The sequence below is a fragment of the Gouania willdenowi genome, chromosome 21, assembly GCF_900634775.1.
Source record: "Gouania willdenowi chromosome 21, fGouWil2.1, whole genome shotgun sequence".
NCBI classification, from domain to species: domain Eukaryota; kingdom Metazoa; phylum Chordata; class Actinopteri; order Blenniiformes; family Gobiesocidae; genus Gouania; species Gouania willdenowi.
In genome coordinates this window covers 2434508-2506596 of record NC_041064.1, presented here as the reverse complement: position 1 = coordinate 2506596, position 72089 = coordinate 2434508, and the positions used below count along the sequence as shown (strand labels likewise).

The 72089-nt window shown below is 37.6% G+C and overlaps 1 protein-coding gene across 1 annotated transcript; it reads left to right on the top strand.

Moving 5' to 3' along the window:
* Nucleotides 1–46542: 46542 nt before the first annotated feature.
* On the top strand, nucleotides 46543–49571 carry LOC114455485 (uncharacterized). The gene has a single exon (XM_028436752.1). It carries the CDS (start codon nucleotides 46558–46560, stop codon nucleotides 49435–49437), a length of 2880 nt encoding a protein of 959 aa, XP_028292553.1. The 5' UTR covers nucleotides 46543–46557; the 3' UTR covers nucleotides 49438–49571.
* The last annotated feature ends 22518 nt before the right edge of the window (nucleotides 49572–72089 follow it).

Genomic DNA, 72089 nt, shown 5'->3' with positions numbered 1-72089 from the left:
AACCATTTCTACCACTTTTACACCTAATGTCACATATGTTGACCCATTATTATCACTTTTAACCTCTTTTCACCATATTTCATAATTATTTTTTTGCCAGTTGAACCACATTTGTTATTGTCATGTCCATTATTTGCAAGTTTAAACTAATTGTTCCAATAATTACACTTTTTCAGTCTGTTTTTATCCACTCTAATTTAAAACTTTCAACCAATTTCTGTGGTTTTTAAAATCTCATTTCACCTCCTTTTCCACCATTTTTGGTCACTTTTAACCCATGTTATTAGTGATTAAAACAAGAATTTCCATCTTTAAGATGACTATCATAATAATAAAAATTCCTGGATAACAGTGGATATTATTCAGATGATTAAATAAATGTGGTTATCACAGATTCATAGAACAATGGAGGAACTAGGAATAATTTTTTAACAATTTGAGCCATTTTTGCTCATTTTTTCTCTTTTTTCTTGCCATGTTTTTGCTCCTTTTAATGTATTTTTGCTACATTTCTGACACTTCTACATCACATTTTAATGTCTTTTCTACACATTTTTCCCACTTTCCAGACATGTTCAGCACTTATAAACCCTTTCCACCACTTTTACACCTAATGTCACATATGTTGACCCATTATTGTCACTTTTAACCTCTTTTCACCATATTTCATAATTATTTTTTTGCCAGTTGAACCACATTTGTTATTGTCATGTCCATTATTTGCAAGTTTAAACTAATTGTTCCAATAATTACACTTTGAACCATTTTTACCACTTTTTCAGTCTGTTTTTATCCACTCTAATTTAAAACTTTCAACCAATTTCTGTGGTTTTTAAAATCTCATTTCACCTCCTTTTCCACCATTTTTGGTCACTTTTAACCCATGTTATTAGTGATTAAAACAAGAATTTCCATCTTTAAGATGACTATCATAATAATAAAAATTCCTGGATAACAGTGGATATTATTCAGATGATTAAATAAATGTGGTTATCACAGATTCATAGAACAATGGAGGAACTAGGAATAATTTTTTAACAATTTGAGCCATTTTTGCTCATTTTTTCTCTTTTTTCTTGCCATGTTTTTGCTCCTTTTAATGTATTTTTGCTACATTTCTGACACTTCTACATCACATTTTAATGTCTTTTCTACACATTTTTCCCACTTTCCAGACATGTTCAGCACTTATAAACCCTTTCCACCACTTTTACACCTAATGTCACATATGTTGACCCATTATTGTCACTTTTAACCTCTTTTCACCATATTTCATAATTATTTTTTTGCCAGTTGAACCACATTTGTTATTGTCATGTCCATTATTTGCAAGTTTAAACTAATTGTTCCAATAATTACACTTTGAACCATTTTTACCACTTTTTCAGTCTGTTTTTATCCACTCTAATTTAAAACTTTCAACCAATTTCTGTGGTTTTTAAAATCTCATTTCACCTCCTTTTCCACCATTTTTGGTCACTTTTAACCCATGTTATTAGTGATTAAAACAAGAATTTCCATCTTTAAGATGACTATAATAATAATAAAAATTCCTGTATAACAGTGGATATTATTCAGATGATTAAATAAATGTGGTTATCACAGATTCATAGAACAATGGAGGAACTAGGAATAATTTTTTAACAATTTGAGCCATTTTTGCTCATTTTTTCTCTTTTTTCTTGCCATGTTTTTGCTCCTTTTAATGTATTTTTGCTACATTATTCCCATTTCTGACACTTCTACATCCAGACATGTTCAGCACTTATAAACCCTTTCCACCACTTTCCCACCTAATGTCACATATGTTGACCCTTTATTGTCACCTTTTGACCTCTTTTCACCATATTTCATGATTATTTTTCCATATTTAGCTACATTCATGATTTTTCATGCACATTATTTGCCAATTTAAAGAAATTGGTTTCGAATCGTTCCAATATTGACACTTTGAACCCTTTTTTGACACTTTTTCTGAGTTTTTGCCCTCTTTAATTAGTTTTTAAACCTAACTATGTGTCTGTGGTTCATGTATCCATAATGTCTGCTGTAGAAGAGTAAATAGTTTGACAAGAATTCACACCCTGAAAGACAAGTAATCAATAACTCTTTAACTGAACCAGGACTTTATCTATCTGTCTGTCTGTCTGTCTATCTAAATATATATATATATATATATATATATATATATATATATATATATATATATATATATATATATATATATATATATATATATATATATATATATGAAAGTGGCCTGAGTCGGATTTGGGAAAAATGATCAGATGTGCTGTTGAAACTGTCTTTAACAGATCATGTACAGGTCACATAAAGGCATCATATGCCTGCAGACAGTCTGAACGTTACCATAGAGATGAATAAAAAAAGTGTGTGTGCAGCCTTAAAACTAGCCTGAACTCTTCTGTTGTTCCATCAATCCTCCAAAACGTGTCTGATGTCTCCCCCTCCTCCCCCGGGGCTGCTGCTGGTAAATAAAGAAATCTTCGATTGCTCCAACACTCGCTGATGACTGATGGCTTCTTAAAATGAAGTTAAAAAAGCAGCTAGCGCTACTTCTGTGTGTGTGTGTTTCTATTTTTACAGATTTCTATTTACAGTGGTGTTGGTGACGGGTGAGGGGACTGGTGTCAACATCAGTTTCTGACAGAAGCAACTCCGCTGTCCGCACACATCTGTGTCTGTCAGGTATTGGAACAATCTGCTAATCTGGCCCCTTTAAGACACGAGTGCATTTGTTGGTGCAGTAATGACAGAACAGGCAGTATTCTAACAACTTTTATCACAGCACGAGCCACAATAATGTAAATGACCAATCAGAATATTAATACAGGAAAGAGTAAAGGGTTCATGTGTGTTTATGGAGCCATTATGTATATAATTTTTATTATTTTGTAGGGTTTTTTTATATTGTGTTATCTTGTGTGTCTTGAGTTATTTTATTTTTATTATTATTTTTTCTTAATTTGTATGTTGTTTTTTTTATATTTTGTGTTTTTGGAGTCATTTGTGTCCTTTTTTTTAGTTATTTAGTTTTTTTTTTTCTTTATTGCTTTAGTTTTTTTTTTTCTTATTTTGGATGTTTTCTTTTTTTTACTGTTGTTTAGCGTGTTGTGGTTGTCATTTTGTGGTTTTGCTTGTGCCTTTTTTGAGTTATTTTGGAAATTATTCTACTATTTCTATGTTTTATATGTGGTTTTGTGGTTTAGGAGTCATTTGTGTGTCTGTTTAGATATTTAGTTATTTTGTAAATTATTTTCCCGTATATATTTTTAGGTTTTTTTGTGTGTCTTTTTTTTTTTTTTTAGTTATTTTGCACATTTCTTTCCTATTTTGTATGTTTTCTTTTTGGTCATTTTGTGTTTTTGGAGTCGTTTGCGTATCTCTTTAGTTTCGTTATATAACCTGACTTCTATTTACAGTGGCGTTTGTGACGGACGAGGCGACTGGTGTCAACATCAGTTTCTGACAGAAGCACACGTCTGTGTCAGGTATTAGATCAAGCTGCTAATCTGGCCCCTTTAAGACACGAGAGTGCGTTTGTTGGTGCTGTAATGTCGTTATCTCGCTCGCTCTCCTTCTTCTAATCTGGAAACCTAACAGCTGCTCAAGTAAGAGCTTCTGACAAGGCTCGGGCACAATTGGATTTTCCTGCTCTCATTCTTTTTCTGATTTATAATCCCCTCCCTGGCCTCCACAGGCAAACTCGATTTCTGACCCTTTAGACAAACGGCTCAGATAAAGCAATTAGTTTGTGCTTGTGTGTGTGAGGCCTGAGCTCAGCTGACCTGACAGCTCGTTTCAGACACTAAAAATGTGGGCGACGACGCTAACTCCACTCAGACGACCTCGGTGTCACCTGTGGAAGGAGCTCAGGGGGAGAGAGGTGAGCCTGGCTGTAAAAGCATCCAGAGTCCAGACGACTTTAGTGAATTTGACAACTGCAATTCTTCCCTTTGACTCCTCCGAGCCTTTTCTCTCCACAACACCTCTAACAGCTTTTTATTTTATTTTATTTCCACTGCACTCTCAGCCTCACGGCTGATAATCCATCTATTTGTGGCGAGAAGCAGACTTTTATATAAGGGCAGCCTTTACAACGTCTTCTTTTTGTCAGACAGTGAGGAGCAATAACAAATACTCGTGCAATCATTCTGCCACAAAAAGTCAAAGAATTTCACCTTTGAACTGTTAGAAATTGCTTTTTTTATCTTCTTTTTTCCTTCACATGTCATCAATTCAGTTATCTACGTAGATCAGTGGTTCTCAACCTTTATCAGCCCCCAAAATAAAGGTTCCAGAGAGCAGGGACCCCCACTGTAGCTGAAGGTGGTTGAACACAGACATGAACATTGAAGAACAGTCATGTGGAGACAGGACCATCTATAAGGGGGAATAAAGGGGAGAGATTTTTGGGGTCCATCCATAAAGTCAGTAAAATGATGGTCCATTGTTCTATGAATCTGTGATAACCACATTTATTTATTCATCTGAATAATATCCACTGTTATCCAGGAACGTTTATTATTATTATTATAGTCATCTTAAAGATGGAAATCCTGTAAACTAAAAATAACATTTTTGAGTCATTTGTCTATTTTTGTTGTTCTTTTGTGGAAAAACTGTGTCAAAAATGGTGGAAAAAGTGGTGAAATGGGATTTTAAAAACCACAGAAATTGGTTAAATGCTTATTAATCAAACAAGTTAAATCTATTTCAGATAGAGCTCTACGCTCACTAAGCTATGCATAAATGCTTGAGTACATAAAAAATGAAAAGATAAAGCTTAGTGGAAGAAAGAAAGAGAAATATCACCACTGTACTCACACTGTAAACATGTAAAATACTCAAACTAGTGTTTTTAAAGTCATTTTGTGTATTTGTGTATTTGTTGTAATTTTGCACATTTTTTTGGGGTCATGTTATGTGTTTTGTAATTTTATGCATGTTTTTATTATTTTGTGTATTTTATTTTCATCTCTAGTGCTTTTGGAGTCACTTTTAATCTGTTTTGTTGGTCACTATGATGTTTTGGCTCTTTTATGCATTTTGTGAGTTATTCTTCTGTATTTCTTTTGTCATTTTGCATGTTTTTTGGGTTATTTTGTGCACTTTATTTTGTGTATACTTTCTTTTTATCTTTAATGCTTTTGGAGTAACTCTGGATATTTTGTGTGTGTGTGTGTGTGTGTGTTTGGTTATTGTGGAGTCAGTACGTGTGCTTCTGTCGTTATTTTAAAAATCTGATTAGAATTTGGAATTCCAGATTACCTTGGTCTGAAGAAATGTGGACTTGGCGGTTGGTTTTATCATGGTGATGTCATCATTTATGCGGATTAAGCGTTCGGCTACCGTAAATACCGATAACCAAAGGCAATCAGAGGTTTGCGTGGTAGTGTTCCAGTGATTGGTTCATGTGGGCGTGTTCTGTGGGCGTGGATAAAAAAGCGAGATAAAACAGATTCTAACAGTCAAATCACAGTTGGTCAGTTTGACACTAAACACAACATGATGCTTGAAACATTACTGAAAGATAATCATTAAGATAACTTCAACTTTAACTTTCTCTATCCTTCTTACTCTGGGAATTCTGACGTCCGAGGTCCGAGGTGGGCAACTACTATCACAGCAGGGCCACAAAACTGTGATTGTCTGATCGGAGGGCCACATTATCAACATTCATGTCAGCATTTAGAAAAACGACCAACATGAGCATTAACACGAGCTTGAAACACACATTTTGTTTTTAAATTCATTTAGTTGATTTTCATGTTTTTCAAGTCATGTGTTTTTGTTGTAAATTTTGTCTATTTTTCTGTCATTTTTGGGTAATTTTGTGCGTCTTTGAAGTCATTTTTGCATATGTTGTTGTTTTTGTTTTCATTTTGTATTTTATGAATAACTTTTTGTATTTTTTTGTGTTTTTGTTGTTACTTTTTGTACTTTTCCTGTGCATTCCACTGTTGTTTTCTGTGTTTCCAGAGTTTTGTGTGTTATGTTGTTCTTCATATAACTTTTAACTTGATGAATTACAATTTTGTTGTGCAGGGGCCGCACAAAATTAGACTGAGGGCCGCATGTGGCCCCCGGGCCGTTAGTTGCCTATGTCTGTCCTACGTTTTAAATCTGTGAAATGAAAGCAGTGAATCCAAACATTTGAACTTTGCATTAAAAATCTGCGTCCCCAGTTATAAAAGCATAGATAGATATAAATGTACATTATTTAAACCCTTAATTCATTCTTTGTGCTTCTGTATCATTTCAAAGTTACTATTCTGTTTTAAGGACATTTGTTTCTTACATTTTCTTTCAGCACTTGTGCAGTTTCAGCCGTTTCCCGTCTAGAGTTCCTCTGTAAAACTAGTTCACAGGAAATCTAAAGAGGTTCTTTTCACTTGGCAAGGCAACATTTAGCGTGCTCATATATCCAAGCAGTTAAAAATAACTTTTCCCTCAGCTCAAATGAATATTTAACATCAGCGTTGGTGTGGATAATACTAATACGCCCTTGTCATGAATAATACAAAGCGTTTCTCAGCAGAAATCCAAATGACACATATTGGCTCCGTGAGAATCACTTTTAAATTATAGCAAAGTCTGTTTCCAAAGCAATAGAATAATGAGTTACAAACTCAAGCTTTATTACTAAGGACAATAATGCACAGTGGTTCATGGATAATGCTAGTGCACATCATTTAGAACTTTCCTGACACATGCTAACGGCTATATTAGCTATGCTATCACTGAATATTCATGACTTTTAACTTCATCTACTGCTCGTTTACGGTTATTCTGGGTATTTCAATGTAGAATAGTCACTAATTAGTTATAATATACTGTATAATATACTATATATATATTTATATATTTCTGATGGTCAATGTTGTGTATTGTGTTTTGATCAGTTTTTGTGAAATTATCTGTGAATATTATTTTATTTAAAAACAACTAAAAAAACAAAACAAAAACAAACATCAAACAATGTAAACTGTCTTTTTTTTAACTACTTTATTGACATCTTTAAGATGACTATACTGTAATAATAGTAAACTTCCTGGATATCAGTGGAACAATGGAGGAACTAGGAATATTTGAATATTATTAATATAATTGATATTTGAATATTATTAATATAATTGAAAATATTAATATAATTTGAGCTCATTTTTGCTTGTTTTTTTTTTTTTACCTTTTTTTCTGCAACATCACCAAACTCATCATATTTTATTCTATTTTCATCACTTTTTCTTGCCATATTTTTGCTCCTTTTAATGCATTTTCCTACATTACTCCCATTTCTGACACTTCCACGTCACATTTCAATGCCTTTTCTGCTTTTCAGCACTTATAATTAATAACACTTAAAATAATGGGTCAACATACAGTATGTGACATTAGAAGGAAAAGTGGTGGAAATGGTTTACAAGTGCTGAAAAAGTGGAAGAAATGTGCAGAAAAGGCATTTTTGCACATTTCTTCCGCTTTTAAGACATTTTTAAAATTATATTTTAAACCTCTTTTCAACATATTTTATGCTTATTTTTTGATAGTTTAACCACATTCACCATTTTGTCATGCCCATTATTTGTCAGTTTAAACTAAATGATCCAATATTAACACTTTGAACCCTTTTTACCACTTTTTCTGTCCTTTTTTCCCACTCAAATTTGCAACTTTTTACCATTTTCTGTTTTTTTAAAAATCCCATTTCACCACCTTTTCCACCAAATTTGGTCACTTTTAATGCATTTTATTTCGGTTTTGCAAAACTAAGTTCCATTCACTAACAGCTAGTTATAGATACAGTAAAGTATACATTGTTTTATACGCACTAAACTGTTCTTCATATTTAACCATTGAGTAAAAAAGCATTTTATCAACAGGGATGCAGAATTTAGATACAGATGATTAAAATTACACTGTAAAATGACTTCTTTAAAACGTCACTGTTCATTATGAATAATATGTTTGTATAATCACTGATTTATGGCAGATTCAAACCTGCTGCGTTCAAAGGACGAGTGATCAAATCCATCACTTTTTTTTTTAAACATATTTCCCGTATCAGATCCAGATTGTTCCACTATAGTCTGGGTGATTGTGTAGAGATCAGAGATAAGGTCAAAATCATCAACTTTGGTCTAAATGCACCAGGAAATGCTTGATGGCACCAAGGTTACCATGACGACCAAATGATTTGCATAAGAAGGATGTAATTTACTGCCACTTCACAATCAAGGGTTGATTTTAGCACTAGTTTAGTTTGTTAAAAAAAAAAAAAAGTTTTCACATTGTTTTGAATTGTTGGGTTTTTTTGGGGATAAATCTCACAAATATAAAACCAAACCAGAAATGTGTGAGACTGGGTTCAATCAAGTAATAAAGAACTTTCTACAGACACATTTGTGGCATAAGATAATCACCCAAAACCCCAAAAACGTTCTGTTCATGGACGGAATAGTTTTGTTCTGAACTGCAATTATTGACTCTGTACACTTTAAATAAATAAAAACCAAACGATAATGTTTACATGGGATGAAATCTAATCTTTTTTTAGAAGGTATCCAATGAAAACTGATTTTCATACAAACCTTAATACCATCTCTTTTCAGATAAATAAACAGTAATTAAAGATAGATTCTTTTTTCAAATACGTACAGGATGGCAGTACATTAGAGACAGAGAGAGAGAGAAAAAATAGTAAATAGTAAAAGCATTAAAAAATATGGGGTTTTATAATGTTTATATTTAGTTAAAAATGATAGTCACGCTGAATATTACCAGCAACTCACAAAACGACAAAAACCACACACTTTAAGATAAAAATATACAGAACAATAAAAAGAACAAACAACAGAATACACACAATCATGCCAAAAACACACTAAATGAAAAAACACCAAAAACCCCAACCCTGCATCAACGGGTTAAAAAAACCATAAAGAACCATTAGAAGCAATGAGGAAAAGCTCGGAATAAACTGAAATACATGGAAGAGCTCAGAAATATAACGTGTTGATGGAGGAGGAGTTAGAGATGATAAAAAGATGAAAAGGAGCTGAAACAAGTTTATATAAACTACAGCTTGTGGAATGTCTCCGCGCCAAATAGCACGTACCGTGTTCCCATGAATTTAGTCAAATGACTCGGTTCCACCGAGTAAAAAAAGGTCTCAGAGAAGCTCTAGACATTCGCTCATAGAATATCCATGTCAAATTACAGCCTGATTTAATGAGCATTAACGGAGGAGTAGTCATTTGAAAAATGGGGCTCCAGTGCCAAATACAGAGTATTGGGGCCCATTTACAGTATATATTGGTATGTCTCAATGATTCGGTAGCACCAATTGTTGCAACATTTGATTCACAACTTGCCGAAAAAAGGCCCCTAATCAAATTGTGTGAGGCATAATCATAATCTACGTTGAATTACCTTTGAAACAATATATCACACGACTATGTTCCCATACATTTGGAAATTACCGGAAATGGGGGGCGCTGGCCCCCGGGCCCCATTTCAAAAAAAGGGCTCTGAGCGTCTCATCATATTCATTCATAGAGTATTCATACCAAACTGCATTCTGATCTAACGAGAACTAACGAAGGAGTAGTCATTTGAAGAATGTGGCCCCCTGGGGCCCCCTGGTGGTACGTATGGGGTAATGGGCCTCATTTATATATTGGTATGTGCCAATAATTTAGTACCACCAACAATCGGAATATTTGACACGCAAATATATGAGAAATCAACTTTTGTTTTTTTTCTTCTTTGGGGGCCCCTCCGGACCCCAAACCGTAAATCGGGCTGCGAGCATCGATGCGTACGCATCATAGATTATAGCTACCACATTTCAGCCCGATCTGCTCATGAGAACAGAGTAGTAGTGATTATAACTAGTGTACACAACAAAAAGAAAGTGAGGGCGTGTTGAGTCCAGTAGCCCCGCCCTAAAAAGCAACATGTCCATAAACATGTGAGGAGATCTCAACCGTAAACCATGAATACACAACAGTCAATGAGCAGAATCATGTATTTTTATCCTCCATCATTAGGGAGCTGCTGCAGTCAGCTCAGGATAGCCACTGTTTTCCTCCTGGTGTGAGTAGAAAAATAGTGGAGGCGAGCTTCTCCTCTCCGCTCTGACACAAATCGTTTTTCACCAGAGTGAGAAAAAAGAGAAAAATCAGAGTTGTGTAGCTGCGAGGCAGATTGAGTGAATCAGACGGAGCAGAGCAGGTAGACAGACGCTGTGAGGGTGAACAACAAAGAGAGAAAAATGGACACGCCCACGTCTACGGTCACATTAATGGTCTGAGGGCGGGTCTGAGGGCGGGTACGTTTGATCACAGCGGGGCCACAACAATGTGTGTGTTTGATCAGAGGGTCACATGATCAACATTAATGTCAGCATTTAGAATAACGAGTGATCTGAGCATTAATACAGGAAAGAACAAAGAGTTTTTATAGTAATTGTGTGATTTTCTCACACGTTTGTTGTTGTCTTACTCATTGTGAAGCATTTTGTGTATTTCTGTTGTCCTTCAGTGTATCTATATGTTTTTTAGAGTCATATTGTGTATATGTGCTGTCATTTTGAGTTATTTGGAGCAATTTTCTGTATATTTCTGTTGTCGTTTTCCTTGTTTGTTGAATCATTTTTCTGTAATTATGTTTATTTTTCTAAGTAATTTTGTGTTTTACTATTGTCGTTTTGTTAATTTTTGCAGTAGTTTGGTTCATTTTTTTTGGAGCATTTTCTGTTGTCTTTTACTGTATTTAATAATGTAATTCTTTGTGCTTTCTTTTATGTATTCTTGCTTTTGTTTTGTGTATTTTTCTGTCATTTTGTACATTTACTTTGGGGGCCGCATCCAAATAAATCGAGGGCCGAATGATGGCCCCCAGACCACCAGTTGCCTATGTCTGCACTAATGATACAAACCAGATATCTTAGATTAGAGATTCAATCAGGAGGATAACACCGATACATATTGCACACGTTGGTGTTCCTCCTTGTGTTAGCAACGAGTCTGTGTGTGTGTCAGCTCTTTCACAGTAAAAGTCACGTAGAGGAGGATGTGTCTGAGACAGAGGATTTTACAGTGAATAACCCCAAATATGTTACAAAAAAGAGATAAAAATAAGTAAATAAATATGTTTATGAGAGGAAAAGGGGCGGGGCGTCACCAACATCAATTAATGTGATTGAAAGATTTGGATGAAATAATTTTAAGATGAATGAATTCTAATTTGAAAGTCTGGCCTGATGGTGGCCAGGGTTTGGGTCACTTACAATTGTAATTGCATAATTGATAATTGTTTACAATTATGGTGAAATAATAATTGTAATTGTAATTTTAAGAATCTGTTGCTGTTATCATAATTAAATTGTAATTGAGTTCAGAGAATGTACTTTGTAATTGTAATTAACATGAAATTCTATCAAATCTGTCTATTATAAAAAATAATGTTTCACTTAAATTGCTGTTGCACCCGTTAGTTAAGGTAGCACCATTTAAAGGGTGAAAACAATTAAAAACACAATAAAATAAAATAAAAAACAATTTTAAAAAAATCATAAAGATATTGATTATGAAGCCTAACAAGGCAATCAATAGATAGGAAATAAATAAGACATTAGTTAGTTTTTAGTGTATTTTACAGCTGATTTAAGACCCGTTAGCATTAGAGATGCTAACAAAGAGCTAACACAAGAGGAAGGTTCACTTTTATTACATTATTTATTTCTAGCTCAGTAATTGTGATTAATTGTAATTGAACTTTAGTAATTGAGAACCTAATTGGAATTGACTTCCTGAGGATAAAAATATTTGTAATTCAATCGTAATTGGAAAAAATCCTGTAATCACAGTAATTGTAATTGAACATGGGTAATTGAAAACATAAATGTAATTGACAGGTCAAAGTTTGATTATAAATGGATTATTTTGTGCCCGACACAAAAACGTGATCAATAATTTCCTGAAAATCATTTTGTAGAGACAAATAATCAGATTGATCCTAATAGTAATATTTAGTTATAATAAGAGGGTTAAAGGTGTTTTGTTATAATGATAAAGTGTTGGAATAAACTTTGCTTTTTGCTGATGTAAACGTGAACACGATAGCATTTTCTTGGTATTTTGACAGAGCGCTACAGGCTAGCGTTAGCAACGTGTTTTTGATGCTTGGCCTTTGAACCCCTGGTGAGCGTAACCTGAGGAGATGTACAGCATGGAATAAAGACGGGGGTGAGAATGTGGGCGACAGCGTAAAAAACAACACTTCAGTAATTGGAGATGGAGAAGAAGAGTTGCTGGTCTTCAAGAGCAGACTTTAATCTTAAACTTTGCTTATTATCATAACTTCATCCAACTTTGAGCAGAAGGAGTTTATTTTTCACACTTTTATGTGTGAAGCTGTTTTTGGCTCAGCCATAAAAATCTACTGAAGAGATATAATAATTAGGTTTGGTTTTAAATGTAATATTTACAGAATGATGAATGAGGCATGTTTAATCATTAGTATTTTTAATTTTAAATGGATTAGTTGAAATAAAGACACTTTATGGACACATTTTAGGCCTAAAAGAACATGTTTGGGAACCAAAACAAGAGAATAAAAGTCATATTTTGCTTTTCTGCTTCCATTTTTGCTTTTTTTTTTTAGTTCTTACAGTGTTGCCTGATGATTATAATTTTAATTGGTTTTATTTTACTCTTTTATCTTATTTATCAGATGTTCTGTTTTTAATTTCCTGCTTTATTTCCTCAGTCATTTAACCTTACAGCTTTGATTGTTGTATATATAGAATATTTGTATTTTTGTATTATTCAAAATATTTTTACTGCAATGTGTGCACTTGTAATTTATTTAATTAAAAGTCTTTTATTTAATTATGTATGTTTTTTTAAAGAAATTAATATTATATTCATATTATTATATGCTTTAAAAAAGGCAATTATTTTCTATTTATTTGTACAGTCAAACCTTTAATTTCAGCTTGTTTCTCTAAACAAGGCTGAACTGCACAGACATATGAAAATAATGTGTATTTTTGGTTTATCTAGTTGTATATAATGTTTGTTTTCTGTATCTTTCACTGTTTATATCATGACTTTAATAGTTTTTAAACTCTCTGAAGTTGTACCAAACGTAATAAATAGGGTTAATAGTCAAATTTTATAATATTAATCTGTATTTTTGGTTGATCTAGTTGTAAATAATGGAGAAAAAAAATGAATAAACCGTAATAAAAACAAATCTGTGAATGAAAAATAGGCAACGTGGAGAAATAAGACCTGATCGTGGGAAAAATAACAAAACACTGAGCGTAGATGAAAGGTTGGGTTTAAATGTCAGAATAAAGCACTGCTATATGATGCTAAGTGCTATAAGCTAATTCATAAAAAGTCTAAATGCAATAAACAGAAGCAGCTCATTAAATAGTTTAGTTCAAACATTGTTAGTCAGTTTAAAGTGTCGGAGATGCTAAATTAGCGCTACCTGAGCTAACATTAGCGACCTCTTAAAAATGATATTTCTAATGTATTTTTTATATATATTTCTAATTTCCTCTACTCTGAATAATGTCTGTACTTTTTATATTTAACGACTATAATTGATATTTAAAGCCACTTTCTACAAACAGGCATGTTATTAAATAGAATGCAGATTTTTTTTCATATCTAACACATTCCATAAAGGATTTATTTGCCTTGACATGAATAAATATTTCAGATTTATGACTTAAAAAGTGAGCGACGCCACTGGAGACGTTCAGCTCCGGAGATTTGACGAGATCGTTAAAATTAGGTCATTTTTCACTTTGCCCTTCAAATAAACATGTACGTGTACGTGTCTAACGTGTGAGCTTTCATTTGTAATTACACTACAGAGTGGCATCATCACTGTGCTTTCACTTTGAAGGGACTATCCTGTTGCTATGGTGATGCTTAGATGTACCGGACAGGAAGTTGAATAACGGAAGGTATTTAGTATTTAAAACCATACTTTTTAGGAGATGTATTTATTTATTATTATCATTATTATTATTTATTTCAATTTATGTTTGAATATATTTCCACACCTCGAAGGTAACGTATAGTTTAAGAATGTTTGAAATCTTGTAATGATGTAAAGATGTAAATAAAGTTTGGGTTTTTTTGGAAAAAAAAAAGGTGATGAGTCATTAATTAAAATATATATTTCACTTCTCTCTGCTAAACAATTCAAGGACTTTTATTTTTTCATAATTTATATGAACATAGTATTTATATTCATTTATGTTTATCATGTGTAGTTTGAAAGCATGTAATGGTGTTATGATGTAAATAAAGTCAAACTAAACCTGTCTTTGCTTTAAAAAAAACAAAACAAAACATAAAACAATGATTAATTTCAGATTAATGTAAAAAAACCAGGCACTATTTTTTATTTTTAAAAGAAACTGTTAAAAATATTCAGACGAGCTATTTGTGTTTGAATAATGTCTAAATGTTAAATAATATGAACAAGCATAGTTATTCTGCTTTATTCTACCGTAAACTTAAAAACAATCCAAGTAACAACATAAGCTTCACACATTTTTTCACATTGTGAACTCAGTTTATTTTTAATCACCAATTATGCCGTGACCTACAGTAAATTTGGCCAACAATCTGCATTAGATTCACAGAAGAGCCAGCGATCAATAATCAATGCTGTCATTGCTTAATAACTGATGAGCCCCAGCACTCAGCTGTGGGGCCATTTTCACGCAGACTTCCCCACAGCAAAGCCACAGATAAAGGTTTTAGTCCCACGAGGTTTGGATCCATTTTAGATTCAAGGGAAGGAGCGACAGGTACATTCTCAGCTTCAGGCTGGAAGCATTCCATCAAGGAATATATATGTATAAGGTTATATAGTGAGCCTCAGGGGTCTCGACCTTTGCTTTAATGGCCCCAAAAATAACTTCTTTTGATACGTGATCACGATTTAACTGTAAAGGTTGTTAACAGAAGGTTCAGATGGTTGGACTGGCCATTTGGCATCTTTTTACTGATTAAAACGGCACCGACACAGCATTGGAAGCCAATGGCGATAAAGTTTGATGAGTAAAGTGAAAAAAATGAGTTACAGGTGGAACAACATGCTCCAAAAGTGGCAAAAAAAGGGTGAAAAGTGACAAATGGGCCAAAAGCAGTCAAGAGTGGCAAAAAATTGTGCAAAAATTAGGAAACAGTTGGTATGTAAAGGCAAAACGTAGCTTAAATGAGCAACATGTGGCAAACAATAGTGAAAAAGGGCAAAAATGTGGAATAAAATAAGCAAAAACCATTTATTGGAAAGTAAAGGTATTTATTAGATGAAAAGTGACAAAAAAATGAGTCACAGGTGGAATAACATGGTCCAAAAGTGCTGTGAAAAGTGACAAAAATGGGCCAAAAGCAGTCAAGAGTGGCAAAAAACTAGCAAAAAAAGAGGTAACTGATGGTATGCAATGGGAAAAAGTAGCTTAAATGAGCAAAATGTGGCAAACAATAGTAAAAAAGGCAATTATTGGAAAGTAAAGGTCTAAAAGTAGCTTATTTGAATGAAAAGGGGCAAAATAATGGATATAGAAAGGGCAAAATCTGTACAAAAGTGTCATAAAGAACTTGAAAAAATGGACAAAAATAGGAGAAAATGGATATGTATTGGGAAAAAAAGAAGATAAGTTCTGAAAAAAGTGTAAAAAATGTTAAAAATGGCCAAATAAATTGGTAAACATTGGTTAAAATGTTTCCCCCTTTTGGTTTTCTAGGGATATAATAATTAAAATGAAGACATAAAATGCCACATGTTGAGCATCACTATCATGGTTTTAGTAAATAATTGCAAATCTAATTTTGTTTTTGTTGTAGTAGTTTTGTTTCACCTTTCTATAAAATCCTTCTTTTAGTTTAGTTTTCATCAGGCTGTTGAAAAGAAGAAGTATTTCTGCTACTTGTAATTTTCCCCAAAGCGCTCACAGCACATTCCGTCTCATCTTAGCTCCACAAATGGCTGAATTAAACATTTAATAGCTGTGCCATTTGCTCGTAATACAAGAAATTATACCACATTAAATTGTAAAGCAACACAGATTAAAAAAAAGGAGCAACCGCATTAACATTTCATCCTTAATGACTGAAAGGCGAGTTCTTGAACCAGCGTAGATAACTGCGGTACCGCCAGAGGGGAGGACCTGGTGCTCATGATGGACACGTCGGTACGAGTACGGACATGACGCTTAAAGGCACCCCCAAAACTCTCGCCTTAGCCCTTTTTTTTTTATTGTAATCCGTCCACTTTCACCTGTCTCATCCCACTGGACTTTACCAAATCTGACAAACTAATTACTTTAAAATGAAGAGACGCGAGCGCACTCGATTGGAATTTCACTGAATCTGCAAATCTAATATTCCACGTAGACCCATGGGCAATCATCCACTGTTAATGGGCGATAAAGTCATTATCAGAGTATGTTAATGTACCCACTGTTCCATTATATTTTTACTACATTAGAGCTGCACCTTCTACACCTCAGTGACGGCAACACATTTCTCCCTCAAACTGGTATTTACGTTGCACGCAAAGTTGTGCAGCAGAGATCAGTCGAGTTTGGATCCAAATCCAATTATTGGAGCCAAGTTTGGGTCGATCCCCTGGAGATAGACGTAAGTCCTGAGCGCGCCCTGGGTGGAGGAGTTCAACTATCGTAGGTTCTCATCAAAAAGTCATTGGATTAAGTGATAGTGCAGTGATTGGTCATAACCGGAGTGTGAAGTAGAAGAAAAGTGTCACTGCCATCAGGGTTCTGTCCCACCCTCACTAGAGCAGTGGTTCTAAACCCACGACCCCCAATATAAAGGTTCCAGAGACTGGGGACCCCCACTATAATAACCACATTTATTTATTTATCTGAAGAATATTCACTGTTATCAAAGGAAGATTATTATTATTTGGGGCAAAGCATAAAGTCATTTTAAAGACGTAATTTGTTTTAATAAGAAATAAAATGGGTTAAAATTGACCAAACATTGTGGAAAAGGTGGTGAAATGGGATTTTAAAAACCACAGAAATTGTTTAAAAGTTGCAAATTAGAGTGGACAAAAACATGTAAAAAAAGTGGTGAATAGGGTTCAAAGTGTCAATATTGGAACAATAAATAATGGGCATGACAAATGATGAATGTGGTTAAATTGGCAAAAATAAGCATGAAATATGGTGAAAAGAGTTTTAAAGTGACGGGAGTATGGGAGTAATGTAGCAAAAATACATTAAAAAGAGCAAAAATATGGCAAGAAAAAGTGATGCAAATAAGTTAAAACACAGCAAATTTGGTGTAGTTGCAGAAAAAGGGTAAAAATCAATGGGATCAAATGTATTCAAAATTATTTTTAGTTTCTTGAAGGCATCTGGTGACCTCCTTATAGTGTCTCGAGACCAGAAATGGGGTCCCCAGTATCTGGAACCTTTATTTTGTTGGTTTGCGGCATGAAACGATTGAGAACCACTGCATTAGTCTGTAAAAATGTCTAAAAAACAAACTAATCCCGCCCTCTAGTGGTATAATTGTATATGACAGGAGCAGGGTAGACATTTCCTGTCATTTTTAAGTAAATATTATACATTAAATATTATTTCGCTAACACACATTACTATATAGTTCTGCTTATTTTGGACGGAACCATAAAATTGAGCTAATGCTTTCCACGCTGACGTGTCTTTATGTTTTTTATGGGCCGTGCCCATGGCGCACTGGAGCCTCACAGTCCTCTGAATAATGGCAGTGAGGTGAGGGGTCTCTGGAGTGTAATTACTTTTATTCAGGAGACAGTGAGGGGCTGTGCTACATTTGTCTCAGCTGTACGTGACACTTCACTATCTCCCACTGACAGTAATGAGCGCCAGGCCCTCATTATGTGTCGGGGAATGGCTCCTCAGGAAAGAAAAGGGCTAAAAATAATTGTTTCCTTTACTGTCCACACATGACACACACGTGGAGCCGCTCGTCCTCAGAAACAACTCAGGAACATTCAACCAGTTCTAGGCCAAGTGAGGCTGTGGGTGATGTTAGAGGATATTTATACCAGCGCACCTTCATTACTCAGAAAGTTATGGTTTTATCTTCACTATTATTATTCACCTGCACACTCCCAACTAGAACAAAGCACATGTTGATGTTTTTAGAGCACTCTCAGCTGTTACTTAATAAGTTTTTAATAAAGTTAACAACTTGACGGACATTTTCCTTCCTCAATCAATGACTACAACGCAAATGACTGTATAGAAATCAAAGAGTCTTTGAAATGATCACGTTGAAGCTGGCTAAATATTTTTTTTTATGTATTTGGAGTGATTTAGATCAACCTTTAGCCTTATATATACGTATTATCCCTTTTTATGTGGGCGTCGCTACATGGTTAAGCCTGACTTTCTCTAAAATCATTTGTCTGACATACCTCAACAATGCTGTCAGACGTAAAACAGTCATTAAAATAATCTTAATGCCAAAAACTTTATGACATAATATACAATATTAACTATGTTCAAAAATTAATTATTGCTGTTAAATCTGAATTACTGAACACAGTAATCAAGGCTTTATTGATGTTACTTCCTTTAGATTTTAAATTAGCTTTTTATAGATAGGATTTTGGAATTGTCCATTGATGTGTTTTTATTGTCCTTTGATGTGTCTTTATTGTTCTCTGATGTGTCCTTATTGTCCTTTAATGTGTCCTTTTTGTCCTTTAATGTGTTGTTATTGTCCTCTGATGTGTTGTTATTGTCCTTTGATGTGTTGTTATTGTCCTTTGATGTGTTGTTATTGTCCTTTGATGTGTTGTTGTTGTCCTTTCATGTGTCCTTATTGTCCTCTGATGTGTTGTTATTGTCCTTTGATGTGTCCTTATTGTCCTCTGATGTGTTATTGTCCTTTGATGAGTCCTTACATTTTCTGAAAAGAGTTGTCTGAATAAATGAAACCATAACATATTATTTTAGAAAGGAAACTTGTTAATAATCTAGTTGACTAATTTTTCGGAGGAAGCTTTTCTAAATTAAGGAAAATAAAACAAACCCTAAACACAAATCTTTCTTCTAAGCACCAAAGCTTTTCCTCGTTAGCTGACAACACCGACCTCTGTATGTATTCACACGTACACACACATACAGCTGCAGGGGACGCTGCTCAGTGCTAAAGCATAAACTGGTGTTTTGGTGTAAAAGAGCAGAGCCAATAATAGATCCCCCCTGGGGCGACACGACTGAACAAAGGTTAATAAGCACTAAGTCCAACGAGTTCAGATCGTTCTACACGTAAACACTTAAATGTCACCAGAAAAGCTCAACCTGGGTTCTACTGAAAATACTTCAAATTCCCACAAAGACTGCATCCCTGTGGTGGAGTTTTGCATGTTTTCCTTCAGTGTGTGCAGCTTTATTCCAACAGTTTTCACTGGAGTTTCTAAATCGACAGCAGGAATGAGTGACTGTGATTTTCCTTTGGTTCCTTTGTTTCTCACACAGAGAAGAATCAGTGTGGAAACGTTCAGAGGGCGTTCAATCCCAGCTGTTCTAATGACAGCTCTGAGATGATGGGAGGGATGAACCAAAGGTGGATTGACTCCTGTCAGATCTACTGTTACTGAACATGCTCTCAAATCTAAAAGTGGAAAGATGAGTCACATTCAGTGTGGTGAGTGAACGTAAGAGCATTCAGCTGTTTCTTTTCTTTCTTTGTAGTTCAGCTGGATGAAGGTGAAGGTCTGATGGTGAGACAGACTGTGATTGGATCCTGAATAAATGTCATACACAAAGGTTTCCAGTGGAATCACGTACATGACGACTCCACAGTTCTCTCAATAAAACTTTCATTAGGGGCACATTTGGGATGTTGAAAATCATAGAATTTCAAGGTTGCTGTGCTGAATTCTTCCTCATATTTGTTTAACATGGGGATTTGCACCTGGATTAAAGAGCAGACTCCAAAAAGATCTCCAAGAAAGCAGTGGAAATGGGCTTTGGACACCTTGAAGTACATACGACCTCATTGGCAAAGGGTTTGTACTTGAGACGATCATAGAGCATTGCAGTAGATTCACAAAATGATAGACACAGATGCTAGAATTACCAGATGGCATTTGTCTCTTCAGCCTTATCGGTTTCAGGTCCAGTATAGGCCGGGGAACAACAACAACGTCGCTGACTTCCTGTCCCGTGACTCTAACCGTCTTAAGGAGGATGGTGTGTGCCAATTAAAGTGGGTGAGAACCAATGTTTGGCAGTAACGCGTTACCGTTACAATATGATGCGTTTGTCCGTTACTTTGCTAGCAGCAGTGTACTTCCTGTTTACAGGTGCGCTACATATTTTTGCGGGATGCCGTGCCAAACACGGTAAAACAGTAGAAGAAGAAACATTGTCAGCGTGTTCCTGTTTACATCACATGCGCCAATCATGGCGAGTCAATCCGAGAACAGGACGAGCTTCTCAGAGTGGAAATACGCGTCTTATTTTTGTCTCCAAAAGATGCATCAGTGACGCTAAGCTAACGCTGCGGCTAGATTTTAACGGACTGTGGCTGTTATCCAGGGACAGGTCAGCCAAACTATTGCACGGTATGTTGTTGTAAATATGCAGCCTGTCGCTGCTGCTGAGTCACTGCTAACAGCAGCTCATTAGCCTGATATGTTTAGCATTGTGTAGCTGAGAAAAATACTGTGAATTAGTTTTTCCACATTTATTTTCATAAGCATTTTCAACTGCAGAATGTGCACCTGGAATATGCACAGCTTACTTTACATTTCTGTGTTAAGGCTGAAAAATTACTGTTTTAATTTTGGAGCAACTGTTTTGTGCTTTATATGCACATCATTTATGGTTGTTTTATAGCAGTTGATTAACAGTGGATTATTATATTATTACAGCACTAATATGAAGCTGTATGGACACAAATGACCCAAAATAAATAATACATTCTTTAATTCTAAGTAACTCAAAAGTTACTTTTTACAGTAATGCATTACTTTTTGGTGTAAGTAATCAAAATAGTAACTGAGTTACTTTGTTAATGAAGTAACTAGTAACGGTAACTAGTTACTTTTTTTCAGTAACTAGCACAACACTGGTGAGAATACACCATTTGTCTTATACATTTTATATTTTGTACTAATTTAGCATTGCTAATGAACTGCTGAGTATTAGTTAATGCATTTATTGCACTGTGTTTTTTGGTACTCACCTTGCCTGCCCACCATGTGTTCCAGGGACTAAAGGAGGGCGGAGCCCATCATTTCCTGTATTTATACCCTGGGTGACATCTCCAGTGATGTCACTGGTGATGTCACTAGGTGAGACCAAGTAAGAGGGGTGGGAGGTAAAATTATGTTTAAATAAGTAATTGATAAAAGTTATTTTAGGAAGCCTGGTTATAGAGGGGTATTATTTGTCATTATTTGTCTTATTTATGGATCCAACAAAACACAAACACTTGGTCAACAATTAAAAAAAAAAAAATTCCCAGTGATACGTCCCAGAAAGAGTACCAGGACTACAGAGATGCGCTAAGGATTGTGGGAAATGTAGGATTTTACTGGAAACTACTTTTCGCTCAGTGTCACACGATCATGCTCTCACTTTGAAATGGGGTTTTTGAAAAAAATCCATTTTGTTTTTGCTTCATTACTGTTTGTAACTTAAAATGTAAACAATTCTGAATATAAAGCCTTTGATACATAATCACTTGTTTAGAATATCAACATCCAGTGATCAGATCACAATTAACGCAGTTAACCTCAGTAAATCCTATCTGTGGTAGTTATTGTAGTAGAGTTATTTATGAGAAGAAATACATCGTTTTCCTGTATTTTGCATTCTCTGAGAACTTTATGGGACCAAAACAATGACAGGCATAACAAAGCAGAGAGTGTAGTTTTAATCTTCAGGGTACAACGCTGCTCAATTATACATGTAGGGTTTCATTTGATATTAGATTAACTTGGAGTTTTGCATGGCACGCTGAAATGTTTTTACACGCTTTTCCTTTTATTTCCACCCTCCTTTGAAGCTCCCGGAGCAGAAAGAGACAGCGCAGAAAGCTTCATAATTAAAAAGCCTCTGGTTGAAGTTATCTGGAATGATGATGAAAAATTGATACGTGTTGTGCTCACCATGTAGATGTGATGTTCTCCGTCTTGTTGCAAATCATTTTCTTTCACTTTTTTCTCTCTCTCTCTCTGTCTCACAATAGAATAAACTCGGTGTCAGGATGAAAAATTAAAGGTGTTGAGTATGCGGCGGTTTGGAATGGAAAGGTGAGCGCTGGCTCACAGCCTGTCAACTACCAACCGTCGCCCACTGATAGCTTTCATACAGCCTCATGGCAGGGAACGTGTGCCGGTAAAAATGCCATTATGCTAATGCTAATTCAGGGAGGGGAGCGTGAGAAGCATCGTTCTGACACTTCTCGGCTTCATTATCAGCCCGAGGAGGAGGAGGAGAAGAAGAAGAAGAAGAAGAAGAGGGACGGAGGAAACCTTCATTTTCCTTCTTTGTTTCTTTGTCCAACAAACACAGACTTTTCTCTGTGCGTAGAACAGATAGCGTCTGAACAAAGACCTGTTCACATGTTGTCTGTGAGCTTGATAAACACGTTTTCCTTTCATGGTGCTGACAGGCAGTGACTCACCGCTGCTACAACATGAAAAACACAAACACTTTCTCTTTGGATTCATTATCTTTATTTAACATGTTTAATCCATGTGTCCTGGTGAAGACTAAAGAGGGACAAGTTCTATGATTTTTATCAGATAAATCCATAGTTTCTGCCTCAGATGTAAAACACTCTTATTGATATTAGTGGAAAACTTTGGTGCATTGCATTGTGGGAACCTTAATTGGGTTCATATATATAGTATATATTTTTGAACAATTTGAGCCCATTTTTGCTAATTTTTACCTTTTTTTGAAACTACACCAAACTTTCCATATTTTAACCTATTTTTGTCACTTTTTCTTCATGTTTTTTCTGCTTTTAATGTATTTTTGCTACATTTCTTCCATTTCTGCAACTTTTCACGTTTCAATGCTTTTCTGCAAATAATAATAATAATAAAAAAAAAATGATTACACTTCCCAATTGAGAAGTTATAACTTTAGGTCACTTACTCAACTTACTCAATCTGTGATTGTATTTTACGGTATAGGTTTAACCAAACGTATCAAACAAACAGATTTGCTCACAGTCACATATGCAAACTTTGCATATAAAAAAATTAAATATTTACACATTTCACATTTTCAGTTTTAAGTTCACCTGTAAATTCTAATCCTGGCTCCTCTTCCATGTGTTTACTTAAACATTTATTTTATTCATTCTCTTTGATCCATCACATCTCTCACCAACCTGTTTGAAACCATCACACAGATACTGAGTTTGTGACCCAATTACCACACACACACACACACACACACACACACACACACACACACACACACACACACACACACACACACACACACACACACACACACTATACAGTATTGCACAGCTGCACACATCCATCCAGGATGTGTCTACGGTACATTAGCATGATGCTACCTAATGTTTCTCCAATGAATAAAGGGATGCTACATTAGGGAGGAACACTCTATCCAATCTTCAAAGAGGAGCCATTGCTTTGAAGGTGTCGGTAGCTTCAAAGACCAACATCCTGCACGTCTCCCAAACGACTTGAGCTTCTTAGGTGAATAATGAGAGGTGCATGGAGTCTTAAGTCATCTTAAGACCATCTACGTGTTCAACGCTGTGAAGCAATGACAGATGATGATCAACTCATTAGTTCAACTGAAGGTTTGTGAGTTTTATCAACTTCCTCTTCAGCAGCGGTGGCTAATTTAAAGATACACACCACTATGAGATACTACACCTCATGGTTTCTACATCCAATGAGCTAAACTAAGCTAAGCTACTCCGTGAGCGCCTTAAGATAGCCAACGGGAATTTAGCCCTTAATCCATCGGAGGCACCGTTCATACATCACGTCCCGTATAAGCTCAGACGAGGTGGCAGTGGTTTACAAATCTGGAAATTAATGCAGTGGCGGTGCTTGTGGGCGGCACTGACGCTGCATTCCAGGCCACTCTGCACACAATAATGTTTGTGTGATTAAAACTATGATTATTCACGTTTTATATTGGGCCATTAAAGCGACGCAACATTATGAAGCACATTTCAGCAACAAGGCATTCAAAGGGATTCACTTAAAGCTTTAAAAACATGGTACAGGGCTTAAAAACCATATAAAAAAACCCTAACAAATAAACACATTTTAAAATCATGTAAACAACTAATTTAAAATCAAAATAAAGTAACAAAAATACAGCTTGCATTACAGTTGGTAAGTGTTGTATGGTGTTTATTAATCATTCATTCATTATTCTGCAAAAGAAATGCTTATTTAACCATTACAGCTATTCGCCTGTTCTGACATGTCACACCTGTTTACTGCTTTTTGTAAAGACACAACTGCAAAGTAAATGTTGTTAAGTGATAACCAAAACAACACCTGTTTCCCACAGAAGGTGCTAAAACTATCACCTCGAGATGTGAGCAGTCACACTTTAGGTGAAAGAAGTCACACTTTACTTAACAGGAAGACAACGCCTTGTTATGTATCAAGTGTTAACCACGAACAACAACAACTAGTGTGGAAACCACCCTTTGTGAACACCTGTTACGCCAGCTGGGCCATGACATCTGTGTGAACTTTTGTCCTATTTTTCTATTCGCTTAGGTGGTCAGATCATGTATTATGACATATTATCACGCCATGCTTCAGGCTATATATACCACTGATTATTGTGTTCGGGGGCTTCTCTTACACGGACATTCTAGTTGTTCATGAAACCCCCTTCTTTCTCTATCGGCTGATAATTTAAGACTTTGATACTTTGAAACTTTTTTGATTGACTTTTAATTTTTGTAAACCTATAATAAAAATTCATTAACTATTAAGAAGCCTACTTGATTAAATTACCCGCCTGCAAACACCCACATCTGAGACAGCACCTGAGTAGAGGACACACTTCTAGGCCTCTGGTAAGTGAGCCTGCCCTTGGTATCCTTTTAACAGGGGTGTCCGGGGTGGGCCAACTCATGCTGTTGTAAAAAAGAGTTGTTTCCAGCTTCGACCTATATTGGATGGGTCCTAATATCAATCCCACAAAACTATAGCAAGACTACTCATGAACCTAAAATATGATAGACTTCCAATATGAGGAAGTACACTTAGTCCTTTTCAATATTAGATAATAATAGAGAATAGGCAGCCAGCTTCGGAGACAAGGTAGAGGGGGAATTCTTGTTTGAGTAAGACAGTTTTAGATCCCCTGCCGTCATAAAGTCCCGCGGGCTAAAGACAGTAAGTAACTGGTAAACTTAGTGAATGTTGTATTTTATTTCCACATTTGTATTAGCATGAACATTTTTTAATCACTGTTTAAACACTCCAGGTGGCGTTCCAAGTCCCTTTTTCCAAGTAGGAAGTCAGAAAAGCATGAGTTCTGAGTTGCATTGAACGCAGCATGAGAACAGCGACTTCCATGGTGACGATGCAACATGTGGGCAGGATTAAGAATCCACATGAGGGGTACAAGCTGCTGATTGGCTGAAAAGCTTTCGCTCAAAGCTTTTCTATTAAATGAAGAGTACCTGGGGGGTGGGGGCGGGATCAATCAAACCCTTTCCTCAAGCTCAACCTGCCCGTGGCCCATCTACCCATAGTTAGTGATTAAATTGTTTAATCTCCACTAAAAACTCTACGGCACTTTGTGATGATTTCCAGCTCTGCTGCTGCTTACAGTGCCTGTTATGAGAAGGGTCTGTTGCATATTATGGAAAGGCCCTTTGGATAAACAGAAGGTATGACACAATCAAAGGAAAGTATACAGTGTCCGTCGGCACTTCAAGACGACCCACGCCAACAAATTGACAACGACTATCCACCGGGTTCAGATGCTCAGCAGACAAAACTGAAAACATTTGTTTTAAACAACCAACAAAGCTCTGCAATCTTCTCCCACACGTGCACACAAGACAATCATAGCTCCTCTACCAGTAACATGGATATTTACCAGAGGTAATATCTTCTATTAAGGGGATGTTTTTGCCACAGACGTTTTCATTTGACTCTTTTCTCGCACTTTTTAACAGCAGGTGCTGTGATTATTATTTTTTGATTACTTGTACAAAAAGAGGAGATACTAAATCCTGGAAACCGTACAGCTGCACAGGCTGTAATATCACCAACGGTATCATTGTACCTGTTGTTAGACCTACTGTCTTTACAAGGGAACAAATATTTATTCCTGGTTATTGTTTTTTGAAGTTTAATAGGGTTTTATTTACCAGTGATTAGTTCCTCCTGCATAAGTTTATACATATTATTTTACTATTGTGCATAGTTCCTGTTATAAACATATACGTAGGCTACATCTGAATGAAGTAACCCTTTAAATAATGATAATTAGAAAAAAAAAAAAAACAATACAACTGGTTTCCATGTGTTTCTGTGCAATAGGAACCAGTCACTGGTAAATAAAGCTCAACAAAACTCTGGAAAACCATAACCAGGAATACATACCAAGAGTAAAAAAGATCTGTCATTTATTCATTTCAATTACTAGGTGGTGGGGTGATTAAGGATTACATCAAATTTAAATTCAAAGTGTTTATTGTCATATGTGCAGTTAGAAACACATTTTCCTGTACAATGAAATTACTACCTTGCTTATGAACTAAGATATAATAATGTGTTTATACAAGTTAAATCAAACAGTGGAAAATACAACACTGCCAATAGAACTAACAACAGCTGGATTAACCTTGATGTAGAGACAAAACAAGCTGCAAACTTGTGTCCAAAAGAGACATTCCCGAGTGGTGACATTATGGATGAAAAGGGAAAAACCTTCCAAACACCTTCGAAAGAGGAACTATTCTTGAACTGGAGGAATGCTAACAACGTCTGGCAGGGAACAAGGCCAACACGAACAACGATAGAGAGGAGGAGGACAACACTGACTACAGATGAGAATACACAAAAAAGGACTGTTCAGAACAACTCAAGAATGTTTGACCAGAGAGACATGTAAACCCATGTAAATTTGCAATGGTGAAACAGGGGACGGGACCCAGATAAGCAAACTGCTTCTCTCGTCTCCTTTTTCGGCATGTACAAAAAAAAAAAAAAAAAAAAATGTAAAGAAAAAATAAGTGAATGTAACCATGTCGGAAATAAACTGAATAAATAAATAAAAAAAAAAATTTGCTCCTTGGTAAAGATAGTATCTCTAACCACTGGTATAAACTAGGTGATATTACAGCCTGTGCATACAGTAGTAGTACGGGGCAGAATTTACTCAGTCTGAAATGTTTCGGGTTCTAGTGTCTCCCTACAAAAAGTAAACTGGTGCTGTTACTGTTGGCCATGTTGTTGTTTTTGCACAGAAAGCGAGCAGGGCTTTTTGTGACTGTGCCCTTTTTAATATAATTAAAGCTGAAGCTAGTTATGTTTTTTTTTTTTTTTTTAAATGTCTTGCACAAAAAGCCAACAGGTGTATGGCTTTGTGACTTTTTTTTTTAAAGTTAAACCTGAAGCTAGTTATTATGTTGTTGTTGTTGTTGTTTTTTTTTTTTTAATTTGTTGCACAAAAAGCCAGAAGGTGTTGTTACTGTTATGTAATGAAATCAAGCATTGGTCATGTTTTTCAGTTTATTTACAGTATGTCTTGCACTTTAACCAGCAGGTGCTGTGATTACTATTTAATTAGACTTGAAGCTGCTTGTATTTTTTTATTACTTGAACAAATATCCAACTGGTGCTGTTTATAGAATTTAATGAGTTCAATAAAAATATTGAAAATGTGATTGTTCACTACGAGAGCAACTGCACCCATTGCCTTCCAACAATACGGCCCACAGCAAAGTGTAGTTGAACAGCCCTGCTACAGGATGTTAGAATAAGAAATAAATGAGCCCCAATAATATGTATTAAACATCCTTTTTTTATACAAGCTCATGAACTTAACAAGCTGAGGAAACCCTTTCTTTAAAAGTTACATAAAAAACACCAAATGCTTCAGTTCAAACTGGTTGAAACAGTAAAATAAATAAAAGATTCTAAAGATAAAACAAGTTCCCAGCTTGTGGCCATGTTTGGAAACTGCTCTTCACAGCAATTAAACCTCCTCCGACACTGAAAACCACTGAATATTCATCAAGTTCTGCCTCTCATCAGGTAAATGTGCTTACACACGCACAACATTTTCAAGTGCACTAAAAAACACTGTTGTGATGCGTTCGTTTACCCGTCGAGCAAATGTTTGAATAGGGTCGAGCCTGGCACGCTGAAGTCATCCCGTTCTATAAATACTGCTCATATGTCACGCCATAATTGGAGCATTTCATTAGCGGCCTTGTTTTCAGATGTGTGAAAACAACACTGTTAATAAGTAAGGAATAAAGTGAGCTGTCACCAGTGCTAACGCAATCCACCGTGTCGCCCTTAAACTCTCATCCTTTCCACACACACTGATTAGATTACAGCTCAGACACCACCAGGATGGGAATAAAGAAATGATTTCATTTATGTGAAAGAAACCGTCAGGAATACATTTCTTCACATCAAACTGACTACGTTTACATCAGCGCTTTAATTACAAATTAAATCCTCATTATAAACATTAAACATGACCTTGTGAAGACCTGATTCTGAATAAAAACGGTTTTTCCGAATTAAACTTCAATTGCAAGTCGGTGGCTGGTTTTTCTGATTTTAATTCTGTTTTAAATAATTCCTCGATCTTGTAAACTTTCCTGACGTGGATCATCATAAACTTCTTCTTTCACTCAACGAAGGTTGTCGCATTAACCGCTGGCTCTGATTGGCCAAAGTACATCTTCTATCTCCTCATCAGCTGACCAAAGTTAAACAGTACATTATCGTCCAGCTGCTGCTTCAAAACTACAATCAAAATCAATAGTTTCTATTATTTCAATTCAACTTTATTTGTATAGTGCAATTTACAACAAAGTCATCTCAATGCGCTTATCAAAATATAAAATTTATAATAAGAAAGAAAAAAAAAACCCAACAAGATCCACATGAACAAGTATTTAGTGACAGTGGGAAGAAACAACTTCCTTTTAACAGGAATAAATCTCCATTAGAACCAGGTTCAGAGGTGGCAGCCATCTGCGTGGACTGGTTGTGGTTAGTAGACAGAAGGACCAACAGAACAGGATAGAGAGATAGAACATCAGAGTGTCTCAGACTAGTTGAGTCATGAACCACAGATCAGGAAGTGACATCATCAGCTTCACGACACCTGAAACAGAGCAGAGAGAGAAGGACGAGGAGAAGACACTGACTGCAGAAAAACATGATACATTATTATCAAGTCAGCCTGTCTTGGCCTTGGGCCTCACTCCTAGTGCCTAGTCAGCACTTATTATAAAGATGATCAATCTTTTCCTGTTTATTGGTAAGTTAACAGTGACTCTAAGGTCTGTAAATGTGACCGTTCACAGACGAGCCCATGTCTGATCTAGTGGTTACTGTAGGTTATGTTATGATTCAGATGCTATGATTCAGTCCATGTGGTCTTCTATGTTGTAGCCGAAAAGAAAATGAAGCTGAACCTGAAGTTTGTTTTTTTTCTTTTCATCCATATGCAACTTGTATCTGATCTTCATTCTGAACAACATAATTCCGATTATTTCAAATCTGACTCCGGTCACTTTAATATGTGGTCTTAAATCTCATGCATATCCCATTTTTTGGCAATGTGACTGCAGTCTGGACGACATCTGAGTCCCAGGGTACTCAACCACGTGGAAAAACAAACGCCATGGCGGAGAATGCAGCAGAGAGTGGACAATGGAAGGAGAGCCTGGTGCTGGAATTAATACATACAGTATTTATGGTGATAATGCAGAGCAGAGCATTCACCTGTTATGGAGTACTGACTTCTATTAGAAAGAAACCTTCTCAGTGCGACACACAGTCCTACACTGGACTCAGTTACATTTTTCAGTTATAATTACGTTTCCATTTACCCATGTTCAATTACAATTTTATTATGATTACAGTGACAAGCATTTTTTTCTCCAATTATTATTAAGGTACAATCATGTTCTTACCTCAGAAAGTTACAATTAATCACAATTACTGAGCCTGAAATATATAATCTAATAAAAGTATACCTTTCTCTTGTGTTAGCTTTCTGTTAGCATTTCTATTGCTAACGGGTCCTAAATCAGCTGTAACACACAGTAAAAACAATTATCATCTAATTTATTTCCTATCTATTGATTACCTTGTTAGGTCAGGAGACACTGGGTGTGTCCTATTATTCCCTCCTATCTCCTTTCCTATCCACTGTTCCTTGATCCCAGGATGATAAAGAGCGTTCCAATTCTCTAAAAGCTGAGGAAAGGAGGCTGGATGCTTCCTTTATAATCTCCTTTAGTCTAGGAAACCAAACCAAACCAAAGGAGACCACATAATGCTAACTCACAAATCATTGCGGCGACAATATTTAAAGGGACACGCACACCCGTGCACTCATGTAAACTCATAATGACCAACAAGTATAATATGCCTTGAACAACTTTAAATAAATAATCTAAAACCCATATATTATTATATGTAAACTATTTTATTCAACATAATTCATATTAGTGAGTGGAAGGAGAGTGTGAGCAACTATTCTCAATGTGACGTTCTTTTAGATCACAAACGTGATCATCTTTCCTTAACCCTGTGGTGTCATCCACGAGGTTACAGAAAAGTGGATCATTGTCACCTGACTGCATAGACCACAGTACGTGAGGCTTCAAGACTGCGAGTCCGACATGGTCGTCTGCAGCACAGGGGCCCCACAAGGGACTGTGCTCTCCCCCTTTCTCTTCCCCCGTACACATCTGACTTCTGCTACAACTCTGGGAACTGCCACCTGCAGAAGCCATCGTGGGGTGTGTGTCACTCTAAGAGGACAACCAGGAGTACAGGCAGGTCATCATGGACTTTGTCAACTGGAGCGAGCTCAACCACCTTCAGCTCAAAGTCAGCAAGACAAAAGGGATGGTGATAGACTTCTACAGGAAGTCACCTCAGACTGCACTGGAGAACATCCAGGGTTTGGACATTGAGATCATGGAGACGTACGAATACCTGGTTGTTCACCTCAACAATAAACTGAACTGGTCACACACGTCCTGTACGAGAGGGGCCAAAGTCGACTTTTTCTACGCAGTGGTCTGCTGGGGAGGAGGAGCCACAGAGAGAGGCTGGTCAAGTGGGTTGGTTCTGTCCTGGACAGTCCTCTGGACTCTGTAGAGGAGGTGAATGAGAGGAGGATGTTAGTGATGCTGGCATCCATCATAGACAACTCCTCTCACCCCCTCCATGACACTGTGGGGGCTCTGAGCAGCTCCTTCAGCAGCAGACTGAGACATCCATCCTGTAAGACATTTATTCCATCTGCAGTCAGAGTGTTCAACAGCATCACCACTAAATAATGATCCATCTCATTAATGCTGCTCACTTTGTGTTTCTTTCTGATCTGCTTCTCCACAAATGAAAGTGTACATAGTGTTAATGCTTTGTATTATTTAATTCTGTTGTATTTTTTCCCCTTTATTTAATTATTGCTTGATGCTGTTATAGTTCCTGTTTCCCAGTTTTTGTTTTTTTTTGGGTTTTTTTGTAGCTGCTGCAACATCTAAATTTTCCTCATTGGTGGATCAATAAAGTCTTATCTTATTTTATCATATCATATCTTATAGGAAAGGAGATAGGAGCGACTATTCGGACGCACTCATTGACTTCATTCTGGTCAGATGAATTCAGGCCCTGTTCTGTTGGGCTTGGATCGAGTCTCATTTTTTTGGTCCAATTAAAGCTCTAATACAGTATGGACCAGGCCTCTACCTTCAGATCTGGAGCCGTGACCTTTGATCTCCGCTATAACTGAAATATATTGAGGTTAGACGTAGAAACCTTCATCCTCTGAACACACGAGTCGTGTAAATACAAAGGAAAGTAATTGTAATCACACGAGTTGACATTGTGTGGCTAAGCCTCTAAATCTATGCGTCGGTCGTGACTCCGTCTACCTAATCATGATTGCGTTGCTGTTTTGTATTCCCATTATGTCCAGTTTCTTTGCTGCTTATCTCTTAAATGTGCTTTTGATTTTAATCAGTCCATGTTGGGGTTTTTTTCTCACTGTGATGGAGCGTTATTGATTGTCACAGCTTAAAGTAACACTAAAAGTCTCATATAAAGTGTGATTTTGAAGCATTGAAATTATTAACAGGACATAATGTGTAGCGAGGGCTTCATTGTATTGTAAATGTAAACATCTCCAAGGTTATAAAAAAAGCTGATGAACAGGAGCCATGAAGTCTTTTTATTATGGAAACAAATGAGCGAGATAATGAGCATTTATCCTAATGTGGAAGTGAAAAATGTGATCATGAAGGTGAGTCATTTATTCTCCCGTTATTAACTTCCTGCTTCATTATCAATACTAAATACAATCCCTCTAAATACCTTAATCCTAATGGTGTTGGGATTCATTATAAATCATCAGCTATTCATTTCTGCCTCCCACCTCTCATTACTGACAGGTTCTGCCTTTTAATGGGAGTCCATGTTATTGTCACTCTCCATTCACAAAATATTATTATTCTACAGTGTTACTGTCATTCCTGCGTTATTGTGTTTTACTGGTAAATTATACACGACAGAAAAGAGGTTTTTCAAAGAACGCTGAGGCAACAAAATGCTAAATGTTGTAATGTAAGCTGTAATTACAAAGTGACAGATGGTAATGATGATTATTTGAGGCAGTGCTTCCCTCCATTGTCCTTTAACACTGAATTACAGGGAAATCCTCACACCAAACACTGTATATCTGAAAGCTAGTGAAAATATTGTGATTGCATACGCTTTCACTGTAAAACCAAATAAGTTCATTGAACTTCAAAAAAAAATTGAAACTGATGACATCGATTTATTTATTTATTTTTGGTCATGTTAACTTAATCCTTGAAGTTAAGTTAAACCAATTACCTCTTAAGCCTCAGCCACTTTTCTCCAAAAATTACATACCCATAATAAATAATTTTCTAAGCTTCTACATGACCTCCATGGCTAATTTTTGTTCAGATTGAAGTAGGACCCTTAGTGGTGACAAATGATATGAAATTTTGGAAATATATGTTACTGAGTGACGATAAATCATGTTTTAAATACAGAAATCTGTAGTCCGCCTCAAAAAAACTAGAGAATGACATCAAATATAAAGCCAATTCTCATTATCGAAGGCTATAAAAGCAGACATATTTAAAGTAATGTATGGACATCAACTGCAGCGAGTTTTGTGATAATAATAAACATTAGGCCAAAGATACACATGATTTTGTTCAAAAAAGTTCAGACTGAAGCCCACTTTGCCACAACTGTACCAAACTCGTGCTGCCATTTTAAGCACAAGCGCTATGCACCTCATTGGACGAATTTCTCGACAGAGAAGTGCTCAGATTTGTGTAATGGATGTATCTATCTGACAACACAATTGGATTTATCAAAAATATGGAGTTTTATGCACAATGGAGCAACTTTTCATGAGAAACAACAAATTTAAGACACATTTTGTCATTATTGCTGACTTTTTCCGCTGTGTATTTTCTGATTTTGTGGCGTTGTTTTGGTACATAACATACCTGACCTGTATATCAGTGGATTCAGCTCAGCCTGTAGTTTCATGTTATAGATTTTTGTGTTTATTTTGTTACTCACAGCAGTAAAAAAAGACCCATTTTGCCAAGTTGTTGACTTTTCCCTCTTTGAACATAATGACCTGGTGTGTGCTGTGGTCTTTTGTTCTGAATGTGAGTTAGCTACAGTTTGAGCTTCTATAGTTTCTAAGGATTACGGAGAGGTAAAGAATGTGTGATTTCATTCATTCTTTACAACTTTTAGACCCGTCACAGTCACGGAAGCTGGAGCTGCCCCCGCCGGCGGGTCCAATGGGGTTGAAGAGGTAATAACTGACACAGATATTTCAAATGACACTAAACTAAACAACTTATACGTACACTGTGCACATCAAAGTGCATGTGCTCATCACTTATTGCTACAGAAACATCCGACCAGTGGTCATCCAGTACAGGAAGTGCCTTGAAATTAATGATTTGAACAAATAGTCGTCATTGAAACTAAACTGAACCCCATCCCCCAGGATCTCATTATCCTCATGATAATCAGTACTTTGCTGTTTTTTATTGATTGCTTTCACTACCAGGCCATGATGTCATGGTGATAAGTTCCTGGTGAAGCAGCTGAGAGGCAGTGGAGGAGCTCCCATTCTAATTAAATATGTGCTTGTTTTGGTCTGGGTTTGATGAAAAGTGTGTGAACAGTAGATTGTAGTAAAACCAGCAGCAGGATGTTAATTATCATGATATCAGGTGCTTGTGAGGATTCTGTCAGGTTCTAAAGTCAGAGAGAGGAACCCCTGAAGAAGAAGCTGATCATGTGATGCCACCTGTGGTGAACTTTAATTGAAGGATTTATCAAAGTCAGCGGAGGTACCAGAGGATTATTGCAGAAGAACTTATCCATGCAGATCGGACTCCAGGTCTTAGCGCCACTCTCACATTTTCCTCCTGGGAATCACTAGAATGTAATGACCTACAGAGTCTACGTCACATCCGATCGATAACGGCTGCTCCCCTTAGATCCAACACAAGAAATAAAACTGTTCAGGAAAGTACTTTTACAGAGTAATTAAAGAGTAAATAAAGCTCTAATGTACTTTTTTTCTGCTGAAATCAAATGTATTTGGTATGAAGTCGTGTTGTTTATTGATTCTGGTCCAACTATTTCATTCATAGTATATCATTCATCAAAACTCATCTATTCAGACTTGTTTTAACCTGTAAAAACTACTTATCTTATTACTTTTAATGCTACAATGGCTCTTTAAATTTTAATTATTAAATGTACTCTTTCCTTTTATCATCTGTACTTTCATTGTAAAGTGTCTGAGTTTTTTTGAAAAGCATTATATGAAAATAAAGTATTATTATTACAATTGAATTGTGCAATTGGCCAATGGTGGCTTCTTATGTCACTGTTGGCTCCGCCCCTCCTATAAAAACTATCACCTGTGAATAGAGAAGTATTGACTAGCTAGTTAGCATAGTATAAAAACACTACATTTAAAAAGTTAAACTAAAATGTGATCAATAAACGTCATTATTTCACAAATAATCATGTATTCAGCAGAATAAAAGTGATGTTATAAAGATAATAATTACTCACATTACTGTAATTTAGTTGCTTTTATGGGTAAAATCAGTAAATTTACATGTACTTAAGAACGTTTTAAAAGAAGTAAAGCAATTTATTACATTTCTACACCCAACAGTTACTGAGTGAATTATTATTTTTCTGGTTTTAACAGACATTGTGGAACTACAACATTCCATAGCCGACCAATCAGATTAAACGTAATGTACGGCACCAAAACACCAATGAATGGAGATTATTTTCTTTCATAAATATAGTTATACATAAAGTAGGATACATTAGTACTCTTTACACCTCTGATAATTACAGACTTTTAAAATATGGCTTAGACGAGAAACATGAGTTTAGATCTTTTGTCCTCATTTAGTGTAAAAACAATAGAATTACTTTACATTTGTTGTTTAAATTGTATTTAGCTCAGCCGTGTCAGGCCCAACTGTAATAATAATAATAATAATAATAATAATAATAATAATAATAATAATAATAATAATAATAATAATAATAATAATAATAATAATTCAGAGCAGAAGTAGATGATTCTCTTCATGTTGTACAGCAACGATAGACATATTTAACTTTTCCCGTCCTCTGTCCTTCACTGCACGGTTGTCACGTTGTTGCACGATTAAACCTTCCTGACACTCACGCAAATGTCCTTTACTGCCAGTACGCAGGTATTACCACCGTGGAGCAGGTGGCTGTGCGTCTGAAGATATCTCTCTTTGGATAGTGTTTCCCAACACACAGGACAGACAGATGGACCGCTGCCAGCTTTCAAAGGTGTGTTTTATATATAGGTACAGCAGCAGCACAAGCTAAAGAATGGGATGCGACAGCGAGCATTAGTGTTGCAGCTGCTCTCTCTCACACACCTGCTCATGAAAAGAAGGGAGGAGACGTCACAGCGAGAGAGAGAGAGAGAGAGAGAGAGAGAGAGAGAGAGAGAGAGAGAGGTCTGTGTTCACTGCTCAGAATAATTGTAAGATGTGCAAGTCTTGTTCTCGCAGCCATCCGATAAGTATTACCGTTATGATGTCATGCACGTACGCCACAGTCACAGATATGAGTTCCACTACAGAGAACTTTAATATTTCAGAAGCTCTAGACATGTCCCGACGTAAAATCCTGCAGCTGACGTGAACTACCTGAATTTACTTTGTAAGAGATATTTTCTAACCTGTGGAAAACTGAACTTCTGATGTGAATGGAGAGTCTTTTATGACACAAAAGGTTGATATTTTTCATATATTTGTACAAAAAACAAACTGACGAACCTGAAGCTCAGCAGAAGAAATGATGTTTGTCCATGTTTAGAGGACGATTAACCTGTGGTCTGTGAGGCTACAGCATCCAAGGCCATGAGTCCATTCAAACCATTCAATGGTTCCTCGTCTGTATAATCAGACTAATCACACAAACAACAAAAACATACACATAAAACCACCAAAACAGACACAATTAGGAAAAACTAAACCAAACGACACTAAAAAACCAAAAAAAAACTACAACAAAAACACACACGAGAGTAAAATATACTTTATGACACCAAGAACACACAAAGAACGACAAAAATTACACCAGAAACACAAAATGAAGGAAACCAAAATGACAACAGAAGAAAAATATTTTAAAAACTGACAACGATAAAGTTCAGATTGGTCTATTTGCTCATTAGTATATAGTCATCTTAAAGATGTAAATCCTGGGTTAAAAGTGACCAAAAACGGTGGAAAAGGTGGTAAAATGGGATTTTAAAAACCACAGAAATTGGTTAAAAGCAAATCAGAGTGAACAAAAACAGACAGAAAAAGTGGTTAAAAAGGGTTTGAAGTGTCGATATTGGAACAATTAGTTTAAACTGGCAAATAACGGGCATGACAAATCGTGAATGGGGTTAAATTGGCCAAAAAAAAAGGCATGAAAGAGGTTAAAAGTGACAATCAAGAGTCAACATTTGACATTAGATGGAAAAGTGCTGAAAAGCATTTATAAGTGCTGAAAATGTCTCAAAAGTGGAAAAAATTGCCAGAAAAAGCATTTCAATTTGATGTAAAAGTGTCAGAAATGGAAGTAATGTAGCAAAAATACATTAAAAGGAGCAAAAATATGGCACGAAAAAGTGACAAAATAGGTTAAAATATGGTGAGTTTGGTGTAGTGGGAGAAAAAGGATAAAAATAAGCAAAATTTGGCTCAAAAATATTGGGTCCTTACCCCAAGGTCTTGAACCCCTGATGTAGATGAATGCATAGAAGCGTTTTTAATTCATTTTTTTTTTTCTTCATTCTTACTGTGATTTCTTGTGTTTACCCTAAAAACTGAAGTGACTTCCCAACACATTTCTGGTGTTTTCACTGAAAGTTGCAGCAAAAATAACGGCGCTTAAACAAAAAAGATTCAAATTTGGCCAAAAATGAAAAGTATCGCAGAGCGAAGGAACAAACCAGAACAAAAATAGTGGAGCTAATTAATCCCTGTCCTCCTTTTACCTTTTTAAATTCATCGTCCCTAACCGCTTTAAGCATCAACGTAAGATCTTAGTCATTTGCAGTTAAAACACCAATAACCAAAAATAACAGTGTTTAATTCCAACCCAGTAGAGAAGTAATGTCCACAGAGGAAGTCAGGATTCTTCAGCTCTTCATCCATAAATCTGGAAAGCCCTCGGACAGAATAAAGCTATCCCTGAACTAATATCATTTTATAATTCCACATGTTTCCTGGTGGGAGATGTACTCTACGTGATGTGTTCAATAACCTCCTTCCTTCTCCATGTGGGTAATTACAATGTGAGCCGGAGCATTAGCGCGTAGCGGCGAGGGTTAGCCAATGTGGCTGTACATAAGATCCAAAAATAGAAAAGGATTATTTAATGAGTTCCAGGGAGTGGATGACGTCACGCTGAGTTTTCATTATGCAGAACCACGCCTTAATCACACACTGGACCGAATTAGGAGTTGCATAACTTTGCATTCTGATACACACTCAGGCTCTACCTCAGGTATATCTAGAGCCTGTCTATCTGTGATGTGAGAAACAAATACACAAATGACTCTAAAAACACACAAAGCACGTACAAATATAATACACTAAATAACGTAAAATATAATATTAAAATGCAGCACACACAAAAGACATATAGACAAAATGACAACAACAAAAATGACTTCGAAATAGCAAAAACACACAAAATGTAAACGAAAAGCTGAAAGAAATGACTCAAAAAACACACAAAATGACTCAAAAAACACACAAAGTACCAGAAAAAATACACAAACTAAAAACAAAAATATGCAAAATGACTCCAATGATCATGAAAACTACAAAAATACACACAAAAAAATTAAAATACAGTTGCAATACACAAAAATATAGTAATATACAATTGTAATACAGAAAATTACAAAATGAAAAACAATTACACAAAACAACACCAAACAGACACAATAGTTAAAATTAATCCAAAAGCACACAACCACAAAACTACATAAAAATGTAAAAAATATACATGAAAATGTAATACACAAAAATAAATTACTTAAAATATAACCTTAAAATACATGTAAAAACATAAAATCCTAAAATCTACAACAATGAAACAATAACAGACATGTGTATAAAAATGTTTGTTTGTTCTTTTCTCATGTGTTAATGCTCAGATTGTTCATTATTCTAATTAATGCTGACAGGAACGTTGATCACGTGACCCAGATCAGAAACCATCACATTGATAAAGTTTCTATCACTGGTTGAGACGTTGACGACACTTTTCAAAGATTGATTAAGTTGAACACGTGTACGAATGCTCTCCGTGTGTAGAAAGAGGAATGAAAATTGATTTCCATCAATCTCTTTCCTGACCTTCCACTTATCAAAGCTCAAGGAGACTCTGAGTGTTGACTGACATGCTGTCAATCACTTTCTCTGCTGTTGATTGAACTGAAACACAAAGATAAAAAGACCTCACAGTATTTCCAAACCTGTATTCTTTAGAAAATGTAAAGTAAATATTATTGTTAACTCATTTATGAATGATCTACACCTTCTATACTCACCTATCATGTTAGAGTCATGCCTACTATAGTCATCATAAAGTATTTTTCTGGGTGTTTATTAGAATACTTATTTACTTTATTTGAACCCCTCAGAGGGGTTAAATGCAGAGAATACATTTAATGTTTGTAGCTTTACATATATGACAATAAAGTATAATGTATATAAACCATAGTGCTTGTTTTATCTGTGAGGTAGATTGAGAGGGAGGAGCTCACAGTGCTATAGGGTAGGAGGAGCCAGGATTGTTAGGAGGAGGAGTCTCCAAAGTCCAAATGTCCAAATGGAGCTGACTTTTTACAACATGTAGAATAACAAGGAAGGGAGGAAACAGCACTTTTTTAACTTTGTCATGTATATCACTGTAGCAACACCATTAGAAAGTTTCATAATCCTGCTCCTTTAAACACTTCCAGAGGAGACTCTAGGAGGGATGTGAGTGATTTGCTCCCTCCTGTTTTCCACCCAGGTGTGGCTCGTTCCCAATCACTATTTAGCTGAGTGTCTGACACAGAATGATTGTTGGTTCATGGTGAACATTTCCCTCCTTGTGCTGCAGCGTGTTGTTGCTCGCTCTGTTTTCCTGGGTTTATTTTTATGTTACAATGAACATGGAGTGAATCTGTGAACGCTACGTCTGCTGCTGCCTCAATCTCTTTCTACGCTCGTGTCCTCTACCTCTTCTTCTTCTTCTTCCTTAAACCCACTGCTCTACATAATGTTTACCTGATTAAAACCAAGCATACCATCAGTATGATTTACAAATGTTCTGCTAAATAATGACCTGACAAATCTAAACATGACAGGGTTCTAACGGCCCATCTCACCTCATTTGTCTGATTTAAAATAAAACACCGTCGCTAAAGCAGAGACGGCGTCGCCGTGACCTTCAGCTCGTTCAAATAAATCATGTTGTTTGCATCAAAAAGCTGATTCATACCTGCGCGTTTGTCAACTGCATTGGAAGTTCTAATTAAAGCTGATGGAAAGGTTTAAAATGTCCACTTTGGTTAAAAAGACGTTGGCAGCGCTACACGACGTCTGCTGCACAGATGCGGAAAAAAAAAAAAAAAAAACATGAAACAAGATGTCAACAATGTTTAAGCTTCATGTTTGTTTGGAAATAGATTAACGATGACTGTCAATAACTGAACTTTTTCTACAAATGTGTATTCTGTGGATGAGATAAAAAGACACAATCACAAGCAGAGGAGAACCTGTAAACTCCACACAGAATGCTCGGTGTAAATAAAAAGATAAAAGTGGATTTAAAGTAGAAATGAGCAGTTGTTTGCATGTTTTCTTTTACAACAACACTCCAGGTGTGCGCTATATCAAGTAGAAGTACTGCTACTTGTTTGAAATATACATACATAGAATACTCAAGTAAAACATAGCTCAATTAAATAGTAGTCAAAGTAAAAGTTACTAGTTATTTTCACCCACTACGTTTATTGTTGGTAATAAATCTTGGTACGCTTCCCTTGCATACAGTAAACATCTCATGTAGAAACGTAAAAAGGAAGAGACACAATCTACCACAATTAGAACTTAATTAATTTTCCACAAAGGCATCTGTATAAAATAATCAAAATGTACAATTCTTTTCAAAATAAATTCAAGTATAGCAAAATTAATGAATTCTAAAACAGATCCATGCCAAATGTACCATGTGGGCAACGACATAATAGGTAAAAACCACAACCTGAACCATAGAAAGTGGCTGGACTTTGGTCAGAACACGACTAAGAACATATGGATAATATTCAATGTGTAACAGTTTATGAAGAGACCATGAAATGAAAATAAATGAAAAAGAATCACAAACAATAATAAAAGTACTACAGTAATATGAGTAATCCATTACTTTCACATCTAGTTTCTAAACTCTATTCACTGACAGTCTTTAGTCAGGCATCACCTGCTGCTGCCTGGTTATCACACAGAGAAAAGTGAAATGACTGAACTATGGTGACGCTGACGTTTGGCTCTTCCTGTCTTCTGGCTGGTACTTCCTGTGTGACAGGCTGAGTTGTCATCCCCGTCCCAACGTGTGGGCACACTTGTTTGTTAGAGACGTCTGAAGTCAGCGCCATGTGAAAGGCTGAGCTCTGAGTCACAGGTTTCCTCAGGTGGAGAGTGGACGAGGCTGTTAGAGACGTCAAAACTTCCACAAAGTTCTACAGCCGAATGTAGAAAAAGTGGATTGAAGCAAGCGATGGTTGACTTTAATAATAACAGTTCCATTCTGTGCATCATAGCGACGCAGAGAGTACGACGGCTTTGGCATCCAGAGCTGTCCTGCTGGGAACCACGATCAATCTTGTAGCTTTACATGTATCAGGGTTATTGATTACGTTAATAAATCTAGTCATCTGTCTGAGGTGATGAAAGAAAGAAAGTGACTGATGTCCATGACACTAATGGCACGTTTCCAATGTCGGTATCTGATCTACTGGAAAATGTAACTCCTCCGTGGAACCTGGTGCTGCTTTTTTTTTACTCCCTCCTTTGTTGAGGTTTCAAAAAATCAGATTGGTCTGAAAATGTGACGTAGGCTCAAAGCAGACACTGATTGGTTCTGAGAATCATCACAGCGTAGAGTCATCAACTCATGAACAGAATGGAAGCATCTGGCCACCATTGATTTTTGTTGTTGATCTTGTGAGAATGGCGGCAAATAAAGTGCAATTCATAGAGTCTGGCAGTTTCACGTGTCAGGTTGGTGCTCAATGGAAACGTGAGGAGTGTAGAGCCGACACGGCCAATGGAAACGCACCATAAGCTACAGAAGGTTGGGTCTTCTGCACCGAAGAAAGAGTAACGGTGTATTCACACAGATCGCAACTTCAGCGACTATAGTTGCTTAAATTGCTTGTGATGAGTAGCTTGAACATAGTCTTGTTTTTTACTGGCTTCATTGCTTCACCTACCCCAACAATTTCAAAGCCGCGATGACTCTTTCCTCCATGTTTCTCCAGTGACGTGACGTACGGAGAAAATCAATGCTAATTGGAGGTTGCGACACAGCTTTCAACTTTGAGCAGCGACTCAGATTGGTGGGAATTGTGTAAATTGTGTAGTTTGAAGGGAGGTCACTTCACATTGCATCATTTACATGGATTTTGAATGTAATGTTAAAACCAGTGTTTCCACCCAATGTTACTTTTGACAGTAACTAGTACTGTAACGCAATATTTTTTAAAGAAATAACACCGTTACCGTTACAATGTGGTGCGTTTGTCCGTTACTTTGCTAGCAGCAGTGTACTTCCTGTTTACAGTGGCGCTACATATTTTTGCGGGATGCCGTGCCAAACACGGTAAAACAGTAGAAGAAGAAGCATTGTCAGCGTGTTTCTGTTTACATCACATGCGCCAATCATGGCGAGTCAATGCGAGAACAGGACGAGCTTCTCAAAGTGGAAATACGCGTCTTATTTTTGTCTCCAAAAGATGCATCAGTGACGCTAAGCTAACGCTGCGACTGGATTTTAACGGACTGTGGCTGTTATCCAGGGACAGATCAGCCAAACTATTGCACTTTATGTTGTTGTAAATATGCAGCCTGTCGCTGCTGCTGAGTCACTGCTAACAGCAGCTCATTAGCCTGATATGTTTAGCATTGTGTAGCTGAGAAAAATACTGTGAATTAGTTTTTCCACATTTATTTTCATAAGCATTTTCAACAGCAGAATGTGCACCTGGAATATGCACAGCTTACTTTACATTTTTGTGTAAAGGCTGAAAAATTAGAGTTTTAATTTTGGAGCAGCTGTTTTGTGCTTTATATGCACATCATTTATGGTTGTTTTATAGCAGTTGATCAACAGTGGATTATTATATTATTACAGCACTAATATGAAGCTGTACGGACACAAATGACCCAAAATAAATAATACATTCTTTAATTCTAAGTAACTCAAAAGTTACTTTGTCCAGTAATGCATTACTTTTTGATGTAAGTAATCAAAATAGTAACTGAGTTACTTTGTGAATGAAGTAACTAGTAACGGTAACTAGTTACTTTTTTCAACACTGGTTAAAACGCTCTAGGGTTCGTTTGCTTATTTAGTTGTTTCTGTTGGTTTTGGAGCGTTTTCAGTTGAAGTCTAGAGTGATTAGGAACTCTGCAAACAGGAAATTTTGGAGATGACATGGAGCGCCTTTGTTAGATAAAGTTTACATCATTTCTGTCTCTAAAATAATTGAAAAACTGCCAATATTACTCCTTCAACAACACTGTCTGTCCAAGGTTTTATTTTAACGTGTTAAATGTAGCTGAAGGTTTTTTTTTTCAAAAAGGTGAAAACCATTAAAATGCCTTCCACAATAAAGTTTATATTGCACAGTATCTGCTGATGAGAGTAAAAGTTGTTAGTGTTAATGCTGATGTGAAACAAGTAGTACTTGCAGTAGTTTCTCCTCAAAGTGCAATCAATGACCATAAAAGGCTTTTCCTTGGTTTTAAATCACTGTATATTTCCCCTCTGGGTAAAAGGTGAACCTGATCTTCTGTCTAACATCCAAAGAACAGACGTTCTAAAAAAAACGTGGCGCCCTGTGTTCCGAGCTGGTGGGGAAGGCGATAACGCTGTTTACCAATGTTCTGCTCAAAGAAGGTATTTACATAAACCCAGAGGCACATCAAAGCTGGCCAGCTGTGCCTGAGCTCCGGCTCTTACTGCATCTTTTCAGCCTGAAAGAGACACTAATGTGTTGTGCCTCTCCTGTGTAATCTCACCTGCTGAATGGCACACAGTGTAAAGATCACACGGTGACCAATGGCCTGCGTTCACACTGTGTCCAATACGCCCAAGACTCCGGGAGTCGTTCCAGCTGCAGGGATGTCATTGGACGGAACCAAATGTGACCAGAAGGAGAGAAAATGTCCTTTTAAAAAACCTTTAAAACAATGAGGGGAAGATAATCCTGTGGACGAGAAGATGAAATGTAGCCTTTGAAGAAGCTCATGCTTTTCAAATCTTATGTACATGTTTTGTATAGACACATTTAATACATATTAGACTTTTTATTGGTGAAGATTAATGTTGTTCATCCACGACTCGCGTGTGATAAACTTCTGATTTGTTTTAGTCCAAAGATGAAGTATAGAACACTTTTTTGTGGAGATGGAGGAACACAGGCTCTAAAACTGTAAAGTCGTCCTATTTTTAAAATGGTATTTAAATGACTATGGTGCAAAATAATGTGTTTTGTTAGATATAGATCTATTAATAAGGACATTCTAAAGAATTTAGGGGAAACTTGTAAAAATAGTGCAGGATCCCTTTAAAGGATTAAAATCTAACATTACTACTAATTATTCTGGATGATCACGCTGACAGTAAAAGTGAAATGATGAATCAAACATTGTGTTTTGATGTATTACATTTGGTCACATGATGACACACATGCATGTTACTGGCAGTATTTTTCACGGTTCCTCCCACATCAGCCACTGTCTCTGCTGCTGTTGCCCGTTGTTGCCGGTTGTTGCCCGTTGTTGCCCGTTGTTGCCCTCCCACTCCAATCATGCTAAAGTGACTCCATTAGCCGCTCAGACGAAGCTGTGATTAATCTGTGTGCGTGGATGCTGTGATTAACACCATTTTGTTTCGCATAACAATTAAGATTGTTATGCGAAAAGATTGTTATACACCGGCTTGCCCCCTCTGCCAGAGGAGAGGAACCTTGGAGCACATCCTCAGCTGCTGTTCGAAAGCCCTGGGTGAAGGGCGCTACCGCTGGAGACACGACCAGGTCCTTAAGGCAATAGCTAATTCCATCTGCTGCGGGATTAGCCACAGCAAGAGCCTTCGCCCAGTGAAGAAGAGCATTACTTTCGTCAGAGCTGGGGAGAAGGTTGTAGTGACCACCCAAAATACCTCCCCTGGCCTGTTGGCAACGGCGCGTGATTGGGTGCTAAAGGTTGACCTGGGGAAGCAACTAAAGTTCCCCGAAGAGGTCGCAAAAACAACTTTGAGGCCAGACATTGTGATTACTTCAGTAGCCACCAAGCAGGTAGTTCTTTTGGAGCTTACTGTGCCGTGGGAGGACCGGATGGAGGAGGCCCATGAGAGGAAGAGGGCTAAGTACTCCGAGCTAGTGGAGGAGTGCAGGAGCAATGGTTGGCGGGCAAGATGCCAACCCATCGAAGTAGGATGCAGAGGATTTGCGGGCCAGTCTCTCTGCAGGGCCTACAAGATGCTGGGTATTGCTGGAGCCAGCCAGCGAAAGGCCATCAAGTTGGCCACAGATGCTGCAGAAGTGGCATCAAGGTGGCTGTGGATCAGGAGAGGAGAGGAGTGGCACGTAGGGTAGCGCTACCTGGGCACAAGCTGGGGCTTGATCAACCCCAGTTGGGTCGCCTGGAGGAGGGGGTCTGATTGTTGAAAGACCCGAAACCCCCTGTGATCCCAGGTTACATCACTGATGATGTGTCCAGGGGCACCACAAGGTGTATTTGAGAACTGTTTTACTGGAACCACCAGTGACTACCAGGAATAGTCTGGTTGACGACCAAGTACAGATTGGTGACAGCTGGAGAGACAGTGGACAGCCCGGAAAGACGGCACCGGGGCAGTCAGGGGTAGCATCCCGAGCTGCATCTTCTGAGAGGAAGAAACCCACATCAAGCTACAGATCGACCTACAAGAGAGATACCCCCAGGGATTCCCGAGAGGGGGGGTGGAAGAGAATCCCATCGGACGGATCAAACGATAACGACACATAGCAATGGTAACACGACAACGACTATGGAATGTATATGTGGCAAGAGATGCAAGAACCGACATGGCCTGCGGATCCACCAGGCCAAGATGAAGTGTGTGCAAAAGGAGTCAGAGTCACAGCGCGCAGGAACTACGCCTGGTGAGACGCCGGAGGAGCCTGGCCCGGAGTCACCCCACAGTGCCCGGAGCCTCCACGTGACGCTGGCACCAGATGTGCATGGGACATCAGAACATCGTCGGGTGAAGTGGCCCCAAGCTAGCAAGGAGAAGGAGTGGCTCCAATTCGATGAAGTTGCAGACACCATTCTTGAAGCAACTGTTAAAGGGGAGGCTGATCGACGCCTCAAGGCGATGACAACAATCATCATCAGCTTAGCAGTAGAGAAGTTTGGGCTAGCAGAGAAACGAACAGTAAAGCACCCCTACATCATGAACAACAGAGCTAGCAAGATACATCAGCTCAGACAAGAACTAAAGAGATTAAAGCAGCAGTTCAAGGCAGCAAGTGAAGAGGAGAAGGAACCTCTTGCAGAGCTGCGCAGCATAATCCGCAAGAGGCTGATGACCTTGAGAAGGGCAGAGTGGCACAGGAGGAGGAGGAAAGAGAGGTCCAGGAAGCGAGCTGCCTTCCTTGCAAATCCGTTTGGGTTCACAAAGCAGCTGCTAGGGCAGAAGCGCAGTGGCCAACTTACCTGCTCCAAAGCTGAGGTCGACCACTACCTCAAAGAGACCTACAGCGATTCCTGCAGAGAGCAAGACCTGGGCCCCTGCAGGTCCCTAATTGATCCACCTGCACCAACTTGGGATTTCAACGGGAAGGAGCCCGCTTGGAAGGAGATTCAGGAAGTGGTCAAAAGGGCCAGAGCGAGCTCTGCTCCGGGGCCCAGTGGAGTACCTTATAAGGTGTATAAGAACTGCCCCAGGCTACTCCACAGGCTTTGGAAGATCCTGAGGGTAATCTGGAGGAAGGGCAAAGTGGCTGACCAGTGGAGACAGGCAGAGGGTGTGTGGATCCCGAAGGAGGAAAAGTCACAGAACATCAACCAGTTCCGAGCCATCTCGCTGCTAAGTGTTGAAGGGAAGATCTTCTTCAGCCTCGTCTCTAGGCGACTGACAGACTTCCTCCTGAAAAACTCCTACATCGACACCTCGGTCCAGAAAGGAGGGATCCCAAAGGTTTCCGGGTGTCTGGAGCACACAGGTGTGGTTACCCAGCTCATTAGGGAAGCCAGAGAGAACAAGGGCGACCTGGCTGTGTTGTGGCTGGACCTTGCAAACGCCTATGGATCCATACCCCACAAGCTGGTCGAAGAGGCACTAAACAGGCACCACGTCCCAAAGAAGGTCAAAGATCTGATCCTGGACTACTATTCCAACTTTAGCCTGAGAGTCTCCTCTGGATCAACAACTTCAGACTGGCACAAACTCGGAAAGGGAATCATCACCGGATGCACAATTTCTGTCATCCTCTTTGCACTGTCCATGAACATGCTGGTTAAGTCTGCGGAAGTTCAGTGCAGGGGGCCCCTCAGTAAGTCCGGAGTCCGACAGCCACCAATCCGAGCCTTCATGGATGACTTGACGGTGACAACGACATCTGTCCCAGGCTGCAGGTGGATTCTAAGTGGCCTTGAGGAGTTGATCTCGTGGGCTCGTATGAGTTTTAAGCCAGCTAAGTCTAGGTCCCTCGTGCTGAAGAAAGGGAAGGTCACGGGCAAGTTTAGTTTCTCCCTTGGCACCACCAAGATTCCATCACTAACAGAGAAACCAGGGAAGAGCCTGGGAAAGGTGTTCAACTGTAGCCTGAGAGACGCAGATTCCACACAATCAACGAATCAGGAGCTGGAGACCTGGTTGGCCGCGGTGGACAAGTCTGGCCTCCCTGGAAAGTTCAAGGCCTGGATTTACCAGCATGGCATTCTCCCTCGGATCCTCTGGCCCCTCTTGGTCTATGATTTCCCCATTTCAACAGTGGAAGGCTTCGAGATGAGGGTCAGCAGGTTTCTCCGCAGGTGGCTAGGACTGCCGCGAAGCCTGAGCAGCATTGCCCTATATGGGAAAAGCAACAAGCTGAAGCTCCCTATGAGCAGCCTAAGTGAAGAGTTCATGGTGACCCGGTCCAGGGAGCTGCTTCAATACCGGGAGTCTAGTGACCCAAAGGTTGCCCAGGCTGGGATTGAGGTCCGGACGGGACGGAAGTGGAGAGCTGCTGTGGCCGTGGACGTTGCGGAGTCTAGGGTACGGCAGAGGGTACTGGTGGGCAAAGTGGCACAAGGAAGAGCTGGCCTGGGTAGTGGTAGAACTCACTTTAATAAAGCAAAGAAGAGAGAGAGGAGGGCGCTGATCCTCGAGGAGGTGCGAGCAGGACTAGAGGAGAAGCGGGCCAGCCAGATGGTGGGAATGCGGCAGCAGGGAGCCTGGATGAGATGGGAGCAAGCGCTGGAGCGTAAGATCACATGGACCGAGCTGTGGAAAGCTGAGCCCCACCGAATCAAATTCTTGATCCAGGCGGTTTATGACGTGCTGCCTAGCCCATCCAACCTTTGCATCTGGGGGAAGGCAGAGACACCGGCTTGCCCCCTCTGCCAGAGGAGAGGAACCTTGGAGCACATCCTCAGCTGCTGTTCGAAAGCCCTGGGTGAAGGGCGCTACCGCTGGAGACACGACCAGGTCCTTAAGGCAATAGCTAATTCCATCTGCTGCGGGATTAGCCACAGCAAGAGCCTTCGCCCAGTGAAGAAGAGCATTACTTTCGTCAGAGCTGGGGAGAAGGTTGTAGTGACCACCCAAAATACCTCCCCTGGCCTGTTGGCAACGGCGCGTGATTGGGTGCTAAAGGTTGACCTGGGGAAGCAACTAAAGTTCCCCGAAGAGGTCGCAAAAACAACTTTGAGGCCAGACATTGTGATTACTTCAGTAGCCACCAAGCAGGTAGTTCTTTTGGAGCTTACTGTGCCGTGGGAGGACCGGATGGAGGAGGCCCATGAGAGGAAGAGGGCTAAGTACTCCGAGCTAGTGGAGGAGTGCAGGAGCAATGGTTGGCGGGCAAGATGCCAACCCATCGAAGTAGGATGCAGAGGATTTGCGGGCCAGTCTCTCTGCAGGGCCTACAAGATGCTGGGTATTGCTGGAGCCAGCCAGCGAAAGGCCATCAAGTTGGCCACAGATGCTGCAGAAGTGGCATCAAGGTGGCTGTGGATCAGGAGAGGAGAGGAGTGGCACGTAGGGTAGCGCTACCTGGGCACAAGCTGGGGCTTGATCAACCCCAGTTGGGTCGCCTGGAGGAGGGGGTCTGATTGTTGAAAGACCCGAAACCCCCTGTGATCCCAGGTTACATCACTGATGATGTGTCCAGGGGCACCACAAGGTGTATTTGAGAACCGTTTGTTGATTGCCTTTATTATGTGACACACACACACACACACACACACACACACACACACACACACACACACACACACACACACACACACACACACACACACACACACATACACAATGACACTATAGATGTTGAGTGTGTGGCTTTGACAGCTTATCAGAACGTTATGAGTCATGAATAGGATCAGTGGCTCATTCACACACATGATACACTTGTATTGGTTTAAATCCTCCTCCAAGGTCATTTCGTTGTATCTCCGACTCTTGTCTTTCCCTTTGAACATCACTGCTCTTTGTTTTTATCACCTTTAAAGTCATATTATTTATGATTATACACATTCTGCTCAGACACTATCAATCCTTTGTCAGAAAACGAGCAGAGATTCAACTCTAAAGACAGCAGGCTCTTCCAAAAATCATAGGTTACAGATGCACGTTTTATATCTGAAAGGATGAGGCGGGTACCGGCTAATATTTTTCTAGGTGCCACAAAAAAAAAAAAAAAAAAAAAAATAAATAAATCTGATATCCTCTCAGCATTCATCCCAAACACAAGCTGAAAATATTACACATTCATGTGCCTGAGAACATTATGTAGGTTTGGAGCTTTGTTCACAACTTACCAAACTAAGAACATTAATCAGTATTTAAATAATGACACCAATCATATAGTACATTGATTTAAATCAGAGAATCAATTAAAGTATGTTGCTTTGCATAATACATATTTTAGTTCCCAAAGAACTTATTTCACCATTTGTGACATCAAGTTTTATTACCATCTTTTTCTATAACACAAATCATACACATTAGATATGTTAAATATAAGGGTGTAACGATTCATCCATTAGATCGATTAATCAATACTCTGAAAATTGAATCGTAGTACTTTTTTAAACAGCAGAGGCCGCTATATATATATCCTTCTCTTGTCCAGAAGTGTGGGCAGCGGGCAAAATCTGCTACTACTTTCTTTCTGGCCGCCTTCTACTCTTAAACATGTTAATAAATGATTCCTTACCCCTTTAGCACCAAAAGAATATCTGTAATATTACGTGAATATCTGTAAAAGTCACGTTCTTCTTTTAGCTCTGTCTGCTAGCATAGCATCTCTTCTTCACTGCTAGAATAGCTGCATGCCAACCGACCACTGGGTTACCAGCGCCCTCTGCTGGTCTAAACAAATATCTGACGTTAATACAGTGAAATGACTGGTTTTTTTTAAAGTCCAATTGTTAAGGCACAAAACAAATTTTCATTTGCACTTTTAAAAAGAAAAATAACTATTATGCAGTTTTGCATTGTTTACTATAGAAGCAGAATTTAAATTAATAGGCTTCTTCTTCATTTGTATTATTCCTTTATTTATTTCATTCAAGATTTATTTTTAGTTAAATTGTATTGTTTTGAATAGTTTATCAAGGGATTATTTTGACAATGAAAAATAAAAGGAAAATAGTACAGTATTTTTTCCCCCAAAAAAATAAAGGAATATTTTTCATATGTCTACAGTCCCGTTTTGTAAAATAAATAGTGAGAGAATCATATCGTGAACCCAGTATCGTGAATCGACTCGTATCGGGAGTTGAGTGAATCGTTTCATCCCTAACAGAAACAATGCATTGGATTAAAGCACATGTTTTAATAATAAAGATGTTAGTGTCTGTGACGTCACGTGGCAGACGCCAGCGAACAAGAAATTTTATTTATTGGTCAGAAGTGTGTACAAACAATGGACACATAGAAGCAATCAGCAGACACCTCTGAGGAATACTGGCAGTTGAAAGTCAAAACAAGTCAGGAGATCAAAAGTAAACTTCCTTAAAATAAGTTTTCTGAATAAATGAAACCATGTGTTTGATGCGTTCAGGGTCAATAAAAGGATTTGTGTACTTCCTGTAGTTACTTCCTTTCTACCCGTGTTTGGCTCATTAAATTCCACAGTTTTCTGACTCCATCCTTTCACTGCAGGACTTTAACATCATCTGTTTCATGTTGCTCAGATTAAGATCCAATCAATGGCGTTTGTGATCTTCTCACATGCAGTAAATAAGTAAATAAGGAGTTGTGGTGGTGGGGCGCTGCAGTAATTGCTCCTGCTGGAGGATGATTATTGGCGTTGCTAAACTAATTGTATCAGATCGCAGCAGATATTGCTTTTGTGGGGTTGACCGAGCACATCATAATTGGTCGGACAAAAGCATTATTGTCTTTCTGTTCTGTGATAACAGAAGCTGAGTCAATGAAGCCCAGTGAGACGACGACTCCTACGCTGATGGTTATTACAATATACACACACATCGATAGGTCACAACTATTATTGATCCGCAGCAGCAACATGGAAGCATAGGCCTGTTCATAAATTGACCCTATAACGCCAAACTTTTACATGATTCATGAGTTTTGAAACTCTCAACATCAATGTTTTTGAAATGGGGGTACGTGTACCCCTACGGGTACACGACGGCACTACAGGGGGTAGTTGAGACAGAGAGAGTGGCAAATTAACAAATGAAGGCATCAAAAATATGGGGTTTTATGTTTATTTTTAGTTAAACATGATAATCATGGTGGGGGCAAAATAAAAAATAGAATTGAATATATAGACCAGACATAGGCAACTGGCGGCCAGGGGGCCACATGCGGCCCTCGCTCTAATTTCATGCGGCCCCCAAAATAAATGTACAAATTGACAGAAAAATACATAAAACAAGAGCAAGAATACATTAAAAAGTACAAAGAATTACAACATTGCAGGGAAATCCAGTAAAAGACAAGATAAAAACACAAAAACTACTCCAAAAACACACAAAACTATAGTAAGACACAAAATTACTCAGAAAAAAATACAAAATTACAGAAAATTACAACAGTACATAAAAAGACAAGAAAATCACAAAAAATGACTCAAACCCACAGTACTAGCAAACAAGCAAAACAACAACAGAAATACATAGAACATTACTCCAAAAAACACCAAATGGCAGCACAAATATGACTCCAAAAAACATATATTTTACAGGAAAAAGACACAAAAAGACTACAGAAATGCACAGAATGAAAAACAAACAAAATGACTATGAAAACTCTGTGTTCTGTCCTGTATTAATGCTCATTATTCTGAATGTTGACATGAATGTTGATCATGTGACCCTACAATCAAACAAACATCATTTTTGTGGCCCCGCCTTGATAAAAGTTGCCTAGCTCTGACAGAGACCGTCTTAAGATGTGTGTAACATCTGTGTAACATATACAATAATGCAGAAATGATTAGTATCATGTAGATAATGTTGACTACAAAAATTTACCTCGAATTAATGATTTCATTCTGACACATCACTTGGACTTTTTATTTCTTAATGAAACATGGTTGAATGATGGTATCAGTAATACTATTCTCAATGAAAGTTCACCACAAGACTTTATTTATTTAAATAAGTGTCGTACTTGCAGGAAAGGTGGTGGAGTTGCTGCCATTTTTAAATCAATATTTCAGTGCAAAGAAATAACATTTGGTGATTTTATCTCCTTTGAATATATGTCATTCTTACTGAAGGGTGATTCAAGAGTTCTGTTTTTAGTCGTTTATAGACCCCCAAAATATTCTGGAGAATTCATGGATGAGTTTGCTGAACTGCTGTCAGTTGTATGCACTGAATACAACTTTTTAATAATAACAGGTGACTTAAATATTCATGTAGACAATAACATGGACAATACTGCCAAAGAACTGTATGCTTTAATGGATACTTTTGGTCTTACACAACATGTGACTGGTCCGACACACACTCAAGGTCACACTTTGGATCTGGTTATCTCTAAAGGTGTTGATATCTCTGCTGTTGATGTAAGAGACTTAGCTCTATCTGATCATTTCTGTGTCTTTTTTGACCTAGAGACTGTAACATCTGTTCCCCCTAGTTATGTGTGTTTAAAGAAAAGGTACATAAATGAGAACACAAGTGCACAGTTTATGGAAGCCATAGCAATGACACCAACATTGAGTGCTGAGACAGTTGATGATCTTCTGGATGAGTATAATAGAAACGTCTGTAATGCCATAGATGTGGTGGCTCCAATCAAAACTAAGAGAAAACCAAACACACAGAAAACACCTTGGAGGAGGACTGAGATAATGCAGAATTTGAAATCTGACTGTAGAAGAGCTGAGCGTAAATGGAGATCAACAAAACTCCAAATTCATCTAGAACTGTACAAAATAAGTCTGTGAAAATTCAATGATGGCTTGTTCAAAGCAAGGCAGCAATACTTTTCTGAAATTATTGCCAAAAATGTCAACAACTCTCGCACGTTGTTTTCTGTAATTGAAAAGCTCACAACCCCCCCAGATCAGATAGCCCCTGAATTACTGTCAGCTGGAAAATGCAATGAATTTGCTGTATATTTCAATGAAAAAATACAATCAATAAGGTCAAACATCAGAACAAACCAGCAAAATCACAAAAAGCTTGAACAGCTTCAACCACTGAGGGATGAGTCAACTACAATGTTAGAGTTTACTACAGTGAACCCAAAAACAATAGAGGAAACTGTTCAGCAGCTGAATCCATCAACGTGTTGCCTTGACACAATACCCTCAAACTTCTTTAAAACTGTTGTAAAGTCAATTGTCACTGATTTGTGTCAGATAATTAACTGCTCATTCCAATCAGGCACCGTACCAAAATCCCTGAAAGTAGCTGCTGTGAAACCGCTGTTAAAAAAGAGAACACTGGATGCCTCTATACTGGCTAACTATAGACCAATCAGCAACCTTCCATTCATGGCCAAGATCATTGAGAAGGTGGTCTTCAACCAACTGAGTCAATTCTTAACATTCAACAAAATATTTGATAAATTTCAGTCAGGTTTTCGTTCTCATCACAGCACTGAAACTGCTCTTATCAAAGTGATCAATGACATAAGGTTGAACACTGATTCAGGAAAAGTATCTGTTCTCATTCTGTTGGATCTAAGTGCTGCATTTGACACTGTAGATCATACAATTTTGTTGCACAGATTGCAAACATGGGTTGGACTAAATGGAAAAGTAATGCAATGGTTTAAGTCATACTTGGAGGAGCGAAGCTATTTTGTAAGCATTGGAAACTTTGAATCTGACAGATTACCAATGTCCTGTGGGGTTCCTCAGGGATCTGTTCTTGGACCCCTTCTGTTTAACCTTTACATGCTTCCTTTAGGACAAATTTTACAGAACTGTAAGGTTGATTATCAGAGCTATGCAGATGACACACAACTATATCTATCACTGAACCCAGATGACCATGGTCCCATTGAGGTGTTGTGTGACTGTTTAGAAAAAGTAAACTGCTGGATGAGTGAAAACTTCCTTCAACTAAACCATGACAAGACGGAGGACTATCAGCAATTATCTTGAGTCTCGATCTTTAAAAGCTAAAGACCAAGTCAAAAACCTTGGTGTTCTGATTGACTCAGATCTTACATTCAGCAGTCAGATCAAATCTATCACAAAAACATCTTCTACCACCTAAAGAACATCTCCAGAGTGAAAGGTTTAATGGCTCAGAAAGATCAGGAGAAACTGGTCCATGCTTTTATCTCCAGCAGACTGGACTATTGTAATGGTCTTCTGACAGGAATCCCCCAAAAGAGCATCAAACAGCTACAGCTGGTTCAGAACGCTGCAGCTCGGGTCTTAACCAGAACAAAGAGGTCAGAGCACATTACTCCAGTTTTAAAGTCTTTACACTGGCTCCCAGTCAGCCTCAGAATAGACTTTAAAGTTCTGCTGCTGGTGTATAAATTTGTGAATGGGTTTGGTCCAGAATACATCAGTGACATGTTAGTCAGGTATGAACCCAGCAGGTCTCTCAGATCTATGGACACAGATCAGATAGTGGAGCCCAGAGTTCACAGTAAACATGGTGATGCTGCTTTTAGTTGTTATGCTGCAAAGAAGTGGAACAAACTGCCAGCGGAGCTGAAGTCAGCATCACATGTGAACATTTTTAAATCAAAGTTAAAGGCACTTTTTTTCTCTACTGCATATGATTGAGAGAGAGATTTTTTGTCATGTTGTTGATGTAAGGATGATTTTACTGATGATTTTAATTGATTTTACTGATGATTTTAAATGTTCTTATTGATTTAAATGTTCTTATTGATTTTAAACAATTGAATGTTTTATCATGTAAAGCACATTGAGTTGCCTTGAGTATGAAATGCGCTATATAAATAAATTTGCCTTGCCTTGCCTTGCCTTGCCTCGACGTGTCGTTAACGTCCCCCGTCCTGAATACGGGTCAACATGCATGTTCTCACTCATTCACGCTCTTAAGGGATTAAATGCTTCTCAAATACAGCAGCAAATCACTGGTATCAAATACTGTTTGAAAGCTTAGAATCTTCTGTTTCTAACCATATAAACCATTCTAAGACACAACCATCACAGCAAACACACTCAATTGTTTTGTAAACTTGGGTAAAAAATATACAGTAAGGTTACATAACCATGTCTGACAGAATCTGGTCTCAAAATCTTCTCAGAAATCCAATGAATCCCAGCATTTAGTCCAAAACACAGTAAAACTGCTGTAAAAACATGACAGAAGAAGAACCAAGTCACATGACTCAAGCACCAAAAAAATAACTTGTATTTTTGAAACAACAACACATTATTTCATACATATTTTGTACAGTCACTGTGTTTTATGTCTCTTAAAATATTAGTATATTATGTACTTTATATTAAGAAATGTATTTTTTCAAATTAATATGGGAAAACTGTAATGAAATCAAACTCTGTGGATGTCCACAGGACCAAACATGGAAATGTAGACCTCCTGCTCTCATTTTCATCCCGTTATTCCATTTGTTCTCCCTCCCCTGCTGTTTGTTAGTGTTCCACCTGACACGTAGCTGACGACGGCCTCTCATCCTTCTCCCGTTTGGCAGCGTTAGAAAAGAGCAATAAAGCGCAGCAGGGTGGACACCGTGTGCTCATTCCTTCATATTCAATCACCCACGCTATCACTGACCATCACTCCCAATTTCCTCTCCACTCAGGTGACAACACGGGGACACAGGGGGAAAGAGAGCAGATCATTTTGTTATTTGACTAGAAATCGAAGCGAGGAGGAGCAAAGATCACATGGGTGTGTGAGGGGTGGATTTAGAATTAGGAAAATGTAAAGTTAGGAGCAACAGCAGCCACGACATAATGCTTTTATATTGGTCACATGTTCATTCTACAGTTTATAAGATAAGTTGATGAAATGTGCAGAACAAGAACGGTTTTGTCCTGGATTCAACTTAAATAAATAAAAATGCTGCAACAAACAAGTCAACTTCACTTTCGGTTTACATTATAGTGCTGGGTTCAGTGACGTGCCGTGAGCACTAGGGTTGGGTAGGCAGGGCGTTGCAAAGGGAGACCACCAATGTCAACACCAATGACAATTTCATATGTTTCTGCTGGAAAGTGTTAATTCAATTCAATTCAACTTTATTTGTATAGCACGATTTACAACAAATGATAAAATTCATAATAAAAAAACCCCCCATGAACATGTATTTAGCCATCTAACATCTAACTTCTGCTTAGAAGAGGCTTTAGTGCTCAGATGTGTTCAAATACGTCTGCTTTACAGATACGTTGGATACAGACACACACGTAATAACAGCAATGTTTATCTTTTCTGTTGTGCAGTTTCAGTGAAATAACCCAAACATTTTTGGCCGAAAATGGTTGAAAAGTGTATTTTTGGCCAACAATTTTCAATGTATCACTAATTTTTTCCATGTAATGATGAGTTTATGAAGTAGCGTCAGGGTCGGCATGGGCCGAAGTATGCCTCCACCAGGCCAGATCTGGCTCGGTGGCTGCTAACTGGGGTTCGTGCGTCAGTTTTCTTTTATGTCCTTTAGACGAAACAATAACAAGGAACTTATTGTGTGCTCACATAAATGAATTACACAAAAGTGGAGTAGTGGATGATGGTAGATTCTAAGAAGCCACCACAACGTGACAGACCAAAAGTCATACTATTTATACAAGACTTCACACCAAACACATTTATATTCAGCAGAACAAAGCTGGAGGAGGTGTGGAAGCTTCACCCAGATGACTCTCTCTATCATGAGTCAAACTTGCCTCCAACCTGTAATTCTTTGATTCATCGTGAGCATTGTTATGCAGCCATAGGCAGCTCTGGTTTATTTCTGTGATTATTGGTGCACGGAGAGCGAGCGAGCGTTCCCAGTATAATCACACTGGTTCCCTAATGGTTGGAGGTGCTAATGGAGGCTCTGGTGCCTGATATACAGCCTGACTTGCTCTGTGATAACGCTGGGCCCTAATGTTATGCTGCTTTGGTCTCCTGAGACGATATTAAGTGTTGGGAATGTCAACCGGCAGAGCAAACGCTCATAACTTCAGTTAATTAGCCTATAGCCACTTATTGCTGCTAGATGTGGGGCCAGGATTGTGCTGAGTCAGGGAAAAACAGGCTTGATGCAGGTGTGGGAATAATGTGAGTACTTTGGTGAAAAAGGCTGAACTTCTTTAGTGCAGTGGTTCTCAATCATTTCAGCCTGCAACCACCAAAATAAAGGTCCCAGAGAGCAGGGACCCCCACTGTAGCTGAAGGTGGTTGAACACAAACATGAACATTGAAGAACAGTCATGTGGAGACAGGATCATCTATAAGGGGGAATAAAGGGGAGAGATTTTTGGGGTCCATCCATAAAGTCAGTAAAATGATGGTCCATTGTTCTATGAATCTGTGATAACCACATTTATTTATTCATCTGAATAATATCCACTGTTATCCAGGAACGTTTATTATTACTATAGTCATCTTAAAGATGGAAATCATTGTTTTAAGGAAGAAGGTTCAAAGTGACCAAAAATGGTGGAAAAAGATGGTAAAAAAGGATTTTAAAAACCATAGTAATTGGTTAAAAGTTGAAAGTTAGAGTGGACAAAAACAGTGTCAATATTGGAACAATTAGTTTAAACTGGCAAATAATGGGCATGAAATATGGTAAAAAGATGGTTTTTATGAACCCTGAGTCTGAAATCTATATCTATCTATCTATCTATCTATCTATCTATCTATCTATCTATCTATCTATCTATGGGTCAACATGTGTGACATTTGGTGGAGAAGTTCCGAAAACGTCTTGAAAGTTGAAAAAATATACAGAAAAACTGATAAAAGGGTTAAAAAGTGTCAATATTGAAACAATCAGAAGAAACAATTCATTTAAACTGGCAAATAATGGGCATGACAAATGGTGAATGTGGTTAAATTAGCCAAAATATGCATGAAATATGACAATAATGAGTCAACATTAAGTAGGAAAAAGGTGGAAAGGGTTTTAAAGTGCTGAAAATGTCTTATAGGTGGAAAAAATGTGCAGAAAAGGTGTTGAAATTTGATGAAGAGTTAATTAAAATAGATGTAATGGAGCAAAAATGCATTAAAAGGAGTAACAATTTGACAAGAAAAAGTGACAAAAACAGGTTAAAATATGACAAGTTTGGTGTAGTTGCAAAAAGCAAAAATGGGCTCAAATGGTAAAAATATTTCTAGTTTCTTGAAGGCGACCCCCTCCCAGTGTCTTGCAACACCAAATGGGGCCCTAAACCCAAGGTTGAGAACCCCTGCTTTAGTGTGATGCGACCAAAAGGAAAACGGATACTTAGCTTCAGCTTTTATGCATAAAAAGCCCTGGTCTGATGTAGTAACGTTGTAGTAGAACTTTGCCTCTGACCACTCTACACTGACCATCAATCACTGGGAAGGGCCATTCATCACGCGGCCCCCCCGGTCTGCCCCCCCTGTGACACACAAACGTTTTTCCAATTTAAAATGTGATATAGATGGAGCACTGCGTCCCACTGCAGCTGCTATTGTTATCACTTTATGTTCACTTTAGCTTTGGTTCTCATTCAACATGGATCGACTATTTAAGCTTGTAAATAAAGTCCTGACGTTGTTTTTCAACGTCTCGCTTTCTAAAAGAAGTGTTGGTTCTTACGTTTGTTCTCACTGGGTTTGAGATGCAGACCAAAACATCCAGAAATCAATTCATCTAAAAAAACATGTGAAGTCTTACTGTTTTTCTTTGTTCAGACATTTTCAACCTTCAAGCATTTGCTAATGCTAATGCTAACACCCTTAGCTTTGAATGATGTTGTTCTTGTTGATCAACGAGTTCAAGGATTTCACTTCTGCACCGATTACCATCGCTGCCGACTGGAAATGAAGAATTAAAGCTCTGAATGTTATGAAAGACAAAAAAAACCAAAGAAGCGTACAGATGTTTGGTTTATTTACAGACTGAAAGAAGAATAACTTTTACTTTTAAAGCAGAAGGTCAATGGTTACAGTTTCAATAGAATTTAATACAACTTGTCATGATGTGTACATTCTTTCCTGATTAATGTTATTACAGATAGGAAACACAGCCTAAATCTGTCTTAGTCAAATCAAAGAACCAGCTTTTATTTTAGACACCGTTATGTTGTCTCATTTGCATGAATCTCTCACTTTACGTAACTCCAGTAATTTTGCTGCTAAACAGCCCACTCCTCCCAGACAATTGATAGCTAGCATAGACGTCCCACACAACCTCAGTTTAGACCAGAGGTGTCAAACATGCGGCCTGGGGGCCAGAACCAGGGCCACTAGCTGGAGTTTCCTAACACAAAAACGCGACCATAGTTGCTTAAATCGCGAGTGATGAATCGCTTGAACCTCGTCACGCATTTTGCTCGCTTTATCTATCCCAGTGACGTGACGACCGGGGAAGTGACTTAAGGAGAAACTCGTTGCTGATAGGATGTCGTGAAACAGTGTCACTCAAAGTACCTTGAAAAGTTCAAAACTTCAGATCGTACGATTGAGCCGCTGGAATTGCGTGAATCACATTTCTTAATGTTGCATCATTAACATTGATTTTGGATGTAATCACAGTCACTTCCTGTGTAAATGCACCTTAAGAGTACAGTAGTCCCCCGCTATAACGCGGTTCACCTTTCACGGCCTCAGTGTTTCGTGGATTTTTTTACAGTGCAATTTTGCATGCATTTTTTAACAGTGTATGAACATGCATTGTGTTCTGCATCCTGATTGGCTAATGCTGCGTTCACCCACCAGCGACACATCCAACTCGGTGAGTTTCACTACCTGCTGAAGTGAGGAGCTGTGCTCTTTTTTCTCCTCTCATAAACATAAACCACCAGTGAAAAAAGCCGGTGTGATTAGCGGCTAATGCTATGCAAGCTCAGTGCTACAGAGACAACTTTTACCTGCTACTACCACCTCCTCGCTGATTCTCCTCCACGCCTAATCCTTCCTAGTCCTGGTTATAAGGGGCGTGTCCTACAGCTCCAGGTGGTCACACACAGCTTCTACTCCATGGTTGAATGTGTGAACAGACCAGTGTACGTGTTGACGGCCTGACGTCATCGTCAACAAAGAAAGTCTAATCGCTAGCAGTGTGACTCTGAAGTGCTGTATGTTTGAAAACAGGTTTATGTTTTAAAATCTACGAAGGTTTGAACTTTGAGTTTAAACGAGAAAAATGTTCATTCCTGCCTGAGAAAAGTCTTAAAACATGTATAACAACTGTAAAAAATAAAGCTGACTACTTCGCGGATTTCACCTATTGCGGGTTATTTTTAGAACGTAACCCCCGCGATAAACGAGGGACTACTGTTGTAGGAACACATACTGTACGTTTGAAATTTGACCACAGGGGGGCACACTTTTACCGTGAGACAATGTTTTTTGTTATAAGTACGGTTCTGTTGGTAATATATCTTGCTATGTTAGATAAAAGGAGGAACGCTATTGTTGAAATTGCAGTTATTTAATTAAAATTTTTGGTTTTCTTCAAATAATTTAAACAAAATGTCAATATCCTAATGAAGTATCAATATTTCTTTGAACTAAAACAAATACATACATTTAGGGTTGCACTGTATGTGACTCCTAGTGGTTTCAACTACTGTGGTTTCAGGTCCAACTATCTCAGCTCAACACAACCAGGATAAGAAGATTTTAAAGGAAAATACATTTCTAACTTATGGAGTAGAAAATGAAAATTTCTAATTTCTGATCCTCCTTTACTTCATCTCCAGCTCTGCGAGGGAACCAGTCCATGTCAAAGCCTCAAAGCTAAGGATTTTAACGGTGTTTTTAATTCCCTCTTTGTGTCTCAGAGCTCCTGTTTTTTACGTCTCTGGATCTTCTTTGGTTTGAATAAAGCATCAGAATCATCTACACACTACTTCACATTTACACAGACATTTTCCACGAGTCGATGTTAACATCACATAACTTTATTCATCCTGAGGGCAATTTCCGTCGACAGTTTTCTATTAAAGCAATTATAAGACGTGAGGGAGTAGTTCATACTGAGCTGAAGCTGAAATGCTGACTCGTTGATATGCTGACGTTTCTGCGTCTGTAAGTTGATTTTTATTGTGTTTACCGTCTGTTTCATTACATTTTAGGATGATTACCTTCACAATAATGAATCTGCTTCTCGCCTTGAAAAAGCCCTTTTGTAACTGAATGTTGTCACTTATGTAAAGAAGAAAAAATAATATCTCATATGTCTTCAACCCTAATGACTTAAATCACACATTCTATACCTCTCTGTAATCCTAAGAAACTCAGCTAAAACTGTAGCTAATCCACGTTCAGAACTAAAGACCACAGCACACACACATCAGGTCATTTTGTTCAAAGAGGGAAAACTCAACAACTCCGCAAACTCTGGTTTTCTCACTGTGTGAGTCACAAAATAAACACAAAGCTCTTTAACAAGAGCTGAATCCACTGATATACAGGTCAGCTATATTATATAATCTGAAAATACACAGCGAAAAAGTCAGCAATGATGACAAATGGTGTCTTATCTTTGTTGTTTCTTATCAAAAGTTGCTCCAATGTGCATAAAACTCCATATTTTGATAAATCCAAATCGTGTAATCAGATACATACCACCGTTACAGACATACAGGAATTTCTCAGTTGAGAAATCCGTCCAATGAGCGCATAGCACTCGTGCTTAAAAGAGGTGGTCCCTCCTTTATCCAGCTCTGATTGGCCAGGGCTAAAGCCACTCCCATTATGTTTAGTATCACCAATTTCTGCAGGCTCTGAGCTTTATAATGCAGTGTCAAACATTCTGATTGGTCAAAGTATTGCTGAATAACACCCATGCGTAACAGCATCAAAGAGTGGAACCATAGCCTTATGCACGGCACAGCAGAAACCTGAATAAAAATGGATATGTGATCATTTCAAGCCAAATTGCTACATCTAGTGGTCAAACATAAGACTAATAATGATTGGAATCAATTTGACTGACATATTACAGTTACACACTTCTTTCCAAACTTGTGGAAAACTTTGACACAGTTGTGACAAAGTCGGCGTATGCCTGAAATTTTTTGTAGAAAAACGTGTATCTTTGGCCTATTGTTTATTATCATCACCAAAGTTGCTGTAGTTGATGTCCATACATTAGTTCAATTATTTCTGCTTTTATAGCCTTCGATAATGAGAATTGGCTTTATACTTGATGTCAATCTATAGTTTTTTTGTTTTTTTTGGCGGACTACAGATTTCTGTATGTAAAACGTGATTTATTGTAATATATTTCCAAAATGTCACATCATCTGTAACCACTAAGGGTCCTACTTCAATCTGAAAAAAAAAAAAGATTGCCATGTCTGTCGTGTAGAAGCTTAAAAAAAATGTGATTTGTTAAGGTATTTGATTTTTGGAGAAAAGAGGCATGGGGTAGAAGAGGTTAATGTTCACCACATGGATTGAGATTCTTTGAGCTGCAGAAGCTTCTGAAAAAGCTCAGCGAATCAACCAATGCAGACGATAATGATGTCAGTGGACAGCCCCATCGTACAAACCTAAGCTCAGCATCTCATCACAGATGGATCCACCGTCTCCTCTCTGGTGAGGACACGAGCCACGGGTCGGGATCAAACCCACTGAAAATCACTGGAGCAAAGACGGAAGAGTTCACATGTATTTATTGACAAGAGCCTGGAGCGCTGGTTAGTCTGAGGAACATTGGAGTCGGCAGTCCGAGCTTTTTCAAACGGGCTCAAATGTCACAACTCTGAGTGTGTGTGTGTGTTTGTGTGTGTGTCCAGGCTTCATCACGGCCCACTGACCACACTCAGTTTTATTCCCTGCCTTAAATATCAGCTGCTAAGGTGTGCACAAAACGTTACCATCCAGATTTTCTTACGTGGGAAATTGTTTGTATGAAAAAAGAAAATTTATGGACCAACTAAATTGGATTGTTCACAACTAAATGAGTTAGAAATTAGGTTAATAAGTTAGATTAACTCAATAGATTTAAGTCACATGAATCAATGTTTTACAACAGCGAATCAGGGCCAAACTAAGAAGAGATGTGAGCGCTACGAGATTAAAGTCGTAAATTTTCGAGAATAAAATCGTAATTTTATGAGAAAAAACCTGTATCTTAAAAAAGCCAAACCCTTTGGTTGCTAGTACAGTACACTATAGCATTATGACACCACTCTGCTTCTATTGCATCATCAACATTCCTTTTTGCAGTAACCTTAAAATTGAATTTTCTGAAAACACAATTTTAAGTTGGCAGAAAATATAAAACTGAACCAAACCTGGCTTTTTATAGAATTTTTTCTTTAGAAATTCTAGAGAAGGTGGAGGTCTCATTTTGTGCACTGCATCATATAAAAACTGATTGATTTGGTTTCACTCAAATGAATGAAACTGACTCAAAACTTAAAGTTACTTACTACTGCTGAAATACCATTTCTTAGAATGTATACTAAGCTTATAATGATTATTATTATAATTATTATTATTATTATTATTAATAATCTGCCTGATCACTATAAATTATGGGTGTTTTAGCAACGATTTGATTCATAGATGATATTTGTGAATTTAGAACAATTTGATCCAAATTGATTCAATAAGTGAGTGAAATAAATACCTGGATACTGGACAGTACAGGTGAGCTTTACTAGAGTCCTTTACATAAACAAACACTTAAACAACATTTAATGACAAATGTATTTACATTTTATTTGAATAAAGTCAGAGTTTAAATGAACAGGATGTTAACTTTTCTGCTCTTATTTTCAATAATCACTAGGTTTTCAATAAAAATACATATTAGGTTTACCTGACTCTTCTGATTGTTTTTATACATCAAAATAATACAATATTAATATCAACAATGATGTGTTCAGGTTAAATGGTTGATGGTTATCATGAGGTTTCTGCAGAGCTAACGCTAATGAGCTAATGCTAACGCTACATGGTGGTGGACACAGTGAACCACAGCTTGAGAATATCTCCATCTGTGATAAAGACAAAATGTTTCACAAACTGGACCCAAAAGTGGTTCCATCCATTTCTCTGTAGTTGTCTGCTGGGGGCGTGGCCATGACATCACACACACTAACATCTTTATTAATAAAACACATCCATATAAAGTCTGCTGTGTTAAAATCACATCAGTTATTTTCTTGTATCGATTCAATCGATTGATTTCCTTTTAAAACAGTTTTAGATCGACATGTGTCATCAGGAAGGACAGCTAGCCGAGCACAGATCGATGTAGTTGGATCGTAGGAAAACGGATTTATTGATCTAATGAATTAATCGTTAATTCAAATGTATGTTTTACATGAGATTGGAGCGCAGCGACCAACATATTTATGAGCAAACGACTTTGTCCGTTCGTTCCGTTAGCTCGTCTGCTAACGGTTCCACTCTCTTCGTGTCTAATTCACTTTTTGCACCGCGAGCCACAAACTAATGTAGTGCTCTTGGTCTTTTCTTTCCCACACATTTGTGCTCTCACAGAAACCTGCGGGTTCATTACTAATTCAGTTTGACAGCTGACAGTAACAAACTTGAGATGAACTTCCAGCCTGGAGCAGCTGTCACACACACACACACACACACACACACACACACACACACACACACACACACACACACACACACTGTCAAAATAAAGTTACTTTAGGCACTCGCTGAAACTTTTTCACTCCTCGTTCTGTAAAACAAACATAAACGTGAGACATGACGATGCTTTATACACTTGTTAGCTCTTAATTCCCTTCACATGATCAACCCTCAGGACACCTTTAAAAAAACGACACTCTTTGAACTCAGGTACCAAAACGGTACCAAAACGGTACCAAAACGGTTCCCTTCATGAAACTGTCGTAAAAATGTTGTATATTATGTTTTCCCACTTTTTTCTCATTTCTATTGTTTCAACAACTTCAGACCTAACCGTCAATATAAAGTTGTCATTATATTTCTATATTTTTTATGTTTTAATGCCCTTTCTGTCATGAAAAACACCATGTTTTAATGAGAAAATACAAAATATGCATTTAAAAAATAAGGTGCAAAGTGGAACATTTAGTATGAAGTTATTACAAACTTGACTTTATCAATATTTGATAAAAAAAACATTGATTTTGAGGCATTATTATTTTTAGAGCTATGAGTATTTTTGGAACAAAAAAACCTACAGTATTTAAGCTTTGGTACCAAAATGGTAACCTTTATAAAAATATCATCAAAATTCATATTTATATATATATATATTTTTCCCACTGTTTTCACATCATGAAATTCCTGTATTTTGAAGGTAGATGCTTAGAAAAAACACTGTTATACGTTAGAAAGACGAGGCTCTATCTTGATCGATAAAAAACATAAACAAAGTTAATTTTGGCTTTTGTTATTCGACTTTTTTGATGTTTTTTTAATCACTGCTGAGGTCAACAGACAGTTTTTGTTTCCACTAAACCCGAACGTTCAAAATAATTAAGTAGCTTATATTCAAAGTTAAATAAAAAAAAGTAATTATAACTTAGTCATGTCAAGTTGGTGCATTTGTTTATAAATAAGCATAACTACATTTTTTTAATTCTGGCAAATTATAGCAATAATTTGCCTTAATTTTTTGGAGTTCTGGTAACTTATTTGGGTTTACAGTGTGTACTGAAAATGTAATGCTTTGATAAATCTTGGACTGGCAATATGTTTATCTAAATATATTCATAAAAATATCCTTGTATTTGCTTTCTGTTATCTCTCAGCATTTAAAAGTTCACGATAAACACAAATCCATGTGATTTATGGACTTTTCCAACCACTAAATGCACCTTCAGTGAGAGTGCACGTTTGTAGCTTGTAGATAATACACATTAAATGATATAAAAACACGTGGATTGAACAAAAGCCAAGTCTGTTGGACGTCGCCTGAATAAACGCTAACAGTGAAGCTCTATTAGGCTAAACAAGGTTCTACATGTCCCCCAAAAGCCAGGAAGTGGCCTCCTAATGGGTCACTAATGTCTTTATTGGATTACTCCAACGTCTCCGATTCCAGCGTGTCATGACGGCACAGTTCTTCAGGGTTTGATGGAATTGAGACGTTTTAAATCCCACAGGCTTCCAGCAGCTGCATTTAAAGATGTCCAAATCCCATGTTTATTCACGTCTCATAAAGTAGTGTTTTGTTTCTTTATTTTTGTTCTTATGAAGCAGGAAATCTGCTCTTTCATGCTACAAAGACACATGAAGCCACTTGTGGAGAAGTAAACATGGGTAGATGTTACTGTGGTATTTTACATGTATCATCTTTCAGAAACAAGTGCTGAAAATAAATGTGATTATTAAAAATGTTGGTAGGAATAAATGGGAAGAATGAAATAAATTACAGTTCACTCAGTCTTTAAGCTGTGGTTCTCAACCTTGGGTTCAGATGCCCTGCACAAAACTAAGAATATTTTTTGAGCAATTGAGGCACATTTTTGCTTATTTTTACCCTACACCAAACTTTCCACATTTTAACCTATTTTCATCACTTTTTGTGCTCCTTTTATTGCACTTTTGATAAATTACTTCCATTTTTGCCACTTCAAATACAATTTTAATGCCTTTTTGCACATTTTTTTTCCACTTTAAATATATTTTGGGCACTTATAAACCCTTTCCACCACTTTTCCACCCAATGTCGCATATATGCCAGTTTAAACTAATTGTTCCAATATTGACACTTTTTCTGTCTGTTTTTGTCCACTCTAATTTGCAACTTTAAACCCATTTTTGTGGCTTTTAAAATCCCATTTTACCACCTTTTCCATCATTTTTGGTCACTTTTAACCCATTTCATTTCTGATTAAAACAAGGATTTACATCTTTAAGATGACTATATACTATGGAGCAAATAATAATAAACAAATAATGTTTTTGAACAATTCAAGCCCATTTTTGTTTATTTTTACAATTTTTTCTGCAACTGCACCAAACTTGCCATATTTTAACCTATTTTCATCACTCTTTTTGTCATATTTATGCTTCTTTTAAGACATTTTTGCCACATTACTCCAATTTCTGTCACTTCTCCATCAAATTTCAATGGCCTTTGTGACATATTAACACTTATAAACCCTTTCCACCACTTTTCTACCTAACGTCACAAATGTTGACCCATTAATGTCACTTTTAACCTGTTTTCACTATTATTCAAAGAAATTATGTTTTAAAACCACATTGATTTTCATTAGGCTCCTTCTTGCTTGTGCATGTGCTTCCATAAAGGATTATTATGATTTGCCCATTTTTCACACGGCCCTGGAGGGTGGGAGCTCTAACCTGCAGAAGTACGGAAGCAATTACTGTGCAAATAACGCAGATGGTGCAACAAACAAAGCACTTAAGAAAATGGTTTTTCCATTAGATGGACACTTTGGTCTCTTTAAGGAGCTTGGCTTCCTTATCAAGGGTGTGCATTAACATGTTTGTGTCCATACGTGTGGAGGTTCTGCATGTGACCCATTTCTAACCTTCATTATGATGTTTGATAGAACTTTTCCTCATGCAAGGTTAGCTCACGCTGGACCTTGTTTGATGTTTTTATTCACACTAACATGAGTGAACACCTCCATCCCGTCTGCTCGCACCCACACGCTCTGCTTTAATGTATGAGGAATGGATTTTTAGAGTGGCTGGTTGAGTAGGCCTGTCACACCCAGGGGAGTTGGTTAGTGATGCTAATTGACAATGCTAATGGTGGGGCGCTGCCCTTTGCGTTTGGAATGCCAAACACTGTTGTTACTTGTTACTCACCCACCTCTACATTAGAATACTCACTTAATTCAGAATAAATCCAATTTATACAGGAGCTGACATTGTTTGTTCACTTCAAGTCGTGCTTTGGAAACTTGTTTTTAAAGTTTTATGACCAACGATTAGTGTCTTACTAAAGGTAACAGAAGGACATAATCTGGGTTTCCATTATCCTTGGAAAAATCTAAATAGTTCACTAAAAACTGGAAAACACCTCATTTTGAAAAAAAAAAAAACACTCAAATATTGTGTTTTTTTAAGTTTCTACACTTTTATGAGGAGATTTTTCAGGCGTTTCTATGTTGAAATGTATCACAAAAGTGCAAAGAAAACACTATTTCCACAATTACACATCACAGGACAAAATGTACCTGGTCACATGACCACTTCCCTCTGAGAAAACATGGTGTGGTACATGTGAACAGAAGAGGAGACCCAGACATTTCTTAGACTTGATAATGATTAGAGCCACATTAGACGTGAAACAACCTTTGAATGTAGAGTGTTCTAAGGAGGTTCGTCTTGCAGAGAAGTCTCACGGGATGAGATTTCACCAGAATTGCCAGGCTCCTCCCCCAAAACAACCTTCAATGGAAACACCTTCAAACACACATTAGACTTTGTTGAAACTTTAGAAATATCGCTTTTATTTTGTGAAAAACTGTAATGGAAACACAGCTAGAGAGTCAAGCTCTTTGCTGATGATACCTTTGTGTTCATTTGTGTTAAAAACAACAAGGTTTGAGAGCACTTAAGCAATTAGCTGTGTTTCCATAACCCTTGGAAATGCGCAAAATCGAAATATTTCAATAAAAACTGGTAATGGAAATGCTGGAATTAAAAAAAAAAAAAAAAAACTCAAATATTGCTAAACTATGACGTACCTGGTCACATGACCACTTCTCTCTGAGAAAACATGGCTCGGTACGTGTGGACAGAAGAGGAGACCCAGACATTTCTTAGCATTAGACTTAATCATGATTAGTGACACATTAGAAGTGAAACAACAAAGGAATGCATGGTGTTCTAAGGAGGTTTGGAGAAGAGTTACCAGGATCTAAAACACCTTCAGATACACTTTAAACTTTATCAAAACTTTAAAAATATCACTTGCATTTTGCAAAAACCAGTTCTGACAACCAAATAAAGGGTGAGTTGTGAGATAATAGTGGCTGTAATGCCTTAGATCAGGGGTTTCAAACTCATTTTAGTTCAGGGGCCAAATACGGAGCAGTTTGATCTCAAGTGGGCCACAGATGTTTTGCGGAAAAACGAGTAATTTCAACATTATTGTGTCCTAGTTTACACTTCTACAAACATGAAATACAAAATATTTAGGAAAAAGACAATATCCAAGCAATAAGTGACAAATATCACTTAATCAACGGAAATATTATGTAATAGTTTGAGGAAAATTTAAGGATTTTGTAATAATTTTGAGTTTTTTCAACAGTTTAACATTAAAAATGACTGTAATCATGTGATAAAAGCATCAGGAGAACTGTGTTTTCTATGTCTTCTGATTGAATAGATGGTTCGTAGTCATTGCTTGGTTCACTGTAAGTGATTAAAACAATAAACATGGTTACATATGGACTACAAGGACTAATTAGAGGTGTTTGTAATCAAATACATTTACTTATCTGACTGTGCATTGCTCACTGTGTAATCCTTTATTGTTCACTTTAATCTGATATTGTAGCCATCACACAGCTCTTATATCATGACTACAATAACCTGAGACTAATCCGTGTCATGTGGTGTTTTTGAGTAGCAAACAGAGCAGTGTGATATGTTCTCTGTTCTCTACCAGGTGAACGTGTCCTCAATAACCGACAGTGGACTGATGGATGGAGAGTTGGACTCAAGGTGACATCTACAGACCTATTTTCCTCACTCCCTCTGCTGTGTCCGACTTAATCAAGGTCCACTGTATATATATATATATTTATCTTTTAACTCCAGTTCTAAAAAGGTGAGAACAAATATTGAGGTTCCTTTGCAGTAACTTCCTGTTTTGGCTCATTACCACACTACAGTCCCTCTGAGCTGTTTCTAAAGTGTCTTTTCTGCCTAGATTTGATTAAATAACTAAATAAAGCATTAACCTAGTCACATGGGATCATCGTCAGCTCCGTTGTAGGGAGGTAAGAATCTCCACAGCAGCAGTATGTGATCACAGTAGATTGTGTTTGGACCACTGGGTGTGTTTTAGTGCTGAGGATTGAGTTTAACAAGCAGGGATCCATCAGCAGCAGCAGAGCAGGGTAAATGAAACGTTCTGTGAGTAATGTTTGAACCACAGCGACTACAGGAAGTACAGGCTCTTATTTACAGGAAGTAAACAACCACAACAAAAATTGTACGTCACCATTTTCCCTCCAACTCTGGGCGTTGGCTTTATGTTTACTCTCATCTTCAACAATAAATAATACAAATCTTTATAAATAATAATAATAATCGTTTATAAATCTTTAAAATGTACTTATTAGTAGATCTATTGCAAACAAATCACATTATTATGCACCATATTCATTGAATTGCCGTTTAAAAATGGGACTATCTTACAGTTTTAGATCCTGTGTTCCTCCATCTTGAAATCACACGATTGATGATGTCACAGGGCCCCACTGCCTGGGAAAATAAGCATGTGACCCCCAAAATGAAGGTTCCAGAGACCAGGGACCCCCACTGTACCTGAATGTGGTTAAACACAGACATTCACATTGGAGTGGAGACAGAACCATCTATAAAGTCAACAAAATGTAATTGAAAAAGAGGGAATAATTAGTTAAAACTGGCAAATCATTTGCACAACACATAGTGAATGTGGTTAACGTGGCAAAATAATCATGAAATATGGAGAAAAGAGGTTAAAAGTGAAGTGGAAAAAATGTGCAGCAAAGGCACTGAAATCTGCAAAAATGAATTAAAAGGAGCAAAACTATGACAAGAAAAAGAGTAAATAAAAATCAGTTTAAGACACACAAAGCCAGAGGATAGAATACATTTTGGGTGCAAGTCCTTCAACAATCCATGTTTAGTCATTAACTTCAGCCACCAGAGCATGTCAGCACACTGTTTAAGGGAGAGTAAAGGTCCCTCAGCAGAGCTCTTCTTCTCTGCTTCATTGTCTACTACCAAACTACAGCGTTAAAACTGTCGCCCCCTGCAGACATAGATTTTTTTTTAATCTGTTTTGATCTTCTTTCTGTAAATAAAAGAGGTTTACATCAACATCTTTAACTTTTCCTGGTTTTTTAGATCAACCAGAAGTAGCACAAGTTGTTAATGTGACTGAAAAATCTGCTAAAT

Bases quoted from the DNA above. Each gene is read 5' to 3' on its own strand.
- LOC114455485 (XM_028436752.1), top strand. From the start codon at position 46,558: ATGACAACAATCATCATCAGCTTAGCAGTAGAGAAGTTTGGGCTAGCA.